The sequence below is a fragment of the Coregonus clupeaformis genome, chromosome 17 (genome assembly GCF_020615455.1).
Source record: "Coregonus clupeaformis isolate EN_2021a chromosome 17, ASM2061545v1, whole genome shotgun sequence".
NCBI lineage: Eukaryota > Metazoa > Chordata > Actinopteri > Salmoniformes > Salmonidae > Coregonus > Coregonus clupeaformis.
In genome coordinates, this window is record NC_059208.1 from 50,422,856 (window position 1) to 50,494,944 (window position 72,089).

A 72,089-nucleotide genomic window follows, 5' to 3' on the forward strand; every position below is an offset into this window, starting at 1 on the left:
ATCCTGGATTGAGTAATATCTGTCTCATTATTCTTTATCTCACTCACAACATTAGCAATTCCTGTTGTGGTTATAGTATGCTGTCCTGGAGTTCTAGAAACCTTTTTGGTTCAGTCCAGTCAACAGAATCAGGTGAATCACAACTGAGATATACAGTGTATGACCTAGTCTGAGTCCCAAATGGCACCCTATTCCCTTTATAGTGCACTACTTTTGACCTTGTGTGTGTGTGTGTTCATGCATGTATCAAATCAAATCGTAATTGTCACATGCGCTGAATACAACAGGTGTAGACTTTACATTTTAGTCAATTAGCAGTTGAGCGACTTACAGTTAGTGAGTGAATACGTTTTTTTTTTTTTTTAATACTGGCCCCCCGTGGGAATCGAACCCACAACCCTGGCGTTGCAAACGCCATGCTCTACCAACTGAGCTACACGGGACTTTACCGTGACTTGCTTGCTTACGAGCCCATCCCAAAACATGCAGAGTTAAAAAATTATAATAAAAAGAATAACACAAGAAGAATAAAATGCACAAGAATGGAGCTATATACAGGGAGTACCAGTACCAGATTATGCAGGGGTACGAGGTGTTTTAGGTAGATGTACATGAAGACTGAGTAAAGTGACTAGGCATCAGGATAGATAATGATAAGAGTAAAATAAAGAACAGAGTAGCAGCAGCAAATGATGAGGGTATGGTGTCACAATGTATGTGTGCTTTCAGTTTAATCTCCAGCTTTTGTCATATCATTATACACATTGTTTTTACACACTCTTATCCAGAGCAACTTTCAGGAGCGATTAGGGTTAAGTGCCTTGCTCAAGGGCACATCGGCATATTTTTCCACCTAGTCAGCTCGGGGATTCAAACCAGCAGCCTTTTGTTTACTGGCCCAACGCTCTTACCCGCTAAGCTACCTGCCGCCCCACACCTTGTTGTCTAAAACAGTACGTAATAATCATACTTCTCTATCATCTACAGGTGTGTTGTCATCTTCCCCCTCTATCTCTCTATATTAATTACCCATCTCCCTCCTTCCCTCCCTCTATCTCTCTATATTAATTACCCCTCTCCCTCAATGTGTGTCTTTCTCTCTGAGAGAATGGAGCATGTGTAATTGGTTCTCTCCACAGCAGCTAGAAGGAGCACAAAGGAACGAGATACATCACATTTGCATTCAAGATGAGGATAGGGTGAGAGAGAGAGGGAGAGAGAGGGGGAGAGAGAGTAACAATGCCCCTAGGCCCTAACCCTCCAGCTATGCGGCACATTGCACTCGTCTCTCTCCACATATTTTTCTTACTCTCTCTCTCTATCTCCGCCCTTTCCTCTTTTCCATTCCCCACCTCTATCCTGCACTATCACTCCCGTCCAGTCCTCTCTCTCTCACCCCTCTACCACTCCCTGTCTTCCCTCCCCTCTACCGCCACCCTCTGTCCAGCCCCCTCTTCCCCCCGATCTCTCTCGCCCATCCTCCTCCATCGATCTCAGCGTGTCTTCCCCTGTATTGTCCAGAGAGTTCCAAGGTCACCAGGAGCTAGCTCATCAGAGCTGCCTGGGGTATTGTGTGTTCACTGCTGCCTGGCATGGAGAAGCTGGTAAGGGGGAGGACGGGAGGAGAGGAGGGAGAAAGGCTGTCTAATAGCTGGTAATAAGAGGAGGAGGGTGAGGGAGGGGGGAGGGAGGGATCGTTGATTAATAACGCAAAAGCGTAGAATTGCAATTCTTTACAACCCAACTCATTCTTTCTTTCTCCCCCCCTCTCTTTCACACTCTTGGGGATTCTCCTTTTCTAGCTTGATAAGCATTTCTTGTTGTCTCCAGGTTTTTATCAATATGGTTTAAACTCCTAATTATGTCTGATCTGACCCTGACTGTGTCTACTTACCCCTCATTCAGGGAGGTGAGGGCCATTATCATCACCCTTTGTGTGTGTGTGTGTGTGTGTGTGTGTGTGTGTGTGTGTGTGTGTGTGTGTGTGTGTGTGTGTGTGTGTGTGCGTGCGTGCGTGTGTGTGTGTGCTCATTTTCCCCGTTTGATCCATGCATTGTTACTTAGGCGTGCTCAAGGCCACGAACAAACACCAAGTTATATCACAGTAGTATCACAGTAATATCATAGTAATATCACAGTAGCGTCACAGTGATATCATAGTAATATCACAGTAGTATCATAGTAATATCATAGTAATATCACAGTAGTATCACAGTGATATCATAGTAATATCACAGTAATATCACAGTAGTATCATAGTAATATCACAGTAGTATCACAGTAATATCACAGTAGTATCACAGTGATATCATAGTAATATCACAGTTGTATCATAGTAATATCACAGTAATCAACAACAAAAACAGAATATTCATAGTAGTATTAAAGTAACATCACAGTAGTATCATAGTAATATCATAGTAATATCACAGTAGTATCATAGTAATATCACAGTAATATTACAGTAGCATCATAGTAATATTGTAGTAATATCACAGTAGCATCATAGTAATATCATAGTAATATCACAGTAGTATCATAGTAACGTCATAGTAGTATCATAGTAATATCACAGTAGTCTCATAGTAATATCACAGTAGTATCACAGTGATATCATAGTAATATCACAGTAGTATCACAGTGATATCATAGTAATATCACAGTTGTATCATAGTAATATCACAGTAATATCACAGTTGTATCATAGTAATATCACAGTTGTATCATAGTAATATCACAGTAATCAACAACAAAAACAGAATATTCCAAAGTGCCCTCTTCCATTCCATACGCTGTGACAGGTGATGTCATTCAGGCTGCATCTCAATTGGCAGGCTATTCCTTATATAGTGCACTACTTTTGTAGTGCACTATATGGAGAATAGTGTACCATTTAGGATGCACCCTCAGTGACTAGGTTGATTTGAGCAGGTGACTGAGCGGCTGATTCACAGAGTACGTTCACTTGCGGTTAGGCCATTCAAAACAAAATGGCCTCCATTTTCATTCCCATGTTAATTTAGGTAACGTCACATCGCTCTAATCCATCTGTATTAAGGAGTTCATTACATTACTCTCCAGTCTCCGAGCCAGGTTTGTTTAAACTTGAGTGACTCTGTAATAACTACTATGTGATTCATGATGAGGTGAATCAGCTTGGTTTGTTGAGATAGATGGTGATCAGTAGATGGTCATTGATAGATCGATATACTGTCAATAAGTAGATATAAAATACACAGTACAGTGGATAACCACTCACTCACAATATAAACCATACGCTACAATTGCTATACAGTTATTCCAGTCTATTACTGGCCATTTGTCCCAGTTAGGTTGAATCAAATGGATAGTGTAATCTTCTGGAGAGTGCTGCCTAGCCCCAGCTAATAGAGCCACTGATGTTCACAATGAGGTTCCAGCAGGCAGGGTCTGTGAGAAAGAGGTCCCTGTTGATGCATAGAGAGAGACATGGTTAGGATTTAGACAGGTCTGTTTAGCAGACACACACTCCTAATCAATGAAACCCTGAGAGAGTGAGCGAGAGAGCAAGAGAGAGAGAGAGAGAGAGAGAGAGAGAGAGAGAGAGAGAGAGAGAGAGAGAGAGAGAGAGAGAGAGAGAGAGAGAGAGAGAGAGAGAGAGAGAGAGAGAGAGAGAGAGAGAGAGAGAGAGAGAGAGGTCAACATCAGGTGTTGAGGGTATAGATTTGGAGGAAGACTATTCCCTATATAGTGCTCACTATATACAGTGAGGGAAAAAAGTATTTGATCCCCTGCTGATTTTTTACGTTTGCCCACTGACAAAGACATGATCAGTCTATAATTTTAATGGTAGGTTTATTTGAACAGTGAGAGACAGAATAACAACAACAAAATCCAGAAAAACGCATGTCAAAAATGTTATAAATTGATTTGCATATTAATGAGGGAAATAAGTATTTGACCCCTCTGCAAAACATTACTTAGTACTTGGTGGCAAAACCCTTGTTGGCAATCACAGAGGTCAGACGTTTCTTGTAGTTGGCTACCAGGTTTGCACACATCTCAGGAGGGATTTTGTTCCACTCCTCTTTGCAGATCTTCTCCAAGTCATTAAGGTTTCGAGGCTGACGTTTGGCAACTCGAACCTTCAGCTCCCTCCACAGATTTTCTATGGGATTAAGGTCTGGAGACTGGCTAGGCCACTCCAGGACCTTAATGTGCTTCTTCTTGAGCCTCTCCTTTGTTGCCTTGGCTGTGTGTTTTGGGTCATTGTCATGCTGGAATACCCATCCACGACCCATTTTCAATGCCCTGGCTGAGGGAAGGAGGTTCTCACCCAAGATTTGACGGTACATGGCCCCGTCCATCGTCCCTTTGATGCGGTGAAGTTGTCCTGTCCCCTTAGCAGAAAAACACCCCCAAAGCATAATGTTTCCACCTCCATGTTTGACGGTGGGGATGGTGTTCTTGGGGTCTTAGGCAGCATTCCTCCTCCTCCAAACACGGCAAGTTGAGTTGATGCCAAAGAGCTTGATTTTGGTCTCATCTGACCACAACACTTTCACCTAGTTCTCCTCTGAATCATTCAGATGTTCATTGGCAAACTTCAGACGGGCCTGTATATGTGCTTTCTTGAGCAGGGTGACCTTGCGGGCGCTGCAGGATTTCAGTCCTTCACGGCGTAGTGTGTTACCAATTGTTTTCTTGGTGATTATGGTCCCAGCTGCCTTGAGATCATTGACAAGATCCTCCCGTGTAGTTCTGGGCTGATTCCTCACTGTTCTCATGATCATTGCAACTCCACGAGGTGAAATATTGCATGGAGCCCCAGGCCGAGGGAGATTGACAGTTATTTTGTGTTTCTTCCATTTGTGAATAATCGCACCAACTGTTGTCACCTTCTCACCGAGCTGCTTGGCGATGGTCTTGTGTAGGTCTACAATCTTGTCCCTGACATCCTTGGAGAGCTCTTTGGTCTTGGCCATGGTGGAGAGTTTGGAATCTGATTGATTGATTGCTTCTGTGGACAGGTGTCTTTTATACAGGTAACAAGCTGAGATTAGGAGCATTCCATTTAAGAGTGTGCTCCTAATCTCAGCTTGTTACCTGTATAAAAGACACCTGGGAGCCAGAAATCTTTCTGATTGAGAGGGGATCAAATACTTATTTCCCTCATTAAAATGCAAATCAATTTATAACATTTTTGACATGCGTTTTTCTGGATTTTTTTGTTGTTATTCTGTCTCTCACTGTTCAAATAAACCTACCATTAAACTTATAGACTGATCATTTCTTTGTCAGTGGGCAAACGTACAAAATCAGCAGGGGATCAAATACTTTTTTCCCTCACTGTAGGGAATAGGGTGCCATTTGGGACACAGTATAGTGTAGAAAGGGACTTTGGTTGTGACGACAAAGGGTGTTTCTCAATATGCATACTACCGTGCTCCACACTCTCATGTTCTGAGTGCATTCTCCAACCACGTTCTCTTGAGTACGTTCTTTTGAGGACGAGAGTGTGGAGAATGCATTAAACAATACATTTGAGAAGCACTCGCATTCCCCCTACTGTATTACCTCACGCTTCACCTCCCCATTCACTGAACCTTCTTCCAAGATATACACAAAGCAAACGTTTTGCTCATAATTATCAGCTAGATATGTGAATCGTAATAATCTAGCTAGCCAGCTAGTTAAACAGGCAAAAATGACCTAAAACTAATGTTATGCAATGTAGATGTACATTTTTTGTGGGTCGCTACCAATTCTTTGTGGCTAGCTAGCTAGCCAGTTAGCCCTATTGACATACTATGGACTTCCCTATTCACTGAACCGGCTTCCAGATAGGACAACAATGGCAATATAGACTAAACAAGATATACACAAAGCAACCGTTTTACTTCATAACTATCAGCTAGCTATATGCGAATCTTAATAATGTAGCTAACCAGATAGTTTAACAGCAAAAATGACCTAAAAGTAATTATGCAAGATAGATCTAAATTCTTCATGGGTAGCTTGCTAACAATTCTTTGTGGCTATCTGACTAGCTAACAGTACTAGTAGCTAGCCAGTTAGCCCTATTGACTTATTATGGGCTTGCAATCTACAGTACGTAGGCAGGAAAACATGCCAAAATTAACACAGCATGTATTTATTAACATATCAAGATTAGATATTGTAGTCAGGCAACATATGAGATGTGAATAGGCAACATTTCATTCCAAAGTCAGAGTGTTTTTCTCTCTCGATTCAGCTCATATAATGTCCGCCATTGATTTCAATAAATGTTGCATAATTTTTTACGTGGTTGCGTCATATTTCTTTGCATACTTTCCGTTGAAGCTTGCATCGATGCATGCTTCAAAATATGTACAAATGGAGTATGCATTCGAGAAGTGTCTTCCGTGCTCCGTTTCGCATACTTTGATTTGGACTCATACTCCAACCCTCCCGCGCTCCAATTTGCATGCTCGGAGCACGGTAGTATGCATTTTGAGAAACACCCAAAGAGTTAACTCTCTTTAATGTGATCGTCAAGAGTTAAACTACAGCGTTCGATAGATGATTAACCTGTTGGAGGTGATGTGGGCGTGGCTCTGACTGACAGGCGCCATGAGCGCTAAGACGGGTGTAGAGTCAGGGCCAGAGGGGCAGAGGGGCGGACATGGAGTGGGACGAGGATTTAGACCTATCATAAAGGAATTCTTCCCCCAGCCTGTAGCTCATCCCGACACGTTTATGACTTTTTATTTTCAGGCCCATTGCAGCCAAGCCCCAATATGTGATTTACTCTGCCTGGCAGGCCTAGGCACTGCAGCAGGAAGAGACAGATGGAGGGAGCAGTGGAGAGTGGAAGGGGGGAGAGAGCGAGAGAGAGAGCGAGAGAGAGAGAGAGAGAGAGAGAGAGAGAGAGAGAGAGAGAGAGAGAGAGAGAGAGAGAGAGAGAGAGAGAGAGAGAGAGAGAGGTGGACAGATGGAAGGAGGGATGGAGAGCAGAAGGGAAGGAGAGAGGGAGAGGAAAGGTGGCGAGATGGAGGGTGGGAGAGGAAGGGAGCGAGACAGAGAAGAGAGGGAGACAGAGATAGTAAAGGAGGGACAGAGGGATACAGAGAACAGGAGAGAGTTATGATGTAATGGAGGTTGAAAAGAGAATGAGAGGGAGAGAAAAGATGGGGAACATTACATAAGGAAGGACAAAGACAGGGAAGACAGAGGAGAAAGGGAGAGATGGAGGAAAGAGAATGAAAACCCTCTCTTGCTCTCCTACTTGCAATCCCTCCCCCTTCTCCCTCATCTGCTCTCATCCTCTCCTCCTTTTCTCCCCCTCTCCATCCTTTCTTCCTTCCCTGTTCATCACTCTCTCTCTAATGAGTTATTGGGCCTGTCTGGCCCAGGAAGAGAGCAACCATCTCTCCCCAGGCTGGCGCCCTGACAGCCTAAATCACTACACCCCTCCATCCATCCCTCCATCTCTCCCCCCAGGCGTCCGGGACACCCCACACAATCCCTCTCCCCCCTCCTTACCCTCTGCCTGCCTGGCTGGCTGTCCTGAGGTGTCTAAAATATTCATGGCGCCCCATTGATTGGGGAAGGCGGCGTTAGGAGGCCATTTGGAGGAGGGCTCAGGTCTCATCCTGAACACACCAGACAGACAGCTCACTGCTAGCTACAGCAGGAGGTGGGGGAGGTAGAGTGGAGAAGGGGAGAGAAAGGGGGCGGCAGGGCACAGGTTTCAACTGAGGAGAGGTCCTCACTACAAGACAGCTCACTTACAGAGAGGGAGATGGATGGAGATAAGGGGAAGGAGGTAGGGAGGAGGGAAGAGAGAGGAGGGAGGGGGGAGGAGGGAGGAGGGAGGAGGGAAGAGAGAGGAGGGAGGGGGAGGAGGGAGGAGCGAATAGGGAAGAGACAGGTGGGAGGGGGGAGGAGGGAGGAGGGAAGAGAGAGGAGGGAGGAGGGAAGAGAGAGGAGGGAGGAGGGAAGAGAGAGGGGGAGGAGGGAGGAGGGAGTTCTTCTATAGGTGATTAGGGTTTCTTGTGAGAGCTGATGAAAGGATAGGGGGTTACAGGGTAGTTTCCTCTCTCTCTCTCTCTCTCTCTCTCTCTCTCAATTCAATTTCAATTTAAGGGCTTTATTGGCATGGGAAACGTATGTTAACATTGCCAAAGCAAGTGAAGTAGATAGTAAACAAAAGTGAAATAAACAATAAATATTAACAGTAAACATTACACTCAGAAGTTTCAAAAGAATAAAGACATTTCAAATGTCATATTATGTATATATACAGTGTTGTAACAATGTGCAAATAGTTAAAGTACAAATGGGAAAATAAATAAACATAAATATGGGTTGTATTTACAATGGTGTTTGTTCTTCACTGGTTGCCCTTTTCTTGTGGCAACAGGTCACAAATCTTGCAGCTGTGATGGCACACTGTGGTTTTTCACCCAGTAGATAAGGGAGTTTATCAAAATTGGGTTTGTTTTCGAATTCTTTGTGGATCGCTGTAATCTGAGGGAAATATGTGTCTCTAATATGGTCATACATTTGGCAGGAGGTTAGGAAGTGCAGCTCAGTTTCCACCTCATTTTGTGGGCAGTGTGCACATAGCCTGTCTCTCTCTCTCTCTCTCTCTCTCAGTGTCTCTTACGTTTCTTCTCTGTGTTTCAGACTGAGAACAGACCCCTGTTTCTGTGACGGCTGTCAGTTGCCGTGACGAGGAGACGTTGTCGTAATAATGTTCTGCAGCTTCGTCTCACTCCCAGCCAGCCACAGCCAGCACTCCGCCTCGCTCTGTAATTGGTACATTAGTGGAATGAAACAGGATCCAATCACACACTCCCAAAAATGCACACACACACACAGCAAGAACCATGCAGTGACAAAGGAGATGTACTGTGTGTGTGCATGCGTGTGTGTGTGTGAGAGAGACACCTGGCTTACAGTGTGGCTGGCTGTCTTGCTTTACGCACAGAAGAGAGAGAGAGAGAGAGAGAGAGAGAGAGAGAGAGAGAGAGAGAGAGAGGAATAGCTGCCGGTCCAACCCTAATCCGCCAGCTCTCCTCAGCAGCGCGCATGCTGGCTCCCTCCATCCGACATCAGTATGGTGCAGCAGTCTCTGTGCCGCCTTTAGTCGGAATGCAGCCACCCTGCTCTCCACTTTCACCAATCACACACTCCCAAAAATGCACACACACACACAGCAAGAACCATGCAGTGACAAAGGAGATGTACTGTGTGTGTGTGAGAGAGACACCTGGCTGACAGTGTGGCTGGCTGTCTTGCATTACGCACAGAAGACAGAGAGAGAGAGAGAGAACAGACAATAGACACAACCTTTGTCTGTTTCTTGGTTTCTCCCTCTGTTTCTCCCTTTATCAACCCTCTCCCCTCGGTTTGTGTTTGAGTGGCTCAGTCAAATCCACTTAAGATTAGGACAATATCATGGTCCCAAATGTCACCCTATTCCCTCTATAGATCACTACTTTCTTTTTTTTATATAGGGAATGGGGTGCCATTTGAGACAACAAATGTGTAGACTGGAAGATGCTGCTGCTGCTGCTGCTGCTGCTGATGATGATGATGATGATGATGATGGTCTGTGATATGTGATCTCTGTTTTTGTTTATACCTGAATTGAATGATGGTGGTTGCTTAGAATTGTACATTGTTTGTTTTCAGGGTTAGCTCTCCTATCACACATTCACACACATTGTTGTTTTGTTTTGTAGTTGAAGATCATTGTCAACAGTGGGTTTAATCTCCCCATAACAGTTGGTGGTAGTGTGTTTTATTCACATTCAATTAACACACGCCTAATTGCCCTCCGCTCCCATCTCACAGCACCTAGCCTTGCGTTTTATTGGAACATGTGCTACAACGTCTCAGTCCTATAGCATGCACGCACACATGCACACCCACATATACACACTCACACACACACACTAGCTGGCACGATGAATTGAAAAATCTGTTATCGCAGATAGAGACTATTAAAGCATGTGTGACAGGGGTCCCTATCTCTGCTCTCATCCTTTAGCGCTTCATTTAGAAGCCATTTGTCTCCGCTATTGATCTCCTATTTTTTATGGTGCCGTGAGACACGGGGGGAGCGTGTTGAATAATAGATGGAGCTCACCCCTCGGTCCTCGTTCCCTTCCTCTCGCCGTGGGGTGTGTGTCACCCTCCACCACGAGGTGTAGGAGAAACCCTCTCGCGTCGGATCGGCACTCTGAGCGCCACGTTGCAGAGAAAGGACTACCCTACGTTGGGTGTGAAAAGCTTTTCAGCTCGCCATCAGGGGGTGGCTGTGGCGGACTGTCCGTTTGCCGTTATCACTCGGCTGTCGTGGTAACCCCCTTCACTCCACTCCCCCTCTCTTTCCCCCGGTAAAGGACGTTTATCATGAAGAGCGGACTGGTACAGCGGCAGCGTGAGGTTGATATATCGGCGCGGCCTTGCGCGAATGAATAGGCCAGTAATTATTCTGTTAAAAGGCTGGTAGGACAAAGAGAGCAGAGCTATCATTTAAATTGTTTTGTTTCTCAGCAGCCAGAGCTTGTCCGGTGATTGACACCTAACAAATGGAAACGGCTATTTATATCCAATGCACTAATTGTAAAATGTAATAAGGTTCTTGGGAGGGGATTCTTTGAGCGTTGAATTGTTCTATTCCTTCCCTTTCCTTGCCCTTACTCTCTCTCTCTCTCTGGCCCTATCTCTCTCTCTAGCCCTACCTCTCTCTCTGGCCCTCTCTCTCTCTCTGGCCCTCTCTCTCTCTGGCCCTACCTCTCTCTGGCCTTACCTCTCTGGCCCTGTCTCTCTCTCTCTCTGGCCTTACCTCTCTGGCCCTGTCTCTCTCTCTGGCCCTCTCTCTCTCTCGTCTTCCCTTGAGTCCCCTGCTTCCCTATCTTTGCTGCTACAATTCTATATTTTTACCCCTCTGTTCTCTCTCCCTGCCCCCCTCTCACCAGCTCTCTCTTCTCTTTAGGCTCCTCACTGACCTGCAGACCAATTTTTTTTACTTATCCTGATCTCTTATCCTCCCTATCTCACTCCCTCTGTGTGTGTCTGTGTGTGTGTGTGTGTGTGTGTGTGTGTGTGTGTGTGTGTGTGTGTGTGTGTGTGTGTGTGTGTGTGTGTGGTGTCTCTGTGTGTGCACCTCTTTATGTGTATGTGTGTATGTGGCATGTGTGTGTGTTAGACAGGGGTAATTGAGCTCAGAGTGTTCTCTGTCTTTGGTGGCAGAGGGGAAATTGGAATCTTCAGAACCCATTAGAGATGCCTCTCACAGTCTCTCCTGATGTGTGTGTGTGGTATAGTGAGAATTGGGTATAGTGGTGGTGGGGATGGGGTAGGTTAGAGTTAGGGATAGCCCTGAGATAAAATGATGACAGCGGAGGAAGCAGTAGAAAGCTTACGCCTACCCTATTCCCTATCTAGTGCACTATTTTTGACTATATAGGAAATACAGGGAATGCAGTGGAAATAAAGTGCCATTTGGAACACGCCCTACCTCAAACACAGAACCAGGGGGTTTCTCTACAATTCAAATGAAAGCCCAGGTCATTGTGACATTGATAGCTTGCTATACACTGAGTGTACAAACATTAGGAACTCTTTCCTTTTTTGTGCATGCATCATTCATGACTTGATCAGTGTGTGTGTGTGAGTGTTTGTGTGTGTGTGTGCGCATGCATGTGTGTGTGTTGTACAGGTGTGCAGAATGCTTCTCTGAAACTCCACAGGATGAGATAGAGAGAGGCGATGGAAGGAAAGTGATGGAGAGAACAGGGGAGAAAAAAGAGGGAGAGAGAGAAAATAGAGGAAGAGAGAGGAACAGCAGATGGTCTCAATCTCTCTCTCTCTCTCTCTCTCTCTCAAATCTGCACATCACACAAATTAAATGTAGGCACGCATATACAAACGCTCGCACACACAACCACACACACAACCACACACACAACCACACACACAACCACACACACAACCACACACACAACCACACACACAACCACACACACAACCACACACACAACCACACACTGAAATTCACACATTTGTATGGGTTGTTAATTTGTGTGTGCTATGCAGAGCTAGCATTCTGATCAGATTGCCGTTTTTGCCTATTGCTTACACAGTTTTTGCAGAATTTGGCTCATTATGTCAAAACTCAACACACAAGCCAATCAGACATAGCACTTGGAGATTAACAACTCACATATATGCCAAAATGAAACACTGCAATCAAAACTTAACACTCCTTTCTAAAAATGAAATTCTTGCAACAAAACCATACACACAAGCTGTGACGATCCCGGCGGTCTGAGTCGGGTCCTGTCTGGTGACTAGTGTTCCTGCTCGTAATCTCCAGTTTCCCGAGGGTTCGGGAACGCTCCGGGGAGCGCTCTGGTTTTCCGCACCTGCATCCCATCAGCAATCTGCACACCTGGTCCTCATCATCACCCTTCTTAGGCTCTGGCCCAACATCCAGTTCCTGCCGGATCGTTAGCCATGAACAGTAGGTGTATCTGTGTATCAGTTTTGAGTTCTAGCGTGAGTTTTTGTTGTTTTGTACTTTGTCGAGTTTTTGTGTCCTTACCTCCGTTTTTGTTCCACCTGCAGTCACACGTCCGGAACCTTCACCCCACCTCTGCCTGATGGTCGGCGGCTGCCGAGCCATCACTGGACCAAGTACTGCACCCCCAACTACTCACCCACGCCGCCCGCTCTGTCCCTGGATTATTCTGCACCTTTTTGTTATCTGAATAAACCCTCACTTTCGTTCAACTCTCCTTGTCCTGGTCTGCTTCTGGGTTCTGGCTGAGGGAACTGTGACAGAACGATCCGGCCAATTATGAACCCAGCGGACCTGGACTCAGTTCGCCATGCCATTGCCCAGCAGGAGAAGATGTTGGGCCATCATAGCACGGTACTACAGGAGATCGCGTTGTCAGTTCGGAACCTTTCTACCGGCCTGATGGAGGTCCAGAACCAACGCCAGTGTCCGGTGGAGGACCCACTACCGGTTTCACCCATCTCGCCTGCCGCTTCTGAGGTTGTGTCCCTCCGTGAGCCCAAGGTTCCGACGCCGGATAAATATGAGGGGGAGCTGGGAGGATGCCGTTCCTTCCTTATGCAGTGTGGATTAGTGTTCGATCTACAGCCCTACTCTTATGCCACAGACAAGGCTAGAATAGCCTTTGTGATTGAGTTGCTGCGTGGTCGAGCGCTGGAGTGGGCTTCAGCCGTTTGGGAACGACAGGATCCCTGCATGGCTTCATACCAGGGGTTCACGGCCGAGATGAGGAAGCTCTTCGACCATTCCGTCCGAGGGAGGGACGCAGCTAGGCGCCTGTTTTCGCTTCGCCAAGGAACTCGCAGCGTGGCCGACTTCGTGATCGAGTTCAAGACGTTGGCTGTGGAGAGTGGGTGGAACGAGGAGTCTCTGCAAGCGGCCTTTTACCAGGGTCTGTCGGAGCAGCTCAAGGATGAGTTGATCTCCTATCCGGAGCCTAGTGACCTGGACAGCTTGGTAGCTTTGTCTATTCGGGTGGATAATCGAGTCCGAGAGCGAAGGAGGGAGAAGCAATGGGTTCCGTCCAACCGATCAGCTTCTCAGGATCCAGTCGGTCGTCAAACTGCGCGGCTCGCTAAAGTTGGGAGGACTTTTAGCGAGCCAGTTTCGACCTCTCAATACCTCTGTCAGACCCGTTTCCCGGCTACCCTTATGAACAGGAATCAGAGCTTAGCGATTAACGCTTTTATCGATTCAGGTGCCGATGGAAGCTTTCTAGATGCCGAGTTGGTGGAACAGCTGGGGCTTTCCAAGGAGCAATTGCCGGAAGCCATTGAAGCTACCACTCTGAACGGCAGTAGTCTGGCACGTATCACGATGAGGACTGAACCCGGTTAAGATGCGGTTGTCGGGGAATCATTCTGAGATGATTTCATTCTTCATTCTGCCGTCTTCCCATGTTCCTCTGGTCCTTGGATACCCCTGGCTGAAGGAACACAATCCCACGTTCGATTGGGTGACGGGCAAGGTAACGAGTTGGAGCCTTGATTGTCATGCTAACTGTCTCAAGACTGCCTGCCCCCATTCGGTTCCCAGTCAGGTGATTGAGGCTAAACCCCCAGATTTGTCCCTGGTTCCCGAGACATATCACGATTTGGGGGAAGTTTTCAGTAAGCAGAAGGCTCTGTCACTCCCTCCCCACCGACCATATGATTGTGCCATCAACCTGGTCCCTGGAGCTGTCTACCCCAAGGGAAGGTTATACAGTATCTCCCGACCTGAACGTGAGGCGTTGGAGACCTACATCAAGGAGTCCCTAGCTGCTGGTCTCGTTCGTCCCTCGTCATCACCCCTGGGGGCAGGATTCTTCTTTGTGGGTAAGAAGGATGGCTCTCTTCGACCGTGTATTGATTATCGGGGGTTGAATGACATCACGGTCAAGAACAAGTATCCCCTGCCCTTGATGAGTTCTGCCTTCGACTCCTTACAGGGTGCTACGGTGTTCACCAAGCTAGACCTACGCAATGCGTATCACCTGGTCCGGATCAGAGAGGGGACGAGTGGTTGACGGGTTTCAATACACCGATGGGTCACTTCGAGTATCAGGTGATGCCGTTTGGACTGACCAATGCTCCAGCGGTATTCCAGAGTATGGTGAACGACGTCCTGAGAGATATGATCGGTCTCTTTGTGTTTGTTTACCTGGATGACATTCTGATCTTCTCGAAGGAACCTTCCGACCACGTCCAGCATGTCCGGCAGGTTCTGCAGCGATTGTTGGAGAATCGCCTGTTTGTGAAGGCCGAGAAGTGCGAGTTTCACGCCCACACGACATCCTTTCTCGGGTACATCATCTCCAGGGAGAGATTAGGATGGACCAGGAGAAGGTTAGAGCGGTTCTGGAATGGGCCCAGCCCGGTACGAGATTGCAGCTCCAGAGATTTTTGGGGTTTGCGAATTTCTACCGCAGATTCATCCGGGATTACAGCCGTGTGGCCGCTCCGTTAACTGCCTTGACTTCCAGCATCAGGACCTTCAAGTGGAATCCGGAGGCGGATCGAGCGTTTCTGGATTTGAAGAGGCGATTCACCAACGCACCGATTCTCTCTCAACCGGACACGGCCCGTCAGTTCGTCGTTGAAGTGGACGCGTCTGATGTGGGAGTTGGCGCCATCCTGTCGCAGCGATGCTCCACGGACAGTAAACTCCATCCCTGCGCCTACTACTCTCGTCGCCTTTCGCCTGCGGAGAGGAATTACGATGTGGGTAACCGGGAGCTTCTCGCGGTGAAACTTGCCTTGGAGGAGTGGCGCCACTGGTTGGAGGGGGCGGAGCAACCGTTTATGGTCTGGACGGACCACAAGAATCTTGCTTACGTGCAATCGGCTAAACGTCTCAACTCCCGTCAGGCCAGGTGGGCGTTGTTTTTCGGACGATTCAAGTTTGCCCTGACGTTCCGACCTGGATCTAAGAACGGCAAGGCGGACGCCTTGTCCCGGATGTTCTCCAAGACGGAGGAGAGTGGGTCCAAGACCGAGACAATCCTCCCCCGGAACTGCGTCGTGGGAGCAGTTATGTGGAAGATTGAGGAGGAGGTGCTGGCGGCCCTTCGGACTCAGCCCGGTCCCGGTAACGGTCCACCCGGTCGGTTGTTTGTGCCTGAGTCGGTTCGTCCTGCTGTCCTCAAATGGTCCCACGCCAGCAGGATGGCTTGTCACCCTGGCGTGGCTCGGACAATGGCGTTTCTTCGCAGACGTTTTTGGTGGCCTGCCATGGCCGAGGATACTCGGGGTTTTGTTGCTGCCTGTCCAGTGTGTGCGCAGAATAAGAGTACCAATCGGCCCAGCTCTGGACTACTTCACCCCCTTCCTATTCCCCGGCGACCATGGTCGCATCTGGCCCTGGACTTCGTCACGGGGTTGCCCGCTTCTGAGGGGAACACGGTCGTTCTGACTATCGTGGACAGATTCAGCAAGTTCGCCCACTTTGTGCCAATTGCCAAGCTTCCCTCTGCCTCGGAGACGTCCGAGATCCTGGTTAGGGAGGTTTTCAGGGTCCACGGTTTGCCCAGTGATATCGTTTCCGACCGTGGCCCTCAGTTTACCTCTGCTGTCTGGAAGTCCTTCTGTTTGGCCATTGGAGCTACTGTCAGTCTCACATCTGGTTTTCACCCCCAATCCAATGGTCAGGCGGAGAGAGCCAACCAGAAGATGGAATCAACGCTACGCTGTCTGGTCTCTTCCAACCCCACCTCCTGGGTCTCTCAGTTGCCTTGGGTTGAGTATGCCCACAATACTCTTCCTACATCTGCCACTGGGATGTCTCCCTTCCAGTGCCTGTATGGCTACCAACCTCCCTGTTTCCTTCTCAGGAGAAGGAGCTCTCAGTGCCTTCTGTTCAGGCCCATATTCGGCGTTGCCACCGGACCTGGCATCGGGCCAGAAAGGCACTCCTTAGAGTTTCGGACCGGTATCAGCTCCAGGCGAATCGTCGCCGGATTCCCGCTCCCACCTATACCATCGGAGATAGGGTTTGGTTGGCCACACGGGATCTTCCGTTACGGACTGAGTCTAGGAAGTTGTTACCGAAGTTCATTGGTCCGTTTGTGGTGGAGAAGGTGATCAATCCAGTGGCGGTTCGACTCAAACTACCGAGGACGCTCAGAGTCCATCCCACCTTTCATGTCTCCTGCCTCAAGCCTGTCTTCCTCAGTCCTCTGTTGCCTCCTCCGCCTCCTCCTCCTCCTCCTCGGATGATCGGAGGTGGTCCTGCCTACACGGTGCGTCGCATCATGGATTCCAGACGGCGGGGCCGGGGTTTCCAGTATCTCGTGGACTGGGAGGGGTATGGTCCTGAAGAGAGGAGTTGGATTCCGCGGCGACAGGTCCTAGATGCAGACCTCATCAGTGACTTCTACCGCCTCCATCCTGGCGCTCCGGGAGTCCGCCCGGTGGCGTTCGTCGGAGGGGGGGTACTGTGACGATCCCGGCGGTCTGAGTCGGGTCCTGTCTGGTGACTAGTGTTCCTGCTCGTAATCTCCAGTTTCCCGAGGGTTCGGGAACGCTCCGGGGAGCGCTCTGGTTTTCCGCACCTGCATCCCATCAGCAATCTGCACACCTGGTCCTCATCATCACCCTTCTTAGGCTCTGGCCCAACATCCAGTTCCTGCCGGATCGTTAGCCATGAACAGTAGGTGTATCTGTGTATCAGTTTTGAGTTCTAGCGTGAGTTTTTGTTGTTTTGTACTTTGTCGAGTTTTTGTGTCCTTACCTCCGTTTTTGTTCCACCTGCAGTCACACGTCCGGAACCTTCACCCCACCTCTGCCTGATGGTCGGCGGCTGCCGAGCCATCACTGGACCAAGTACTGCACCCCCAACTACTCACCCACGCCGCCCGCTCTGTCCCTGGATTATTCTGCACCTTTTTGTTATCTGAATAAACCCTCACTTTCGTTCAACTCTCCTTGTCCTGGTCTGCTTCTGGGTTCTGGCTGAGGGAACTGTGACACAAGCAACATTTGAATTACTCTTTCATATCACCAGCAACACACTGATGGGCTTTATATAAAACACTGCAGTCTTTGTGTTTCTATTTTTATTGTCATTTTATTATCATTGTCTTCTGTAAAACTCAAAAGTAGAATTTCTGCAGTAATCAAACAGTATTTACAAAAAAGTATTTACAAAAAAACTAACATTCTTACAGAAATTCTTAACATCAAATTTAGCAACAAAACAAAAGTAAAAAAACAAAACAATTACTGGATAAATTGCTATTGGGGGAAAAAACATATACATCACAGGCGATGTCCTCGCGGGCTAGGCATCGGGGAAAATATCGCCTTGTGTGCCGAATCCACCCTTGGATTGATCCCACCTCAATGTCTCCACATGCCTCTTCCATTGCTTGCAGAAGAGTCATGCGGGCATGTGGTTGCCGATCATATACTTTCAACCGCCACGCTGAAAAGAATTCCTCGATTGCATTTAGAAAGGGGCTGTAAGGGGGCAGGTATAAAACTGTGAAATGATTATGGTTGTTGAACCAATCTCGGACCAGAGCAGCCCGGTGGAAACTAACATTATCCCAGATGACAACAAACCTGGGCTGCTGTGGTCTGTCCTGCACAACTGCATGTAGTGCATCTAGAAATGCAATGATCTGTCCTGTATTGTAGGGACCTAGAGTGGCATGATGATGCAGGACTCCTTGGACACTAATTGCAGCACACAAGGTGATATTTCCCCCACGCTGCCCAGGGACATTTACAACAGCCCTTTGTCCAACTACGTTACGGCCCCGACGCCTGGTTTTGGCCAGATTGAAGCCTGCCTCATCCACGTAGATGAACTCATGCGGCAGTTCGGCTGCATCAAACTCCAGAACTGTATGTAACAGAAAATATTGAATAGTGTTACTGAAAATACATACAGTAACTACAATGTCTATATTTTCACACAAGTAGGGGCTGGGTTGGGTGAGTATAGACAAAAACGACAAGCTACAGGCAGGGCAGGTGGCAGCATAAACCCTCATTCCCACATCACAATATATAGTATATAAAGTAAAGTGACACATACCTGCACATAATCATGGCGCAGATCCTTGACCCTGACACTGTTCCTCTCAAATGGCACCCTGTACAGCTGCTTCATTCTGAAGTTAAGTTTCTGTAGGATGAGACTTGTAGAAATGCTGTTGTTGAATATTGTTGAATTCATTTCCATTTGCAATTATGCGTTGTTGCAACTCACAAAGTCGGATTGCATTATTTTCTCGCACCATTTCAATGATGGCCAGCTCTTGTTGTTGAGTGAAGAGCCGTTCCCTTCCACCTTGAGGAGGTCGTCCAACCATTCTGTAGAAAATGCCACCACAAGATGTCATTGGTTAGGTTATTTTTCACATACTGTACTTTCAAACTGTACACAGTACTGCAACATCACAATGGTATTCCTTTACATATACAGTACTTCACAGCACTACCCATTTTTGTATAGTATAGTTAGTACAGTAATACTGTAATATGATACAGAATCATGTGACACATACAGTAGGTACAGTCTGGAGTAGAAACTTGAAGATATACCTGTTCTCCAGTCGGAATGTCCTTATTATCGATGCTACTGTGTAGCGACTGAGGTTAGGGTGGACTCTTTGCCCAGCCTCCCTCATGGACAGGCCATGATTTATCACATGGTCCACCAGAGTAGCCCTGATGTCATCTGATATACGTCTCCGCACTGGTCCTCGTCCTCTTCCACGTCCTCTTCCACATCCGACTCCTCTCTCTCTTTGTCCTCCTCTTACTCTGACTCTCATTGCCTCCATGCTTGCAAAGTTCTAAAAATGGCTCACCTGAGGCCTATTTGTAGTGCTAAGGCTCAGACTGATTGGTGTTCTGTTTTCTGTGCAAGTGTTTTCAGGTGTGTATGTAAGTGCATACAATTGCCAGATGAGTTTTGCATTTTGAACAGAGTGTTTTCCCAATGATAACAGGTCATTTCGTTTTTGAACAAAGTGTCTAATGTAAGAAAACGTGTGTAGTGTTTCGCAATAAGTGTGTTACAGAATTGCAAACAAAGTGCAAAGTTGACATTGTGTTTAAGCTATGGTTACACTGTGTTTAAGGTATGCTACAAGAAGTTTAGGTATTGAGGCTTTGGTCTAAGCATTCGGTTTTAGTGTGTAAGCAATGGGCAAAAACTGTAACTCACAGTCTGTTGTCCTTGCCTAGCAGAGCTCACTGTTCCACACTTAAGCACTTGTTGCCTGTGTACTATTGCAAAAAAATGTGACAGTCTGTGTCTCAAATGGCTACATATACCCTACATAGTGCATTACTTTTCACCAGAACATATTTAAAACCGGTGTGAACGGGCATATTTGGACATTTGCAAAAGTTGTAATAGAGCGTAATTTTGGGAGAATGTGTTATATGTAGCAGAGGTGGTGAACTGCATTGGCCTGATGAGTATCTTTACCTAAGACTTAAAGACTTGTATTTGCTCCCAGAGCTAAAGCCTATAGGGGGTTAATTGAAGCCATATCATAGTGTCTGTTGTGGGTTAAAACTAGTTTTCAGAGTGTGTGTGTGTGTGTGTGTGTGTGTGTGTGTGTGTGTGTGTGTGTGTGTGTGTGTGTGTGTGTGTGTGTGTGTGTGTGTGTGTGTGTGTGTGTGGAACGATTAGCTGGTTTTAATGGGAAAATAACGTCAGAGCCAGTGGGACGTTTAATCCATCTGGGCTGATTCTGTTTCCATCACAGTTATTGATCACTAGTCAGGTGACAAATCAAACAGGGGGCCGCTCTGCTCACTGGAAGGGTATGTATGTGTGTGTCTGTGTGTGTAAGAGGGGAGAGAGAGAGAGAGAGAGAGAGAGAGAGAGAGAGAGAGAGAGAGAGAGAGAGAGAGAGAGAGAGAGAGAGTGTGTGTCGGGCATGTCTGACACAGCATGTAAGTGTGTCTCCATGCATTACAGCATCAATAGCAACAGAAACAACTGCTGTAAGAAAGTGTTTTAGTGTTTTAAGACAGTATCAAGTTGGATAAAAGGCCTCTGTCAGTTAAGCCTGGTTAGTAACATCTACTTGGACAGTAGGTACAACTAACCTGTACATTCATTGAAAACAGTAAACTCATGTTTGAATGCACCCATCCCTCTCTGTGTGTTAAACTCAGCTTTCTCTCTCATTTTCTCAGTCTGTCCTGAATTCAATTCAATTCAAAAGGCTTTATTGGCATGGGAAACATATGTTTACATTGCCAAACCAAGTGAAATGGATAAACAAAAGTGAAATAAACAATAAAAAGTGAATAGTAAATATTACACTCACACAAGTTCCAAAAGAATAAAGACATTTCAAATGTCATATATACAGTGTTGTGCAAATAGTTAAAGTAAAAAAGGGGACAATAAATCAACATAAATATAGGTTATATTTACAATGGTGTTTGTTCTTCACTGGTTGTCCTTTTCTTGTGGCAACAGGTCACAAATCTTGCTGCTGTGATTTCACACTGTGGTATTTCACCCAATAGATATGGGAGTTTATCAAAATTGGATTTTTTTAAAATTCTTTGTGGGTCTGTGTTATCTGAGGGAAATATGTGTCTCTAATATGGTCATACATTTGGCAGGAGGTTAGGAAGTGCAGCTCAGTTTCCACCTCATTTTGTGGGCAGTGTGCACATAGCCTGTCTTCTCTTGAGAGCCAGGTCTGCCTATGGCGGCCTCTCTCAATAGCAAGGCTATGCTCACTGAGTCTGTAGATAGTTTTCCTTAAAAGCTTTCCTTAAATTTGGGTCAGTCACAGTGGTCAGGTATGCTGCTCTCTGTTTAGGGCCAAATAGCATTCTAGTTTGCGCTGTTTTTTGTTGTTAATTTTTTTCAATGTGTCAAGTAATTTTTTCACGATTTGGTTGGGTATAATTGTGTTGCTGTCCTGGGGCTCTGTGGGGTCTGTTGGTGTTTGGGACTTTCTTTACCAATACCTCCTCTCTGTAACACTCTCCTTTCCTCTCTCTCCACCAGTCTCTCCTACTCCCCTCCCTCTCTCCTTTACCCCCATTCTCTCTCTCTCTCTCCCTCTCTCTCCTAGCCACGCCCCCTTACCCCCCCCTCCCTCCCTCATCCCCCTCCCTCACCCTCTGTCTCTAAGTGCTATTGACTTTAAAGGGGCAGCAGATCAGCAACTGATTAATACTGCATTTTGGGGCCATTTGTCTCTGCTGTTCCTGACTCTAACACCTCCTCTCCTCCCCCTCTCACCTCCTCCCCCTCTCACCTCCACCCCCTCTCACCTCCTCTCACCTCCTCCTCCTCTCACCTCCTCCTCCTCCTCTCACCTCCACCCCATCTCACCCCCCCTCCCCATCTCACCTCCCCCCTCACCTCCACCCCCCTCTCACCTCCTCCCCCTCTCACCACGCCCTCTCATCTCCTCCTCCTTCTTACCTCCTCCCCCTATCACCTCCACCCCCTCTCACCTCCTCTCCCCTCCAACCCCTTTGCCCCACCTCACCCCTCACCTTCTTCCTCCCATCCCCAGCCGCTGCTGCCCCTGTCTGTGACACCTCCCTTCCCCTCAACGGAGAGAAATTACCCACTCTGTTGCCGGGAGATTAGAGTCGTCACGGTAACCTGTGCCTTGACAAAGTGGTTGTGATTGGTGACCAATGCACTTGAGGGCGGGGTCATCTCTCTCTCTATGCGTCTGTGTTTAAAACAGAGCACGTTTTGTGAGTGTCAGTGTGTGTATCAGAGAGTGTGTGTCAGCAGGTTATTTGTGTGTGCGCCTGTGTATGTGTTTCTATCAGGGCAAGGTTAGGTCCTGGCTATGTGACACTGATCCTGGCAGACAGTGATTGGCGAGGGCCACACAAGGAAGTGAACACTGTGAGACCAGAGAAACCTTTTACTGGCCGCCGCTGGACACTGATGAATGGACACGGGCCGTTATCGAACGCTACCATAATCAGCCCAACGATCCACCAGCAACAACATTTTTCAATTTTGTCCCAGCTCATAAGGGGCGGGCCATCAGCCACATCAGGTTCCATTGCCACAGCCCTCTGTCACTCGGAATAGACCATGATTAGGTACATTACCAGATTATCAAACACAAGGAGCTCGTCTGGGGGTGAAAGAGTGTGTGGGGCTCAGGTGTGGAGGAAGGGTTATGTGTGTGCGTGGATGGGTGTGAGGTAGGATAGTAATGGAGAAAGTGTGTGTGGGAGTGAGAGGGAGGGGGGGGGGGGGTTAGTGATACATGGGGCAAAAACAAAATTACAGAAAAATACAAATGAATATTGAGGGATATTTGATATTCATAGTTCAACATTCCATCTCTGTAGGGTTGTCAAGAGACTAGAATGGCTCAAAATGAAAACAGCCATAAAATAAGTTTGTAGTTTTTATTTTTGTCTCCCTCCATTACAGTCGTGGTCAAACGTTTTGAGAATGACACAAGTATGACAAGTATTGGTCTTCACAAAGTTTGCTGCTTCAGTGTTTTTAGATATTTTTGTCAGATGTTACTATGGTATACTGAAGTATAATTACAAGCATTCCATAAGTGTCAAAGGCTTTTATTGACAAGTTTCTTTTTCAAGACCTCTGCAATCCTCCCTGGCATGCAGTCAATTAACTTCTGGGCCACATCCTGACTGATGGCAGCCCATTCTTGCATAATCATTGCTTGGAGTTTGTCAGAATTTGTGGGTTTTTGTTTGTCCACCCGCCTCTTGAGGATTGACCACAAGTTCTCAATGGGATTAAGGTCTGGGGAGTTTCCTGGCCATGGACCCAAAATTTCAATGTTTTGTTCCCTGAGCCACTTGGTTATCACTTTTGCCTTATGGCAAGGTGCTCCATCATGCTGGAAAAGGCATTGTTTGTCACCAAACTGTTCTTGGATGGTTGGTAGAAGTTGCTCTCGGAGGATGTGTTGGTACCATTCTTTATTCATGGCTGTGTTCTTTGGAAAAATTGTGAGTGAGCCCACTCCCTTGGCTGAGAAGCAACCCCAGACATGAATGGTCTCAGGATGCTTTACTATTGGCATGACACAGGACTGATGGTAGCGCTCACCTTGTCTTCTCCGGACAAGCTTTTTTCAGGATGCCCCAAACAATCGGAAAGGGGATTCATCAGAGAAAATGACTTTACCCCAGTCCTCAGCAGTCCAATCCCTGTACCTTTTGCAGAATATCAGTCTGTCCCTGATGTTTTTCCTGGAGAGAAGTGGCTTCCTCGCTGCCCTTCTTGACACCAGGCCATCCTCCAAAAGTCTTTGCCTCACTGTGCGTGCAGATGCACTCACACCTGCCTGCTGCCATTCCTCAGCAAGCTCTGCACTGGTGGTGCCCCGATCCCGCAGCTGAATCAACTTTAGGAGACGGTCCTGGCGCTTGCTGGACTTTCTTGGGCACCCTGAAGCCTTCTTCACAACAATTTAACCTCTCTCCTTGAAGTTCTTGATGATCTGATAAATGGTTGATTTAGGTGCAATCTTACTAGCTGCAATATCCTTGCCTGTGAAGCCCTTTTTGTGCAAAGCAATGATGACGGCACGTGTTTTCTTGCAGGTAACCATGGTTAACAGAGAAGGACAATGATTTCAAGCACCACCATCCTTTTAAAGCTTCCAGTCTGTTATTCTAACTCAATCAGCATGACAGAGTGATCTCCAGTCTTGTCCTCGTCAACACTCTCACCTGTGTTAACGAGAGAATCACTGACATGATGTCAGCTGGTCCTTTTGTGGCAGGGCTGAAATGCAGCGGAAATGTTTTTTGGGGATTAAGTTCATTTTCATGGCAAAGAGGGACTTTGCAATTAATTGCAATTCATCTGATCACTCTTCATAACATTCTGGAGTATATGCAAATTGCCATCATAAAAACTGAGGCAGCAGACTTTGTGAAAATTAATATTTGTGTCATCCTCAAAACTTTTGACCACGACTGTACACATACATATGTAACATGGACACAGGGTACAAGACTCCCCATCCGAACGTGAAATATCAACTGTGAAAATATATGTGAAATATCAACTGTGAAATTTAATCTGTGGCCTAGAAAGCCGGTCACCTGCCCAGTCTGGGATGTTGACTAATGTGACAGAAAATTAACAATTAAAAATATCACACAAGCCTGGAGCGTTGGCGACGCAGTGCAGATCGTTCACAATTCACTAGACACCATAATTGCTTTGTAGAACAATCGGGTTGGAGTTTTGTTTTGTAGGTAAGGAGCGCATCAATGCACACTGGAAATTGAGTTATAATTTACTGGGCTGAAATAGACTTACCATGAATATGCAATAGCTGAAGTGTACACACACACACCCTTCCTTTGAGGACCGTGAAGCAGCATTTCATTTTATAAGGAAATTGACTATAGGCCCTGGAGGAACGAAACGGTTTGCGTGTGCAGCGTGTGTAGTGCTCAGGTGTCACCCAGCATGCTGTTGAGGGTGCACGTTAATAAGGTCAAACAAAACACACTCACGTCTGAATATCACACTTTCTGTAGGAGTGTGCATGTGTTACAGTGTGATGAATATCATTAGGTCTCTGTGCTGCTGCAGAGTAGTGACTCTTTTTCTCTGATGGCTTCATTTGCATATAAACGGGGCAGGTAGCCTAGCTGTTAAGAGCGTTGAGCTAGTAACCGAGAGGTTGCTGGTTTGAATCCCAGAGCTGACTAGGCAAAACAAATCTGTTTATGTGCCTTCGAGCGTCCGCTAAATGACAAATGTAATTATAAGCTCTAGGACTGACTGGCTAGGTTTTTGGTTAAAGTGGGCCGCTGGACAGGTGTGGAGCGAGGGTGACCGATGCGGTCTTATTTGAGCCTTCACCTGTTTTTCCCACTTTCAATTGATGTGCTGCCCAGTATTCATACCCTCTCCAAATTGACACACAGAAGCACATGCACAACAACCCCCCTAGGTGCTGCTGTCAGGTAAATCCTTAGAGCATTTAATAACAGATTAATTAATGACCCCCCTTTAATTAGTACAGCTCACCTGGCAGAACTGACGGGCTGCTGCTGGTGACCAGCTCTAGATTAATATAGCAGGAAGAAATACACCAAAAAATTGAACTCATCAGCATACACAAACCAAGGTGTGTGTTCAGTCTGCTGGCCTGTCTTTGTGAGAGGGTAAGTGACATTAGCCAGCAGCCGTGAAACATATCCCAGTCAGCACTCTGCCAGACCTGACACACACACACACACACTTTCATAAACTAGGTAGCCTACACACCATGTGCTTCCCCTCCTCCTGTCAGGAGAGAAATACTGCCAGAGTTTAAGACGTCTCTACGCAGAGTGTGTGTGTGAGAGAAATAGATGGGACACTCTTCACACCACTTCAAATCATATTTTATTGGTCACATACACATATTTAGCAGCTGTTATTGCGGGTGTAGCGAAATGCTTGTGTTCCTAGCTCCAACAGTGCAGTAGTATCAAACAACACACAAATCTAAAAGTAAAATAATTGAATTAAGAAATATATAAATATTAGGGACGAGCAATGTTGGAGTGGCATTGACTAAAATACAGTAGAATAGAATACAGTATATACACATTAAATGAGTAAAGCAGTATGTAAACCTTATTAAAGTGACTGGTGTTCCATGTCTAGTTTTTTCAATACCGAAGTGACTTTTCGTAGGTTAGAACTCACGCAGCAAGTTAGTAAAATTAACGTAGCAGGTTCGGAGACTGAGGTTAAGGTTAGGAAAAGGGCTGGCAACAATGCTCTCCTAACCTGCTACGAACATCACTTTGTATCGAAGTGGCGTGAAAACTAGACAGAGCTAGAGGGGAGAAAGGTTGACTCACCTTGACAAGGGTATGGACTATAGAACACTGTCCAGCCATCCCTACCACAGCAGACCCGGGATTTCAAACACACAACACAACGTGCCCCAGAAGCACAGACAACACCATGGCACTGGCCTTAGATTTGACAGCCTGCACATGTGCAGTTTGGCACGAGACAGACCTGATTACATGTTTCTGTGCATGAGTTGAGCTAGCCGACGTCGCCTACAAGAGTGATCAGGGATTATTGGAGAAGCAGTTCCTGCCCAACTTCATACTGTACCGTCTTTGACTATTGTTTCAGAATTTCTTTGAAGACTCTGATTCTTTTGAATTCACCATGAACAAATCAGACAAGCATTGTGAATCTTAAAATGTGGACATTAGATGTAAAAGGGGGTTGAATACATTGAACTGGTTTATCTCGAAGGAAGCTCATTTTAGATGTTAAAACGCCCTCTACTGGGTTGATACCACAGTACATCTGGTGAGGCTTCCAAAAGCCAACTACACTGAACAAAAATATACACGCAACAATTTCCAAGATTTTACTGAGTTACAGTTCATAAGGAAAGTCAATTGAAATAAATTAATTTGGCCCTACTCTATGGATTTCACATGACTGGGAATACAGATATGCATCGGTTGGTCACAGACACCTTTAAAAAAAAGTAGGGGGGGGTTAAAATCAAAAGTAACAGTCAGTATCTGGTGTGGCCACCAACTGCATTAAGTACTGCAGTGCATCGCCTCCTCATGGACTGCACCAGATTTGCCAGTTCTTGCTGTGAGATGTTACCCCACTCTTCCACCAAGGCACCTGCAAGTTCCTGGACATTTCTGGGGGGAATGGCCCTAGCCCTCACCCTCTGATCCAACAGGTCCCAGACGTGCTCAATGGGATTGAGATCCGGGCTCTTCGCTGGCCATGGCAGAACACTGACATTCCTGTCTTGCAGGAAATCACGCACAGAACGAGCAGTATGGCTGGTGGCATTGTCATGCTGGAGGGTCATGTCAGGATGAGCCTGCAGAGAGGGTACCACATGAGGGAGGAGGATGTCTTCCCTGTAACGCACAGCGTTGAGATTACCTGCAATGACAACAAGCTCAGTCCGATGATGCTGTGACATACCGCCCCAGAGCATGACGGACCCTCCACCTCCAAATCGATCCAGAGTACAGGCCTCGGTGTAACGCGCATTCCTTCGACGATAAACGTGAATCCAACCATCACCCCTGGTGAGACAAAACTGCGACTCGTCAGTGAAGAGCACTTTTTGCCAGTCTTGTCTGATCCAGCGACGGTGGGTTTGTGCCCATAGGCGATGTTGCCGGTGAGGTCTGGTGAAGACCTGCCTTACAACAGGCCTACAAGCCCTCAGTCCAGCCTCTCTCAGCCTATTGCAGACAGTCTGAGCACTGATGGAGGGATTGTGCGTTCCTGGTGTAACTGGGGCAGTTGTTGCCATCCTGTACATGTCCCACAGGTGTGATGTTCGGATGTACTGATCCTGTGCAGGTGTTGTTACAAGTGGTCTGCCACTGCGAGGACGATCAGCTGTCCGTCCTGTCTCCCTGTAGCACTGTCTTAGGCGTCTCAGTACAGACATCGCAATTTATTGCCCTGGCCACATCTGCAGTCCTCATGCCTAAGGCACGTTCACGCAGATGAGCACGGATCCTGGGCATCTTTCTTTTGGTGTTTGCCAGAGTCAGTAGAAAGGCCTCTTTAGTGTCCTACGTTTTCATAACTGTGACCTTAATTGCCTACCGTCTGTAAGCTGTTAGTGTCTTAACGAGCGTTCCACAGGTGCATGTTCATTAATTGTTTATGGTTCATTGAACAAGCATGGGAAAAAGTGTTTAAACCCTTTACAATGAAGATCTGTGAAGTTATTTGGAATTTTACGAATTATCTTTGAAATACAGGGTCCTGAAAAAGGGACCTTTTTTTTTTTTTTTTTATGAACACACACAGAAGTATTTCACAAATCTTTGTTTAAAAGTGAGCCTATACAACATACACTTTGCATCCCTTGCTAACCTTAGAGCACAGTTTAATAGTGCAAATAAAAAAAAGTATAATTTAAGAATCTTTCCCAGTATCATTGCAGGTTAACAGTTATATACACAACATTTTTTTTAAAGTACAAAATGTAAGGCACAAGTTAAGAGTTTAAGACAGATATTGCATTAAGACAACGTTCCGTTTTGGACAAGAGACTCATTCACTAGCAACACTAGTCGGGCCACAATGGAGGGCGCATCAATAGAATATATATCCATTAAGAAAACGTATAGCTCAAATATTTTAAAAAGACCGATTGGGACACAGAATTCCAACAGAGGTTTGAGAAGCACACCTGGAACAGCAGCAAACAGTCCTTGGGGCGGTTACCCGGACAAAGATTAAGCCTAGTCCTGGATTAAATATCACTTTCAATTGAGAATCTCCATTTAGCATTATTTTTTTGTGCAGGACTAGGCTTAATCTTAGTCCAGGAAACAGCCCCTTTGTGCGTGTGGAAGTGGTTTGTGTTAGGGCTCCATGTGTTCCTGGTCACACGAGGACTCTGACAGACTGCTGAAGAATCCTCCATCCCGGATGGTAATGTTGCCGTCATCATTTTCACAGGTGCTACAGTCAAAGGGTAGGGGGCTGGGGCTCTGGGGGACCCCCGAGTCATGGCCCAGACTTGACGACGTGGTGCTGTATAGGCAGAGGGGAGAGTATGCAAGTACTCAATGAGTAGAAGATCAGAGGTCATTTCGGCTTGCATCATTTCTCTGTCAACAGTTCAGCTGATGTCAACTTCATGCATTTTTTCATGGACAATCATCTCTGTTGTGAGTCAATCAACGGATGTCATTGAAAAACAGTCGCTCAATCAGTAAAATTTCTGACACAAATCTGTACTCTTACCTTTCGCAGTCTGAGTCGAAGTACACCTTGCTGCTCTTCTCTATGGGGAAGCGTGTGCGGTGACAGTCACTACACATTTGGATGGCCTGAGCCACTGTGTAGCGTGTCTGGCCCGAGACACACGCCTCCATCTTGGTCATGCTCAGCTGGGATTGGAGGAACAGGTGCACTCTACTGTCAGACAGCAGCAAGGGGTCCTGGAGGACACTGGGGACGAGGAGATAAAGATTAATTCATTGGATAATTAAGATCATACAACCAACAAGAACACCATATAAGCCTTATTTTCAGTTTGTTTTTGAAGTAATCAGTGCTCCATGTAACAAAGTATGGTAGGAAGTTGAGTGAATTGTTATTCTAAGCTCTCTGGTACCTTATGCCAAAGCACTACAACAGGAGAAATGAGGCGAGAAGGAGATCAACATTGTAGTCATCAGTACATAATGTCTTCTGTTTCAAGTATGGAGTGGAGAAAATTAATGAAGTTGACGGTAAAAGCCACTAGATGGCGTTTGGTGCCATAAATCCATGGGTATAGCTTCTTATACAGGGCAAGCAGAGGGTTTACAAAACAAATGTCAAACTAGAGGAAAATCAGAATTCATGCGATGGAATTATATTGCTATTAATTTGAGATTGAGGTCTGCGGCAGCAAATTCTTCCTATTGCACACATGGGGATGACCTACACCACAGATTGATATGGACTCTGCTTGACCGGTAGTGCTGAATGACTAACCCACAATTCATTTTTGGGTTATTAAAACAACTAATTGACCGACGTCGGTTCAATTACATTTAGTGACTTTTTTTTTGTGAGCCCAAAGCGCTGTTTCTCTACAGATATATCAAGTCAGGAACTATGTGGGACGCTGGGCTGAAGGGAGTTGTAGTTTTCATAAAGCAAATATTTAACCTAGTTCAGCGTAGAAACGTGCTAATTTACTAGAATGACCATAACCCATTGCGCCTTTCCCCCCAAACTCAAGACAAATACAGATCTCTGGATGGATTCACTTACACCTGCTATGTTAAGAGAGGAAAGTACACGAGGGACAGTGTGTTCGTGAAAGTATGCCTCATCTACTTTGAAGAACTAGTAAAATGATTCGGTCAGACAGCTCTGCAACATCCGGCAGAGAGCTCTGCAGCATACTTAGGCAGGCTAGCTAAATAGGATGACTGAAGACAGCATATAGATAACGTTAGATTGTCTGGCTGGCTGACTGCTACTGCCTGAGCAGAGATTATTTACTTTTAAGGAATGAAAAATAATAAAGTAATCAAATAAAAAGTAATATTTTATTTCTATTGATGTATACACAATGTGGAATATTGTCAATGTTTTGGCAATTTAATGTTTACTATTTTTGGCTTTGGAATTTCCATTAAAAAGCTCTAAAATCATTGTAATGTCATTATTTCATTATGTATTTAATGTTTTAAAAAGTAAATCGAAAACCAAAACAGGCCTCAAAAAGCACTAATCGTTCATCAATATTGAACGGATGACCACTTGAGGTTGGAAAATATCTGAGAAACTGACATTGGTTGCATCAGACCCATAGATGGCATATACCTAGATTCTAGCTCATCCCTTCAAGCCTTTTGAACATGCAAACTGGTAGTCATTCATAAGGCTGAGGGTGAGGAATAAACGACACTCACATCTCTAGAAACTCCCGCAGGCCCTCCATCCTCTGGTTGACCTTGTAGGGGTTGTTCAGACTGAAGAAAGGGTTCCAGGGAGGCAGTTTGGGCAACTCTCTGGAAAGGGACAACACAAGACAGTGACTCTCAATGTGGCACTGTCATAGGATGCCAACTTTCCAACAAGTTAGTTCGTCAAATTTCTGCCCTGCTGGAGCTGCCTAAGTCAACTGTAAGTGCTGTTATTGTGAAGTTGAAATATCTAGGAGCAACAACAGCTCAGCCTCGAAGTGGTAGGCCACACAAGCTCACAGAACGGGACCGCCAAGTGCTGAAGCGAGTCTGTCCTCGGTTGCAACACTCACTACAGAGTTCCAAACTGCCTCTGGAAGCAACGTCAGCACAATAAGTTAGTCGGGAGCTTCATTAAAAAGGGTTTCCATGGCCGAGCAGCCGCACACAAGCCTAAGATCACGATGCACAATACAAAGCGTCGGCTGGAGTGGTGCAAAGCTCGCTGCCATTGGATTTTGGAGCAGTGGAGTGATAACGTTTCACCATCTGGCAGTCCGACGGACAAACCTGGATGCCAGGATAACGCTACCTGCCCCAATGCATAGTGCCAACTGTAAAGTTTGGTGGAGGAGGAATAATGGTCTGGGCCTTTTTTTCATGGTTCAGTGAAGATAAATCTTAACACTACAGCATACAAGCACAGACAATTCTGTGCTTCCAACTTTGTGGCAACCGTTTGTGGCAGCATGACAATGCCCCCGTGCAAAAAGCGAGGTCCATACAGAAATAGTTTGTTAAGATCGGTGTGGAAGAACTTGACTGGCCTGCACAGAGCCCTGACCTCAACCCCATCGAATTAATTGGAACGCCGACTGCGAGCCAGACCTAATTCCCACCCCACCAAACATCAGTGCCCGACCTCACTAATGCTTGTGGTCGAATGGAAGCAAGTCCCCGCAGCAATGTTCCTACACTCGTGGAAAGCCTTCCAAGAAGAGTGGAGGCTGTTATAGCAGCAAAGGGGGAGGACCAACTGCATAGGAATGCCCATGATTTTGGAATGAGATGTGCGACAAGCAGGTGTTCACATACTTTTGGTAATGTAGTGTATGTGAATAGTCAACCCCTGGTAAGGACAACTGCATACCCCGTGTATGCATCATTGCAGCAGGAGTAATCAAATGATGCAGTTAAGAGGGCCTACAGTGAAGTATCCCTATGGATTATACGTACACGAGCATAGTGTTGTCCTGCAGACGCTGCCGGAGCCAAACAAACTCACTGTACCGCCTCCGCACACAAGAAGCCTTCTTCCTAAAACACATGCTATTGGTCTTAACACAGGAAGGAGACACAGGAAGCAGGTATATCATATTAGCAGAGGGTTTATGGCCAATATCACACCACTTCAGATCATCATAAAGTTAGAGGTTGCCAGTAAATACACTCAGCTTCCTCATTCTCTCAGAAGCTGAAGATCAAGTTGAATGATAATGTTAATCAAGTGAAGTGTGCCGTACTACTCACATTTAAACAGACCTCATAGTCGACATGCGTGTGCCAGAAGTCATCTTTGTGGAACTGTGGATCCCGGACCCAGACACTGACAAACTCCTGCAAAAGCAAGAACAGTGTTGTTTAGAGGGGAAGTGTGTGTGGCATGGGTGTGGTTCATTTCTTTACACAAGAACAATGAAGCCACAGGACAGGAACCGTTTCAGCAGAAATGTTACCCAATCTCTTCAGTCATCCAAAGAAAACCTCTAAATAGTATAGGCAAAATACAAAAACATGAGATTGAGGTTTAATATAGAGTATTAATGTTCACCAGCTCTGCCCTGGTCCTTGACAACAACAGCATGTGCAGGCTTTCTCCAGACCAGCACTAAAACCCATTAATAAAAAGGAGTATTAGCTCTCGGCCAAGAACAAGTCTGCACATCCTATAGCTCTCCAGGAGCAGGATTAGTGAGTCATGACAGATAGGTCTATCACTCACCTGTTTCAGTAGACTGTCAATCTCCATTGTAGACTGGAATCTGAGGGGAAAATGGACAGAACTTAATTCAGTCAATTGGTAAACAGTGAGGCAAGAATGAGGTTCGAACATGTTACACGCTTTCCTCTAATAACAGTGTTTCTACAGTTATTTTACTGCCAGAGTCAGTTATTACGTAAGACACTCAGAAAAACAGATGCGATGTTTAGTCAGTCAGAGGACACCTTCTCCGGCACACAGAAAGCCTACTCGACTCATTCCAGTACACCTCTAAACTAGGGCTGGGAATTGCCAGGGACCTCGCGATACGATATCACAATACTTAGGTGCCGATACAATATGCATTGCGATTCAATTGCAATTTGACGTTACAAACATATTGTCTGCTGCAGAGCGACAAGAGAGCATGAGAAATAAAAGCTGCATTTTTGACTCACTATTTAAATGGAGAACAAGCTATAGGACGAAAAATACCGGAGTTTTAGCGCAGGTACAGCCGCCTAGCACTAGTGAACATTAACTAAACAAATATATTGTTACTTGGAGTCAAAGTATCGATATATCGTCCAAAATAATATTGCAATATGTAACTACATTTTCTCACCCGTCACTAGTCAAAGACGCTCTTGATTAGTCATAAAATCTACATGCACCTGGATAAACCACGTTCATATGCCAGAATCATTTGTCGACTTTCTGTATTCAACACATTACATCCTGATATTCTGTTGCAAACTTGTAACCATGGACGCCAATGTGCGTCTCAACTGGAGTCGGTGGGTTCTCACCAGTCGGGTCAGAAGAGTGCGGTTCAATGCGAGCAGCTGTTCTTAATGTTTTGTACACTCCATGTATTTCAATCATTGAAAAATGTAATGTTCAGTCAATTGAGTTCTATTTGTAGGCTAAACGGTCTAATTTGGCATATATACAGCGGGGAGAACAAGTATTTGATACACTGCCGATTTTGCAGGTTTTCCTACTTACAAAGCATGTAGAGGTCTGTAATTTTTATCATAGGTACACTTCAACTGTGAGAGACGGGATCTAAAACAAAAATCCAGAAAATCACATTGTATGATTTTAAAGTAATTAATTTGCATTTTATTGCATGACATAAGTATTTGATACATCAGAAAAGCAAAACTTAATAGTTGGTACAGAAACCTGTTTGCAATTACAGAGATAATACGTTTCCTGTAGGTCTTGACCAGGTTTGCACACACTGCAGCAGGGATTTTGGCCCACTCCTCCAAACAGACCTTCTCCAGATCTTTCAGGTTTCGGGGCTGTCGCTGGGCAATACGGACTTTCAGCTCCCTCCAAAGATTTTCTATTGGGTTCAGGTCTGGAGACTGGCTGTGTGTTTTCGGGTCGTTATCATGCTGGAAGACCCAGCCACGACCAATCTTCAATGCTCTTACTGAGGGAAGGAGGTTGTTGGCCAAGATCTCGCGATACATGGCCCCATCCATCCTCCCCTCAATATGGTGCATTCGTCCTGTTCCCTTTGCAGAAAAGCATCCCCAAAGAATGATGTTTCTACCTCCATGCTTCCCGGTTGGGATGGTGTTCTTGGGATTGTACTCATCCTTCTTCTTCCTCCAAACACGGCGAGTGGAGTTTAGACCAAAAAGCTCTATTTTTGTCTCATCAGACCACATGACCTCCTCCCATTCCTCCTCTGGATCATCCAGATGGTCATTGGCAAACTTCAGACGGGCCTGGACATGCGCTGGCTTGAGCAAGGGGACCTTGCGTGCGCTGCAGGATTTTAATCCATGACGGCGTAGTGTGTTACTAATGGTTTTCTTTGAGACTGTGGTCCCAGCTCTCTTCAGGTCATTGACCAGGTCCTGCCGTGTAGTTCTGGGCTGATCCCTCGCCTTCCTCATGATCATTGATGCCACACGAGGTGAGATCTTGCATGGAGCCCCAGACCGAGGGTGATTGACCGTCATCTTGAACTTCTTCCATTTTCTAATAATTGCGCCAACAGTTGTTGCCTTCTCACCAAGCTGCTTGCCTATTGTCCTGTAGCCCATCCCAGCCTTGTGCAGGTCTACAATTTTATCCCTGATGTCCTTACACAGCTCTCTGGTCTTGGCCATTGTGGAGAGGTTGGAGTCTGTTTGATTGAGTGTGTGGACAGGTGTCTTTTATACAGGTAACGAGTTCAAACAGGTGCAGTTAATACAGGTAATGAGTGGAGAACAGGAGGGCTTCTTAAACAAAAACTAACAGGTCTGTGAGAGCCGGAATTCTTACTGGTTGGTAGGTGATCAAATACTTATGTCATGCAATAAAATGCAAATTAATTTAAAAAATCATACAAATGTGATTTTTGTTTTAGATTCCGTCTCTCACAGTTGAAGTGTACATATGATAAAAATTTGACCTCTACATGCTTTGTAAGTAGGAAAACCTGCAAAATCAGCAGTGTATCAAATACTTGTTCTCCCCACTGTATATATATATATATATATATATATATATATATTTGTGACGTCACGAGAGGCTACACAGCTTTCAGCGGGATTGCTCAAGTAGTGCAAGGAGACAAGGTTCAAACAAAACAAGGATTTTATTATAGGTCTTGGGAAATTAACGAAAATATAACAAAATTCTGTTCTCTTGTGGCTCTTTAAGGGTTAACAGTTCAGGGATGTCTCTTCCACATCCAAAATCATAATTCTCACTCGCTCAGATAACTTTTCCCCAGCCTTACTGTAGTCCACGTTGCAGCTAGTGGCCAACCCAGCAAAAGTCCTTCCAAATGTCCCTCACGTATTTCCACAGGTGCATATATCCAAAGGTGAGTATTTCCCAAAGGTAAGTATCTCCAAATCCTTATATTCCTCATGGAAGTGGACGTGCAGCACTCTTGTCCTCCAGAGAGCCCAGGTTGGAGACTGTGTTTCTTCACCCCCACACACTCCCTCAGTGTGTCTCTTCCCTTCCCCACCTTCAGCTCATCAGCTCCTCATTTGTTTCAGCTGCGTGGGAAGATTGGCCATAGAGGGGTGGAGTTCCCGACCATACCAGCAGATGGAGCCATAGCTGTCTGGGTTTGCAGCCACCTCAGGGGGATGTAACGTCCCTCCAGGACACAGCCTCTCGTGACATCCACATCCCCCTCCTCGGGACCGACGTCCTCATCGGGGTAAAGGCAGCGAAGAAGGCATCACGCCGGGAGAGGGCGTCCGCATTGCCGTGGTGCTTGCCAGCCTGCTCTCTCTTCAACTCCTCCACCTCTAGGACCAGGGACTCAGCCTCCTGTTGTCTCTCCTTGAGTTTCTTACTGAACGCATCAGCCTTGGTTTTAGCAGAGTTTAGCTTCTGTTGAGCAGCTTTCAGTTCCTTCTCTCTCTCTGCCTCCGCATTCTTCATCTTGTTCTCCAACACCTTGTACTTCTCCTCTGCCTTCTTCTGGACCTCCTTACTACTGCGCAGGGTCTCCTCACACTCCTCGATGGTCCTGCGCAGCCTCTCCAGCTCCTCCTGTTGCTTATGGAAGGAGCTCTGTTGGAGTTTAGCCTGGAGGATATCTAACTCTTCTGTCTTCATGTCTAACTGTTGCTTTAACAAACGATACCTCTCAGCGGTCCCCTTCAGACCAGACAGTTCTTTGTCCAGATTCTGTAGCTCCGTCTCTGTGTCGGTCTGGGCACCTGCCATCCCTATCAGAGCCCGGGCGGGAGTGAGTAATTCGGAGGATTGCACCGGAGCCTTCCCAGGATGAGTTTTTGCCTCTCCGTTTCCGAGGTACTCGGGTTATCCTCTCCTGAGACTCTCTCCAGAGTGGGTAAAAGGCTGGGCAGTCTCGTCCAATTAGGACAGGGACGGGGAGGGAATCAACCACCCCCCGCCGTCGTGTGTATGGTTCCCCGTGTGCTGGTCATTGTAAGTTCAGTAATGGGGTATTCTCTGGTGTCCCCATGGACACAGGAAACTGGGAGGACTTTCCCCGGGGTCAGACACGTTGGGCCCACCAAATCCTTACGCACCAGGGTGGCCCGGCTACCAGAATCCAGTAAGGCCTCCACATCATGGTGATTCACAGTTACCGGGCAGGTGGGGGGGTCGATCTGGGCCGCCATCTACGACTCCCAAGAGCGAGGCAAAACGGTGTGTGGGTGCTGAGCTGGAGGACTCGCAGTGGGCATAGGTTCATCGGCTGGTTTCCCACACTGCCAGGAGATATGTCCCATCTCCCCACACCGGTAACACTGTCGAGTTTCCCCCTCCTGGTGTACTCTTCTTGGACCCGTCTGGTTTCTGGCTCCCCCTGGAGCCGGGATAAGTCCTGACGTGGCTGGGTTCGAGACCTTGGGGTCCTTTGGACGGGTTCTTCCCATTTGTGGTGGGGCCGCACTCCTGGGGTCTTTTCGGGAAGCATTCAGCATCTCCGCTGTGGCCTGGTACTTTTCCACAGCTTCCACGGTCAGATCAGCCGTGGTCAAGGCCTGTTGACTGATGAACCGTTTTGCCTCATAAGGCAGGGCGCGTGAGTAACGATCCACCACAACGGCCTCCACCACCGCCGCTGCTGTATTCCTCTGCGGATCCAGCCATTTCCTTGTGATTCGGACAAGTTCATGCATCTGCGCCCGAGGAGGTTGGTCTAGTTGGAAGGTCCAACTGTGAAAGCGCTGGGCCATACCAAACTTTGTGAGTCCATATCTGCTGAGGATCTCAGACTTCAGGGCATCATAGTCAGTAACCTGGTCAGGGCCCAGGTCCCGGACAGCATTCAGCGATTCCCCGGTTAGAAAGGGGGCTAACAGACCAACCCACTGTTGCTTGGGCCAGGCTTCCCTAGTGGCCGTGGCCTCAAATGCATGCAGGTATGCCTCAATGTCATCGGTAGCTCCCATCTTAGATATAAAGTCACTTGCCTTTATTGGGCGGGTATTTTGGACCACCCTCTGTCTCTGCAACTGCAATTCCTCTGCCTTCAGAAGGTTGGCTTTCTTTTGCTCCTCCAAGAGAGCCACGTTTGCTTGCATCTGGGCTTGCTGGCCAGCAACAAGGGCTTTCAATATGTCCTCCATTTCAGTCGGCGGGGAGCCTACGGCCAACTTGGAAAACTGGGTGATCAAACCTTCGGTATCCTCCTCTGACATGCACTATTAACGCTTGAGCGTGCCCGTATTCTCCACCATCTGTGACGTCACGAGAGGCTACACAGCTTTCAGCGGGATTGCTCAAGTAGTGCAAGGAGACAAGGTTCAAACAAAACAAGGATTTTATTATAGGTCTTGGGAAATTAACGAAAATATAACAAAATTCTGTTCTCTTGTGGCTCTTTAAGGGTTAACAGTTCAGGGATGTCTCTTCCACATCCAAAATCATAATTCTCACTCGCTCAGATAACTTTTCCCCAGCCTTACTGTAGTCCACGTTGCAGCTAGTGGCCAACCCAGCAAAAGTCCTTCCAAATGTCCCTCACGTATTTCCACAGGTGCATATATCCAAAGGTGAGTATTTCCCAAAGGTAAGTATCTCCAAATCCTTATATTCCTCATGGAAGTGGACGTGCAGCACTCTTGTCCTCCAGAGAGCCCAGGTTGGAGACTGTGTTTCTTCACCCCCCACACACTCCCTCAGTGTGTCTCTTCCCTTCCCCACCTTCAGCTCATCAGCTCCTCATTTGTTTCAGCTGCGTGGGAAGATTGGCCATAGAGGGGTGGAGTTCCCGACCATACCAGCAGATGGAGCCATAGCTGTCTGGGTTTGCAGCCACCTCAGGGGGATGTAACGTCCCTCCAGGACACAGCCTCTCGTGACATCACACATCCCCCTCCTCGGGACCGACGTCCTCATCGGGGTAAAGGCAGCGAAGAAGGCATCACGCCGGGAGAGGGCGTCCGCATTGCCGTGGTGCTTGCCAGCCTGCTCTCTCTTCAACTCCTCCACCTCTAGGACCAGGGACTCAGCCTCCTGTTGTCTCTCCTTGAGTTTCTTACTGAACGCATCAGCCTTGGTTTTAGCAGAGTTTAGCTTCTGTTGAGCAGCTTTCAGTTCCTTCTCTCTCTCTGCCTCCGCATTCTTCATCTTGTTCTCCAACACCTTGTACTTCTCCTCTGCCTTCTTCTGGACCTCCTTACTACTGCGCAGGGTCTCCTCACACTCCTCGATGGTCCTGCGCAGCCTCTCCAGCTCCTCCTGTTGCTTATGGAAGGAGCTCTGTTGGAGTTTAGCCTGGAGGATATCTAACTCTTCTGTCTTCATGTCTAACTGTTGCTTTAACAAACGATACCTCTCAGCGGTCCCCTTCAGACCAGACAGTTCTTTGTCCAGATTCTGTAGCTCCGTCTCTGTGTCGGTCTGGGCACCTGCCATCCCTATCAGAGCCCGGGCGGGAGTGAGTAATTCGGAGGATTGCACCGGAGCCTTCCCAGGATGAGTTTTGCCTCTCCGTTTCCGAGGTACTCGGGTTATCCTCTCCTGAGACTCTCTCCAGAGTGGGTAAAAGGCTGGGCAGTCTCGTCCAATTAGGACAGGGACGGGGAGGGAATCAACCACCCCCGCCGTCGTGTGTATGGTTCCCCGTGTGCTGGTCATTGTAAGTTCAGTAATGGGGTATTCTCTGGTGTCCCCATGGACACAGGAAACTGGGAGGACTTTCCCGGGGTCAGACACGTTGGGCCCACCAAATCCTTACGCACCAGGGTGGCCCGGCTACCAGAATCCAGTAAGGCCTCCACATCATGGTGATTCACAGTTACCGGGCAGGTGGGGGGGTCGATCTGGGCCGCCATCTACGACTCCCAAGAGCGAGGCAAAACGGTGTGTGGGTGCTGAGCTGGAGGACTCCGCAGTGGGCATAGGTTCATCGGCTGGTTTCCCACACTGCCAGGAGATATGTCCCATCTCCCCACACCGGTAACACTGTCGAGTTTCCCCCTCCTGGTGTACTCTTCTTGGACCCGTCTGGTTTCTGGCTCCCCCTGGAGCCGGGATAAGTCCTGACGTGGCTGGGTTCGAGACCTTGGGGTCCTTTGGACGGGTTCTTCCCATTTGTGGTGGGGCCGCACTCCTGGGGTCTTTTCGGGAAGCATTCAGCATCTCCGCTGTGGCCTGGTACTTTTCCACAGCTTCCACGGTCAGATCAGCCGTGGTCAAGGCCTGTTGACTGATGAACCGTTTTGCCTCATAAGGCAGGGCGCGTAGGTAACGATCCACCACAACGGCCTCCACCACCGCCGCTGCTGTATTCCTCTGCGGATCCAGCCATTTCCTTGTGATTCGGACAAGTTCATGCATCTGCGCCCGAGGAGGTTGGTCTAGTTGGAAGGTCCAACTGTGAAAGCGCTGGGCCATACCAAACTTTGTGAGTCCATATCTGCTGAGGATCTCAGACTTCAGGGCATCATAGTCAGTAACCTGGTCAGGGCCCAGGTCCCGGACAGCATTCAGCGATTCCCCGGTTAGAAAGGGGGCTAACAGACCAACCCACTGTTGCTTGGGCCAGGCTTCCCTAGTGGCCGTGGCCTCAAATGCATGCAGGTATGCCTCAATGTCATCGGTAGCTCCCATCTTAGATATAAAGTCACTTGCCTTTATTGGGCGGGTATTTTGGACCACCCTCTGTCTCTGCAACTGCAATTCCTCTGCCTTCAGAAGGTTGGCTTTCTTTTGCTCCTCCAAGAGAGCCACGTTTGCTTGCATCTGGGCTTGCTGGCCAGCAACAAGGGCTTTCAATATGTCCTCCATTTCAGTCGGCGGGGAGCCTACGGCCAACTTGGAAAACTGGGTGATCAAACCTTCGGTATCCTCCTCTGACATGCACTATTAACGCTTGAGCGTGCCCGTATTCTCCACCATCTGTGACGTCACGAGAGGCTACACAGCTTTCAGCGGGATTGCTCAAGTAGTGCAAGGAGACAAGGTTCAAACAAAACAAGGATTTTATTATAGGTCTTGGGAAATTAACGAAAATATAACAAAATTCTGTTCTCTTGTGGCTCTTTAAGGGTTAACAGTTCAGGGATGTCTCTTCCACATCCAAAATCATAATTCTCACTCGCTCAGATAACTTTTCCCCAGCCTTACTGTAGTCCACGTTGCAGCTAGTGGCCAACCCAGCAAAAGTCCTTCCAAATGTCCCTCACGTATTTCCACAGGTGCATATATCCAAAGGTGAGTATTTCCCAAAGGTAAGTATCTCCAAATCCTTATATTCCTCATGGAAGTGGACGTGCAGCACTCTTGTCCTCCAGAGAGCCCAGGTTGGAGACTGTGTTTCTTCACCCCCAACACACTCCCCTCAGTGTGTCTCTTCCCTTCCCCACCTTCAGCTCATCAGCTCCTCATTTGTTTCAGCTGCGTGGGAAGATTGGCCATAGAGGGGTGGAGTTCCCGACCATACCAGCAGATGGAGCCATAGCTGTCTGGGTTTGCAGCCACCTCAGGGGATGTAACGTCCCTCCAGGACACAGCCTCTCGTGACATCACAATATATATATATATATATATATATATATATATATATATATATATATATATATATATATATATATATATATATATATATATATATATATATATATATATATATATATATATATATATACATACACACACACACACACACACAGTGAGGGAAAAAAGTATTTGATCCCCTGCTGATTTTGTACGTTTGCCCACTGACAAAGACATGATCAGTCTATAATTTGAATGGTAGGTTTATTTGAACAGTGAGAGACAGAATAACAACAAAAACACATGTAAAAATGTTATGAATTGATTTGCATATTAATGAGGGAAATAAGTATTTGACCCCTCTGCAAAACATGACTTAGTACTTGGTGGCAATCACAGAGGTCAGACGTTTCTTGTAGTTGGCCACCAGGTTTGCACACATCTCAGGAGGGATTTTGTCCCACTCCTCTTTGCAGATCTTCTCCAAGTCATTAAGGATTTGAGCCTGACGTTTGGCAAATCGAACCTTCAGCTCCCTCCACAGATTTTCTATGGGATTATGGTCTGGAGACTGGCTAGGCCACTCCAGGACCTTAATGTGCTACTTCTTGAGCCACTCCTTTGTTGCCTTGGCTGTGTGTTTTGGGTCATTGTCATGCTGGAATACCCATCCACGACCCATTTTCAATGCCCTGGCTGAGGGAAGGAGGTTCTCACCCAAGATTTGACGGCACATGGCCCCGTCCATCGTCCTTTTGATGCGGTGAAGTTGTCCTGTCCCCTTATCAGAAAAACACCCCCAAAGCATAATGTTTCCACCTCCATGTTTGACGGTGGGGATGGTGTTCTTGGGGTCATAGGCAGCATTCTTCCTCCAAACACGGCGAGTTGAGTTGATGCCAAAGAGCTCGATTTTGGTCTCATCTGATCACAACACTTTCACCCAGTTCTACTCTGAATCATTCAGATGTTAATTGGCAAACTTCAGACGGGCTTGTATATGTGCTTTCTTGAGTAGGGGGACCTTGCGGGCGCTGCAGGATTTCAGTCCTTCACGGCGTAGTGTTACACCAATTGTTTTCTTGGTGACTATGGTCCCAGCTGCCTTGAGATCATTGACAAGATCCTCCTGTGTAGTTCTGGGCTGATTCCTCACCGTTCTCATGATCATTGCATCTCCACAAGGTGAGATCTTGCATGGAACCCCAGGCCGAGGGAGATTGACAGTTATTTTGTGTTTCTTCCATTTGTGAATAATCGCACCAACGGTTGTCACCTTCTCACCAAGCTGCTTGGCGATGGTCTTGTAGCCCATTCCAGCCTTGTGTAGGTCTACAATCTTGTCCCTGACATCCTTGGAGAGCTCTTTGGTCTTGGCCATGGTGGAGAGTTTGGAATCTGATTGATTGCTTCTGTGGACAGGTGTCTTTTATACAGGTAACAAGCTGAGATTAGGAGCACTCCCTTTAAGAGTGTGCTCCTAATCACAGCTCGTTACCTGTATAAAAGACACCTGGGAGCCAGAAATCTTTCTGATTGAGAGGGGGTCAAACACTTATTTCCCTCATTAAAATGCAAATCAATTTATAACATTTTTTACATGTTTTTCTGGATGTTTTTTTTTGTTATTCTGTCTCTCACTGTTCAAATAAACCTACCATTAAAATTATAGACTGATCATTTCTTTGTCAGTGGGCAAACGTACAAAATCAGCAGGGGATCAAATACTTTTTTCCCCTCACTGTATATATTTTTTTCTCTCTTTTTTTTTTTTTCCATGTGTAACGTGTGCAATGATTTGCATTAGAATAAGCTGCCTCAATATTTGCAGCCGTTAGGTGATATCTCTAGGAGCCAATCCGTCAGTACTGTGGAATAATTCTAATGTTAAGGAAATATTTGAATGGAGAAAGCTGATCAGAGCACAGCGCTACTTTTCTTTCGATCCCATCAGTTTCGACACATGCTCCAACGACGCACTTAGCGAACGTTCTCTCTGCGTGGTGTTTTTGGGAAACACATGTTAAGTCTTCGGCCATTGTAGGACAGATACATTGCTAAAACAGTTCCATCGCTATCAGGAAACTGGGCCCAGATCTGTAAGAGACACAGGGTCACATCCACAGACTGAGCAAATTGAAATATTTGAATACAAATACCATGGCACTATAATTGACTCAAACCTCACCTGGACCCCTAACACAGGAGTCCAGGGGACCACAACAACTACATTTAATTACTAAATATCAGGTCAATCTCTTTTTTTTTTTACATTCTACACATTCTTTGTTCAGTGTTCATGTTCTGTTAGCAAGCCTGGTACAATTAACTATCCACCGCAAACAAAAACTAAACCTGCCAAGTAAAATCAGTGGTGTTAGTTTGGTTAGCTCTGTTCTTGGAGGGCATGGCACGGGCAAGAGTAAGGATTGCCATCAACCTCACACCCCCACTCAAGTCAGGCCACCGATGCGCATCGACGACGTCGTCCCCACAGTGACCATACGCACATATCCCAACCAGAAGCCATGGATTACAGGCAACATCTGGACAGAGCTAAAAGGCTAGAACTCTCGCTGTCAAGGAGCGGGACACTAACCCGGATGCTTATAAGAAATCCCGCTACGCCCTCCGACGAACCATCACACAGGTAAAGCTTCAATACAGGACTGAATCGTACTACACCGGTTCTGACACTCGGATGTGGCAGGGCTTGCAAACCATCACAGATTTCAAAAAGGGAAATCCAGCCGTGAGCTGCCCAGTGACGCGAGCCTACCAGACGCGAGCCTACCTGCCTCTACTCTCTCGCCGAGGCAAGCAACACTGAACCATGCATGGAGAGCACCAGCTGTTCCGGACGACTGATCACGCTCTGCCTAGCCGATGTGAGTAAGACCTTTAAAAACAGATTAACATTCACAAAACCAGATTACCAGGATGCGTACTCTGAGCATGCGCTGACCAGCTAGCAAGTGTCTACACTGACATTTTTTAACCTCCCTGACCCAGTCTGTAATACCTACATGTTTCAAGAAGACCACCATAGTCCCTGTGTCCAAGAATACCAAGGTAACTGGTCTAAATTACTATCACCCATAGTACTCACATCTGTAGCCATGAAAACGCTTTAAAAAAGGCTGGTCATGGCTCACATTAACACCATCATCCCAGACATCCTGGAACCACTCCAATTCGCATACCGCTCCAACAGATCACGCACTCTATACTGCCTTTCCCACTTGGAAAAAAGGAACACCTACATGAGAATGCTGTTCATGGACTACAGCTCAGTGTTCAACACCATAGTATCCTCCAACCTCATCAATAAGCTTAGGACCCTGGGACAGAACTCACTCTGCAACTGGATCCTGGACTTCCTGACATCACCTGGGGGGCGAGGGTCAGCATGGCGGATGTGTTGTTGCCCCCTCAGGGGTGTGTGCTTAGTCTCCTCCTGTACTCCCATGACTGCGTGGCCGCGCACAACGCCAACATCATTAAGTTGACAACGACACAACCGCGGTATAGGCCTGATAACCGATGATGAGACAGCCTAAAGGGAAGAGGTCAGAGACCTGGAAGTGTGGAAAACCTCTCCCTCAATGTCAGCAAGACAAAGGAGCAGGTCGTGGACTAGAGGAAATGGAGGGCTGAGCACGCCCCCATTCACAGCGACAGAGCTGTAGTGCAGCAAGTCAAGAGCTTCAAGTTCCTCGGTGTCCACATCACTAAGGATCTATCATGGTCCAAACACACCAACAGTCGTGAAGAAGGCACGCCTCTTCCCCCTCAGGAGGCTGAAAAGATTTAGCATGGGTCCTCAGATCCTCAAGGTCCACAGCTGCACCGTTGAGAGCATCTTGACTGTCTGCATCATCGCTTGGTATAGCAACAGCTTGGCATCTGATCGCAAGGCGCTACATAGGGCAGCGCGGACGGCCCAGTAGATCACTGGGGGCTGAGCTCCCTGCCACCCAGGACCTCTATACAAGGCTGCATCATAGGACTGCCCTAAGAATTCAGCCACCCAAATCATACTGTGCTTTCTGCTGCCGCACGGCCAGCGGAACCGATGCACTAAGTCTGGAACCAACAGGACCCTGAACAGCTTTTACCCTCAAGCCATAACACTGCTAAATACACTGAACAAAAATATAAAAACTGCAACAATTTCAAAGACTTTACTCAGTTACAGTTCATATAAAAAGGAAATTGAAATATTCATTAGGCCCTAAACTATGGATTTCACATGTGTCATGACTGTCCTGTGAGGATCCAATAGGTCAGATTTGCAATGAATAACTTCAACTAGACCCCCTCTCACCCACAGAGAGGGGGAGGAGGGAACTGTGGGGGTTTGACACCTCACGCCGTTGTAAGTCAAAGGAGAGGAGATCCAGGGTCTCTCTCCAAATTCACAAAGGAATGCACTTTGTCTCCAGAGACCTTTTCCCGCTGAAACTGTAAACACGTTCAAAAGCGAATACTGGAACAATATTACTAACAGAGAATGGTCAGAGGCGATCTATAGAAAAACTAATGTTTTGGTTTTATATTTTGTGATGTGATTAAAAATGTTATAAAAAGGAAATGCTGTAACTTATTAATTACACCCACTACTTGTTCGAAGTTCCCATCCGATGTGTTGTGCATGAAATATGAAAGCATTTTTGTTAAGATAGGGATGTGATTTTAGGAGCCATAAGAGATCATGGTTTTACATAAAACTTTGCACAGTAAGTAGCCATTCCCCGAGATGTCAGATAGAGTGTCACCCCGACGGAACAACCCCTTTCGACCAGAGTGCATAAACGGATTGGTAAAGATATTAACATTTAGACCAGAAAATGTTAAAGAGGCAGCTACACGTTTAAAATGGTTGGAACTTTGAATCTCAACACGACCTGGAGAGAATAAACTTACCTCCCCGGACAATCACTGGTACAGCTGATTAGCTGTCCTAATGTTTCTTTGAAAGTGACTATATGTAGGCCCATCCTATTACTCTGCTCAAACCATCGTATTACGCTACTCTCATCACCCCACTGGGGAACCATCGATACCGCTGGCGAGCCCACCTTCAAAGAAGCAACTTCAAGAGCGACGGGAAGAAAAATCTAAATCTGTAGTTTTATTCATAAGTCACCGGATAACAGTAGAAGACTTGTTGGAACTTTTGGACAATCAGAGCTTTACAAGCATGCCGCTAGAAGGCCCAACTCCCTTTGCAGGGCGGTCCTTTCCACCGAGAGATAAACGGCGAACCAGACATTCCATGTAAATTCATTCATGATTTCTTACTCAAAGAGGGCGGCGGTTCGTGTGCAAAGTATATGGGTACTGTAAAAGAGCATAGTTTCTGAATGTATCAAAGTATTATCCCTGTCCCCCTCTCGCTCACTCTCCCCCTTTCCATCTCTTCTTGTTAACAAGCCATGTCATTCCACTAGGGACCGGTTTTCTCCAGTCAATAACCGGTGCAGTGTGTGCATGTTTATCCTGTGTTCCCATTTAATTAGCTAGTAAATAAATAAACCAATTTGTGTAGTACTGATTCATAAGTAAGGCTCTGGTTATGACATTCAGAATGATGATATTGTTTTTATTTAACCTTTATTTAACCAGGTAAGCCAGTTGAGAACAAGTTCTCATTTACAACTGCGACCTGGCCAAGATAAAGCAAAGCGGTGCGATAAAAACAACAGAGTTACATATGGGGTAAAACAAAAAAAAGTCAAAAATACAACAGAAAATATACACTGCTCAAAAAAATAAAGGGAATACTTAAGCAACACAATGCAACTCCAAGTCAATCACACTTCTGTGAAATCAAACTGTCCACTTAGGAAGCAACACTGATTGACAATACATTTCACATGCTGTTGTGCAAATGGAATAGACAACAGGTGGAAATTATAGGCAATTAGCAAGACACCACCAATAAAGGACTGGTTTTGCAGGTGGTGACCACAGACCACTTCTCAGTTCCTATGCTTCCTGGCTGATGTTTTGGTCACTTTTGAATGCTGGCGGTGCTTTCACTCTAGTGGTAGCATGAGACGGAGTCTACAACCCACACAAGTGGCTCAGGTAGTGCAGCTCATCCAGGATGGCACATCAATGCGAGCTGTGGCAAGAAGGTTTGCGGTGTCTGTCAGCGTAGTGTCCAGAGCATGGAGGCGCTACCAGGAGACAGGCCAGTACATCAGGAGACATGGAGGAGGCCGTAGGAGGGCAACAACCCAGCAGCAGGACTGCTACCTCCGCCTTTGTGCAAGGAGGAGCAGGAGGAGCACTGCCAGAGCCCTGCAAAATGACCTCCAGCAGGCCACAAATGTGCATGTGTCTGCTCAAACGGTCAGAAACAGACTCCATGAGGGTGGTATGAGGGCCCGACATCCACAGGTGGGGGTTGTGCTTACAGCCCAACACCGTGCAGGACGTTTGGCATTTGCCAGAGAACACCAAGATTGGCAAATTCGCCACTGGCACCCTGTGCTCTTCACAGATGAAAGCAGGTTCACACTGAGCACGTGACAGCGTCTGGAGACGCCGTGGAGAACGTTCTGCTGCCTGCAACATCCTCCAGCATGACCAGTTTGGCGGTGGGTCAGTCATGGTGTGGGGTGGCATTTCTTTGGGGGGGCCGCACAGCCCTCCATGTGCTCGCCAGAGGTAGCCTGACTGCCATTAGGTACCAAGATGAGATCCTCAGACCCCTTGTGAGACCATATGCTGGTGCGGTTGGCCCTGGGTTCCTCCTAATGCAAGACAATGCTAGACCTCATGTGGCTGGAGTGTGTCAGCAGTTCCTGCAAGAGGAAGGCATTGATGCTATGGACTGGCCCGCCCGTTCCCCAGACCTGAATCCAATTGAGCACATCTGGGACATCATGTCTCGCTCAATCCACCAACGCCACGTTGCACCACAGACTGTCCAGGAGTTGGCGGATGCTTTAGTCTAGGTCTGGGAGGAGATCCCTCAGGAGACCATCCGCCACCTCATCAGGAGCATGCCCAGGCGTTGTAGGGAGGTCATATAGGCACGTGGAGACCACACACACACACACACACACACTACTGAGCCTCATTTTGACTTGTTTTAAAGGACATTACATCAAAGTTGGATCAGCCTGTAGTGTGGTTTTCCACTTTAATTTTGAGGGTGACGCCAAATCCAGACCTCCATGGGTTGATAAATTTGATTTCCATTGATAATTTGTGTGATTTTGTTGTCAGCACATTCAACTATGTAAAGAAAATTATCCATTATTTCATTCATTCAGATCTAGGATGTGTTATTTTAGTGTTCCCTTTATTTTTTTGAGCAGTGTATATACAGTGTGTGCAAATGTAGCAAGTTATGGAGGTAAGGCAATAAATAGGCTAAAGTGCAAAATAATTACAATTAGTATTAACACTGGAATGATAGATGTGCAAGAGATGATGTGCAAATAGAGATACTGGGGTGCAAATGAGCAAAATAGATAACAATATGGGGATGAGGTAGTTGGGTGGGCTAATTTCAGATGGGCTGTGTACAGGTGCAGTGATCGGTAAGGTGCTCTGACAACTGATGCTTAAAGTTAGTGAGGGAGATAAGAGTCTCCAGCTTCAGAGATTTTTGCAGTTCGTTCCAGTCATTGGCAGCAGAGAACTGGAAGGAATGGCGGCCAAAGGAGGTGTTGGCTTTGGGGATGACCAGTGAGATATACCTGCTGGAGCGCATACTACGGGTGGGTGTTGCTATGGTGACCAGTGAGCTAAGGTAAGGCGGGGATTTGCCTAGCAGTGATTTATAGATGGCCTGGAGCCAGTGGGTTTGGCGACAAATATGTAGTGAGGACCAGCCAACAAGAGCGTACAGGTCACAGTGGTGGGTAGTGTATGGGGCTTTGGTGACAAAACAGATGGCACTGTGATAGACTACATCCAATTTGCTGAGTAGAGTGTTGGAGGCTATTTTGTAAATGATATCGCCGAAGTCAAGGATCGGTAGGATAGTCAGTTTTACGAGGGCATGTTTGGCATCATGAGTGAAGGAGGCTTTGTTGCGAAATAGGAAGCTGATTCTAGATTTACCTTTGGATTGGAGATTCTTAATGTGAGTCTGGAAGGAGAGTTTACAGTCTAACCAGACACCTAGGTATTTGTAGTTGTCCGCATACTCTATGTCATGATGCGAAGTTATGATTAATAAGTTCACTGTTTATCGATGTGATAGGTATAGACCTTCTAGAATTTAATTCGGGAGATGGTAACTCTAAACAACCGCTCTCGTGGTGCCCCAAATCCTAATGAGTTAATTGTTACATAATTATTTTTTGAAGTCGGTTAACAATTAAAACAGAGATAAATCTTCAGATTAATGTTAAAGTCACATCACGACTGGGATTACAGATATGCATCTGTTGGTCAGACCTTTAAAAAGGTAGGGGCGTGGATCAGAAAACCAGTCAGTATCTGGCGTGACCACCAATTAGCCTCATGGAGCTTTGCATGGAGTTGATCAGGCTGTTGATTGCGGCCTGTGGAATGTTGTCCCACTCTTCTTCAATGGCTGTGAGAAGTCGCTGCTTATTGGCGGGAGGCAGGGGCACTCCAGTACAGTAGATGGCGGTAATGCACCATAATGTTGGATGCCAAACGCCAATAAACCCCGCAGAAGAGGCGAGGGTGACAACAGTAGCTAGCCATAGCTAGTACACACCGGTTTTCTAGCAGTTCTGTTAACGACGGCAAGGGCAGGTGTTCAGCAGGCGGGAGCGAAGGACACTGTGCTAGCTTAGCCAGCTAGTCCGAAAGAGGACTCAGGTACACAGCAAGCAGGGGTGACAGTGTGCTAGCTAGCTAACAAAAAAACTACCACACTGTTGGTAGCACCCGGTGTCGCCCCCACCCTCCCGCCTGCCGTGTACCAGAGAAGCTAGAGGTAGGCGGTGGACAGTGTCCATAGCCCCCGCCTGTCGGGCACAGTTTTCTCCAGTACACAGTAGGTGGGGGCGACAGTGTGCTAGCTAAATAGCACACTAGCGCTAACTAACACATGGTGTCGCCCCAGCCGCCTGCCTGCTGTGTTAGCAGGAGGAGGGAGCGCCCGGTAGATAGTGTCCTTTGCCCCAGCCCGGCGGGCACCATTTTCCTGCAGTTATGTTAATGACGGTGAGGGCGAAGGATAACACTTTTATTAATTTGTTAGCCGCTTTCTCCCCAATTGCAATCCAATTACAATCTTGTCTCATCGCTGCAACTCCCCAACGGGCTCGGGAGAGGTGAAGGTAGAGTCATGCGTCCTCCGAAACGACCCGCCAAACCGCGCTTCTTAACACCCGCCCGCGTAACCCGGAAACCAGCTGCATCAATGTGTCGGAGGAAACAACGTTCAACTGACGACCGAAGTCAGCCTGCAGGCGCCCGGCCCGCCACAAGGAGTCACTAGAGCGCGATGAGCCAAGTAAAGCCCCCACGACCAAACCTTCCCCTAACGACGCTGGGCCAATTGTGCGCCGTCCTATGGGACTCCCGGTCACGGCCGGTTGTGACAGCCTGGGATCGAACCAGGATCTGTAGTGACGCCTCAAGCATTGCGATGCAGTGCCTTAGACCCCTGCACCACTCGGGAGGCGAAGGATAATACTTTAAAATTTCCCCTCTTGACCCAAGAGGGAGGGGTTCATGCAGGAACCAATGGGATGCTGGGGGGAACCCGAATTGTGAGCTGCAGTTGCACAAAATTGTCCTGATTCTATAACCCTCATAGCTATCCTCCAATCACAACAATTAACCAAATATTGGAACTAAGTTTCTCGCCACAAAACACGTTGATATCCGGTTGTTAAGTAAGTTCAGCCAGACAAAACCAGTCTGTCAAAAGTTGCTAGCTCACGTCTAAATGCTCAAATTAAATATACTGCAATTACAACCACAATCTCTGCTTTGATTATAAGCCTCAAAATACAACTTGCCTAGATAACAGCTAAATGTTTGTTTTTGACTTTTTTATAATTCTAATTCAATTTGAGGTTACACGTCATGGAAAATAATGTTATTTCCAAAAACCAACGAGCAACTCCGCATTAAATCCAGCTGCATATTCATGGTTTGCACCTCAGTCACATCGTTGCCATTGTTATCAACGCCGCAGCCATCTTGATGCGCAAAAGTGGGCTGATTACTGTTTAGTCTAAATTACACTATAGGGGCTTGGGAATACAATGACATTGCTAAAGCAGGCACATATTTAGTAAGAAACAACTTTGCCATCATGTTGTAGAATGTACTTTAGATGGCGATGTTGTCATTAGCTAGCAAAGTTAGTCAAATAGCTAGCAATTTGAATGTTAGCTAGCTAAAATCTGGAGGTCACCACTCAATCTTAACTTCCACTATATTAAAATGGCGACAAAAGGCTTTCCAACTAATTATTTGTCTTCTTTAGAAAAGTAATTGTGTTTTCCTAGCCACAGGAATGCAATAGATCAAATCGTCATCAGCGCCCAATGAGGATGCATCGAGTAGAATGCTCCGTTTGTCATCAGTCCTAAAACAAACGTTCAAAACAATAGTGACGCAACGTGCAACCCATGAATAGTCCCAGTCGGTATTTCATAAAACATTGCAGCCTTGCCCACCTGTGGGGAAACAACCTGTGGTTACTCCATTGGCTCACAGCAAAAACTACCCTTTTCAAACAATTGTCTGCTTGTTAAAGTCAATGATAAAACTACATAATGTCTAAAGATTACTTTTCAACATTGCCTGCTCTAGAGTTCTTACTACTATGAAAAACCTAATATTGTAGGGCTTCCCTCATGCCCCTTTTCATGATGCGCTAGCAGCCAAGCGAGTGAGTGCTAGCTACCAACCGGAACATTAAGCTAGCCAAGACCAACACAAAACAAAACGGACTATACAGCTACAAGTAGTGAGTGGAGTTACAGACTACACTAAACAAGTCAAATGTCTTACCTGTGACACCGGGGCCCAGATTCACAACACGTAACGCAAAAACCTAAGCTTCTTAAAAATAATAATAAGGAAGTTAGTGCAATCCCACAACAATATCTTAAGCTTGATTCTTACGAACTTCTCAAATTGAGTGTCTCTAGGCAACAGATTTAGCTAGCTACCAATGGCAATCATGTTAGCATATTTCGTACTGAGATTAATGTTCCAAAAACATGTTCTTGGTTTCAAATAATCAATACAGAAACTGTCAGATTAAGTTTGTGAGTGAATTAAAAACCATGTTCAATTGCTTTAATTAGCTTATTATCTCACTGCCCCAAGTTTAAGGGTTTAGCCATCTTGGAATAAAGAACATTTCCAATAATAAATCCAATAACTTTAAGAACCTACATTTAACTTTTTGCTTAAGGAGAACCATAAGAAATAATGGAATAATATTTCCAATAACCTTTGAGGAATAGCAACTTTGCTTACATTTCTTAATGTCTATAGTTAAGGAAAAACTTTGCAGTTAAGGAGAAATGAAGGTTTTGTGAATCTGGGCCCAGGTCCCCACATTTCCCAATCCGAATAGGCTGAAGCCACAGGGCTCTTCTCGTAGGCTCCATTTCCCTACGTGTGAGCATTGCAAACCGTAGGTCAGGATTTTTGACCTGGTTACACGTACATTGAACACAGCAGCTTTTCGGCATGTTTTGTTATTTCTGTCTAACAAAATAAAATACACGAAGTTTGCTCTATTACAATGGGGGTCAGCTGGAAAGAATGTATTCCCCAATTTGTGGGCGTGGTCGAGGGGGATTTCCTTATTATTATGCAAATATCGTCCTGGAATATTGAACGTTAAGATTGCCTCAAGGCCAGGGTCTTCAGCAACGACATGGATTGGCATGTTAGCTAAAAAGACTGGTACCCAGACTAGAGACATTCAATCCCCTCCTGCCTAAATTGTTTTGTGCGATTTTTTGATATAGCATCAGTTGTGCATTTCCAGTAATACCGTATATCCCGGTATAGTACAGAAACAGTATGAAAATCAGGATACCGCCCAACCCTACTACCTGGACTATCTGCATTGCACTAACGCTACAGTTTACCATATGTCACTTTATTCCTAGTTATATGTACATATCTACCTCAAATTACCTTGTACCCCTGCACATCGACTCAGTACCCGTTGTGGGTGTGTGCATATACCCAAATTACCGTTACTAATTGTATATCTTATTACGCGTTTTACCTTTCCATTTTCTTTCTCTGCATTGTTGGGAAGGGCTCGTACTGTAAGCATTTCACCGTTAGTACACACAGGTTGTTTACGAAGCATGTGACGAATAAAGTTAGATTTGTATTATTTGAGCCCATGTACACCAAACCGCCAGACCCCAGAAATCGTTTACCCCCCGCCATGAATCTGAACTGTATGAAATGTAATTTATCCCATCAACTGTATCCACGTCGTTTGTAATATTGCTCGTTATTTACATTGTTGAATATATTTATGCACTACGTGGGGATGTTGCGCTGTTAAGTTTGAGATGCAAGACAAATTTCCCTAAAGGGACACACTGTTCAACCCAAGACGCCCAACACATTTTGTCACAACAGCAAACCTCAACTGCTTAGAGAAGAACCTAAAAAGTAAAGAACGCTCATGTGGCACCCTACTAAAGTGAGTAAAGCTACAATAGGTTTAACAGGACTGGGATCAACAGCCATGACACCAATTCAATTTCTATAAAAGTTTACTGTACTGGTAAACTTGAAAGTATTCAAGCAACATAACATTTAAGAAAATCAATGGGTATCGTTTGTTGATTTGTTTAGAAAATAAAGCAAAAGCTCAAAAAACACTAAGAAATGCTGGGAAATAAGAATGAGGTACATTTTCTGTAGGCTAAATGGGAGCCAATTTCTTTATCCCTTTAGTTTTTTGGTTAGGGACTTGAGTATAGAGAAGCGTGGGGACACGCTCTACCAAAGGGGATAATGTAGCAACCTCGTGAAAAGGTTCAGACCTCGTCAAGAGGTTCAGACTTCTTCGCGTAATGGCTAAGGTGTAGGCTTGAAGGTCCAGGTCAGGGCTGCCCCCCAAATTGTAATTCAGTAGTCATTCCACCAGGACTGCCGAGCTGTGTGTTAGCCAGCATATCCACTTAGGTTCACCCCAAAAGGCTAGGGCCGGCTCTGACTACATGTATGGATGTGCAGAACCATGAGGCACTGCAGCCGCTTATGAGTTCCGATTTTTTGTGGCCCCATTCCTAGGCTAAACCGAAATTGAGGAAGCCGAGAGGTTAGACCGCTTGCAATAAACTTAAATTCTGCAAACTGAGATACAAAATGATCACGCTCTAAATGTCTTGAAATACAGAACAATCCTGAGAAATAATGTGATTGCATTCGACAGGTTTGTTTGGCATTTGAACCGTTGCAAACGCACCAGTCAAAACAAGGCAAACGGTTTACTTTTTCACAACATTAAAGCATTTTTATCTCTGATAATAAAAAGGCATAGTAGGCCTACATGTTTTACCTCTTTGTATCGGTTTATTTTTCCCTTCAACTGGCAATTCGTTACCGCCGCATGAGCGTACTTTATTCCTTCGCTGCGTGCTCCCGTTCGCGGTTCTGCAGACTGCAGTTCGTCTGAAGAATTTGAGTGAGGCGCGCGCTCTGTTTTCTTCCTTTGGCTCGTGCACGCTCCTGGTCTGAAATTGTGTAAGTATTTGAACCCGTTGATAAATCTGGTGCACAACCAAACCCTGAATAAAAAATTAAATAAAATTAACACTCCTTTGACTGAGCTACAGGAGAGGATGCGTCTTTCTTTACTGAATCCCCCACCCCACAGACAGTATGTATTGTTGACTAGTAAAATGGGGGTGTAACATAACCGCTGAATGGAGCAGACCTTAGTCAGTTTTATTTCCATTGCACACCTGTCCCTAATTGCAATTAGCGGCTAGCACCTGGCAAGGTGATTGACAATATGGGGTGCATCTCAATAGTCAAAGGTTGCTTCCTCCCCTTGTATTATTTTCCATCATTAAGGACAACTTCTCTGTTATAAGGACTTATCAACGATCATATGCAGACAAAAATAAGAAAATGGATGAGAGCAAATCCCCTAATATGCTTCTGTCATATCGCTTCAATCTATCTGTCCTGTCTTTTCAGATCCTTGCAGCTGAAGAAAAAATATTAAAGGAAAGGAGCCAAGGAGAGGAAGCCATTAAGACTATTGAGGCTTCTTGCTTCCTCTGCTCTTGTCCTTCTAGACCTGTCTGCTGCCTTTGATACTGTGAACCATCAGATCCTCCTCTCCACCCTCTCCGAGCTGGGCATCTCCGGCGCGGCTCACTCCTGGATTGCGTCCTACCTGACCGGTCGCTCCTACCAAGTGGCGTGGCGAGAAGCTGTCTCCGCACCACGTGCTCTCACCACTGGTGTCCCCCAGGGCTCAGTTCTAGGCCCTCTCCTTTTCTCCCTATACACCAAGTCACTTGGCTCTGTCATATCCTCACATGGCCTCTCCTATCATTGCTACGCTGACGATACACAACTAATCTTCTCCTTTCCCCCTTCTGATAACCAGGTGGCGAATCGCATCTCTGCATGTCTGGCAGACATATCAGTATGGATGACGGATCACCACCTCAAGCTGAACCCTGGCAAGACGGAGCTGCTCTTCCTCCCGGGGAAGGACTGCCCGTTCCATGATCTCGCCATCACGGTTGACAACTCCGTTGTGTCCTCCTCACAGAGTGCGAAGAGCCTTGGCGTGACCCTGGACAACACCCTGTCGTTCTCCGCTAACATCAAGGTGGTGACCCGCTCCTGCAGGTTCATGCTCTACAACATTCGGAGAGTACGACCCTGCCTTACACAGGAAGCGGCACAGGTCCTAATCCAGGCACTTGTCATCTCCCGTCTGGATTACTGCAACTCGCTGTTGGCTGGCCTCCCTGCCTGTGCCATTAAACCCCTACAACTCATCCAGAATGCCGCAGCCCGTCTGGTGTTCAACCTTCCCAAGTTCTCTCACGTCACCCCCCTCCTCCGCACACTCCACTGGCTTCCAGTTGAAGCTCGCATCCGTTACAAGACCATGGTGCTTGCCTATGGAGCAGTGAGGGGAACGGCACCTCTGTACCTTCGGGCTCTGATCAGTCCCTACACCCAAACGAGGGCATTGCGTTCATCCACCTCTGGCCTGCTGGCTCCCTTCCTCTGCGGAAGCATAGTTCCCGCTCAGCCCAGTCAAAACTGTTCGCTGCTCTGGCACCCCAATGGTGGAACAAGCTCCCTCACGACGCCAGGACAGCGGAGTCACTCACCACCTTCCGGAGACATTTGAAACCCCACCTCTTTAAGGAATACCTGGGATAGGATAAAGTAATCCTTCTACCCCCCCAAAAAAAAATTGTAAAGTGGTTATCCCACTGGCTATAGGGTGAATGCACCAATTTGTGAGTCGCTCTGGATAAGAGCGTCTGCTAAATGACGTAAATGTGCCCTTGAGCAAGGCACTTAACCCTAATTGCTCCTGTAAGTCGCTCTGGATAAGAGCGTCTGCTAAATGACTAAAATGTAAATGTAAATGTAATGACAACCACAAGACTTGGATGTAGGCTATAGAAGACCATGTTGACTCTTATCCGTATAACTTAATCTATGGCTGTCCAATATGGAGATCCTAATAAATTACTAGAGGGTCTACTCTCTTACCGGGCACTCTTTATTTCGCCCGGTGGGCAGTGCCAAAAGTCATAATGGGTGTGGGTTTCAAAGTGGAACTACAGTCCAATGCGCGTCCACGTTCAACCAAGAACCTCGGCCTGGGACATTTTCATAACTTCACTATTGTGGGAAATTATTCTCTTATATTTTAGATGTGCTGTTAGCTTAATAAGAAAGCATTAATGATTAAACATAAAAGGTTTGTACTGTACTGATATAAATTGTTTAACCTAACAAGCTGTGATTAATGTGAGGAGCTGTTAGGGAGTAGGGGGTGATAAGGCTTGTAACTCACACTGCCTCTTTGTTGAACCGTCCATGGACGTAGGTACAAATAGTATAGTTAGGGTGGGAAAGGACAGGGGAACTGTGTCTATGGGGGCTGACTCTCTGGACGAGTGCAAAACAACCAACACCTGGCAACAGTGAAGCGCCAAGGGGCTGGGACCAGCCTGTGCGCCAACGATAGGCTGAGTAAGTCTAAACCACGCTCAGTCTCTACTCTGAGAGGCCAGCAGGGAGCGGGAACTATCTCTGTCAGAGTATTTAAGGAAGAACTTATAACAATGGATCAGTTCTCTGTCTGCCCTGCGTGGTATTTCAGTGAGCCCGTATACGAACTCTCATACTTACCATTTAAGCATTTGCATTAATAAATACTAGACTAACTTGGATACTGTGTAATGACCTCTTTTGTTCCCAAATACCAGATTTGCATTGACACAACTTATCACTATGGTGGGTTTATACTTTAAAATTTCACTTTCATATTAGTACATCATTTTGCTTTAGGCTATTTGAAAAAAAAGGATAGCTAGCTGGCAAGTGGCTGGAGCAGTTTTCCCAAAAGTGAACATTTTTAGTCATTTAGCAGACAATCTTATCCAGAGCGATTTACAGTTAGTGAGTATATACATTATTTTATTTTTATTTTTCATACTGGCCCCCCTTGGGAATCAAACCCACAACCAACTGAGCTACATCCCTGCCGGCCATTCCCTCCCCTACCCTGGACGACGCTGGGCCAATTGTGCGCCGCCCCATGGGGCTCCCGGTCGCGGCCGGCTACGAAAGAGCTTGGATTCGAACCATGATCTCTAGTGGCACAGCTAGCACTGCGCCACTCGGGAGGCCGATGTGTAACTTCAAGTTTTGCCTGAGATTGGTTAGTCAACATGCAATAATTCCTGTTTAGATTAACAAAATCAGATTACCTGAGCCTACCCTTTCCCCCGTGATTGTGATGCAAACCAATACTTCATGTCAGTATGATCAATGATCATGCCTAAATACATTGATATGCATGTTATGTGTGTGAGTAGTACAGTAGTAGACCTAACTGCATAAACTGTATGTGTGTGAGTATCTCTCTCTCTCTCTCTCTCTCTCTCTCTCTCTCTCTCTCTCTCTCTCTCTCTCTCTCTCTCTCTTTCACACAGTCTCTCTCCCATGTGCTAACGTTTTTTTTGAATTTTTTATATGAATTTGGTATCAACTTTGCTGGTTTAATTAAAAACGGTTAAGCTGATGGATTTTGGATGACCTTGGTCTTATTTATTTGAGGGCTTATACTATCTTGTTGAGGCACACTTACACACCCAGTCTCATTACTTTGCGTGAATATCTCTCAACAAAAAAAATATGCAAAATTCGAATACAAATTCTAGAGCTCCGACTTTCCGACCTGAAGATCACTGATGTCGTGATTTGACCTCATATTTTTCCGATTTCCCAGTTGTTTTGAACGCGGCATATGTGCACCAGTATGTGCGCTTAAATCTACACACACTGTGACGTATAGCACCGCCCACCGGGCAAAATGGAGTGAAAAGTGTGTGTCCCTATGTCATAAACCCTCAAAGTTCCAGAATGGTTTAAATGGCAGCCATATTGGTCAGGGAGAAATCCAAACCAGTCTAATTGGAATGAATGACAGTAGAGGCATAATCCTGATTTTACTTATGCAGCAAAAAGTAAGGCAAGCGATATATCGCCTCCCGAGTGGCGCAGTGGTCTAAGGCACTGCATCGCAGTGCTAGCTGTGCCACTAGAGATCCTGGTTCGTATCCAGGCTCTGTCGTAGCCGGCCGCGACCGGGAGACCCATGGGGCGGTGCACAATTGGCCCAGCGTTGTCCAGGGTAGGGGAGGGAATGGCCGGCAGGGATGTAGCTCAGTTGGTAGAGTTGTAGGTTCGATTCCCATGGGGGGCCAGTATAAAAAATAATGTATGCACTCACTAACTGTAAGTCACTCTGGATAAGAGCATCTGCTAAAATGTAAATATATCAGAACTGGTGTAATATAATTATTGTCAACCTAAAATATTGTCATATAATTATAAATACAGTTTATACTGTTTTTATACCAATCTTCTGTATAAATAGGCTCTAAAATGTGTTAACAGACCATAAATGTCAACATTTTAATTTTCTTGGAAAGCTGTGAGTGCTATTATATGATACAATATCAGCACTGGTTGCATTTACAACTTGTTTAAGTCCTATCATCAACTGATTTGAGCCAGTGTGTGGCTGTGGATTAACTGTATTGTTTAAATGGAATTTTGGCATATTGGCAGTTAATTATTCAGTCAATTTATGGAATAATTCCTCTAAAACTGTCTGGCTAGGTAGCTAACAAACATACAGTGCAGATAAATTCTTTAAATTCATTATTTTACACAGTATCTTATCACAGCACTGGCAAACCATGGTTGACCAACTATCTCACCAAAATGTCTGGCCTTTATCCCATCATAAGAAGGTTCATGTCCATTCTAGTATTCTAATTCCTAATTCTATGGCCTGTCCTTACAAACCTTGAATCCCCGAGGCGACTTGGTGAAAAATCTGTTGATGTGCCCTTGAACAAGGCATGTAACCCTAATTGCTCCATTAAGTGGCTTTGGATAAGAGCGTCTGCTAAATTACTAAAATGTTATTACATTTCAAACGTGTTTGTGGGTTAATCCTATAACTGATAAGATGTTACTTAACATTTACTGTAGAGTCATAGATATCATGTAGGCCAACATCTAAACATCTCCTACATCTCTGGTTTACTCTCTGCTACTGTCTAGATCTAGGCCTAGTCCAGAGACGACACTGGCCAGTGGCCATAGGGCACTTCTGGCAAAAGACCCAACCAAAACATGACAAAACAAAAATATAATTACTTGACACATTGGAAAGAATTAACAAAAAACGGAGCAAACTAGAATGCTATTTTGCCCTAAACAGAGAGTACACAGTGGCAGAATACTTGACCACTGTGACTGACCCAAACTTAAGGAAAGCTTGGACTATCTTCACACTCATTGAGCATAGCCTTGCCATTGAGAGAGGCCGACGTAGGCAGACCTGGCTCTCAAGAGAAGACAGGCTATGTGCACACTGCCCACAAAATGAGGTGGAAACGGAGCTGCACTTCCTAATCTCCTGCCAAATGTATGACCATATTAAAGACACATATTTCCCTCAGATTACACAGATCCACAAAGAATTCAAAAACAAATCCAATTTTGATAAACTCACATATCTATTGGGCGAAATACCACAGTGTGCCATCACAGCAGCAAGATTTGTAACCAGTTGCTACAAGAAAAGGGCAACCAGTGAAGAACAAACGCCATTGTAAATACAACCCATATTAATGTTTATTTATTTTCCCTTTTGTACTTTAACTATTTGCACATCATTACAACAGCCAACTGGTCCATCTTTAGCCCAGTTGGCTGTCTAAATTGGGCACAGAAGTATAATTATTTGGCTAATAATGGGGGTCTTAGGGGAGAAATCGGCCAGTATGGGGTCCTCTAGGAAAAACATGGGCCGCTAGCTAACTAAACTAGATTAGCCTGATTCAGCATAGGACTGTCTGACCCCGAGCTGCTTCCTGGAAGCCTGGATGCCATTGTGGTGCTGCAACACCACGTCAACATTCTAAGTATAACCCAGACAGAATGCACAGGCCGATCCTAAATAATCATCTGCCTCTCGTAACATTTCGAAAGTATGTTGTGGACGTAGAGCTAACTTGTTGACGTTAACAAAAGTGTCCATAGGGAATGTTATCAATGCTTCTGGAAAAAAAGATCCACAGGCCTATGCAATATGTCTTGGGAGTAAAATGCTATTCGGCTATCTCTCAATTGATTTTCAGATAGTGCTTTCAGGGATAGATTAAAGGTTGTTTTGTTATAGACTGCATTGGTATGTTGAATTGAGTGAGACAGTGTGCTCATACTTGTTTCTCTGCCTCAATTCAATGTCCAGTCATGTTGTCTCTCTCTCTCTCTCTCTCTCTCTCTCTCTCTCTCTCTCTCTCTCTCTCTCTCTCTCTCTCTCTCTCTCTCTCTCTCTCTCTCTCTCTCTCTCTCTCAATGAAATTAAATTCAAAGAGCTTAATTGGCATCAGTGGCGGCTCCTGAAAAAATTCTCAGGAGGGGCAATTTTTCTGATGATTTAGGTGACCTACACACATTTAAAAAAAGATATGTCCAGCAACAACATGAAGACAGGGGCAGCATATAAGTCAATACCAGAAGCATTTATTGACTGATCTCAAAAGTGTTGGCTTACCAGGGTTGGTGGAGCCCTCAGTTTCATCTTTGCCTCGCAAAGCTAACTCAAACACTCCGCAAAACTTCACACACTGGATTAGCCGGCTGAGGATGTGGCGGTTCTTGCTAATGTCGTAGTAAATATATTTGTTATAGTGAATATGGAATATGATATGTTGAGTAAAATGTTGTGCTAAGATCTATTTAGGTCAGGAGCTGGTTATAAGTTCTGTTCCTATCCAATAACAATGGACAAAAGGGTCCTATCTTGTCAGCCTTGTCAGCAGGTGGCCAAGGACAACACCCACGCCATAGGCCTCTCAGTTCTTCCAACTCACGAGTTCTTGCTCTGAGGACACACACACACACAAACACACACACACACACATCATCACTGTTAAACACACACACACACACACACATCATCACTGTTAAACACACACACACACACACACACACACACACACAAAAATCCCTCTCTTAGGCTGAACATTTGAAGACAGAGAACCCGACTCAGAGCCAATGCAACAGTGACAGTAGCCTGCAGGGGGACCTCGCCCAACTCATCAGGACCAATCAGAAGATCAGAACTACTAGATTGAACCTACTTCATTTATTGCATAAAATGTCTGCACACAATGTTTGGGGCTCTCTTCAGATAATAATAATAATAATAATAATAATAATATGCCATTTAGCAGACGCTTTTATCCAAAGCGACTTACAGTCATGCGTGCATACATTTTTGTGTATGGGTGGTCCCGGGATCGAACCCACTACCTTGGCGTTACAAGCACCATGCTCTACCAGCTGAGCTACAGAAAGTGGATACTCATGGATGCGCATTGCAATTGTAAAATGTCAACACAATTGGAGACACCACGTCATTTTTGGAGACATGTTATTGACAGTAAACTATTGTAGATGCGACTGCTAACTAAATAAAACATTTTAGCTGGCTAGCTAATCATCTTAGCTAAATGTGGGGCAAACAATTCAGTTATTTACCGTTAATTTGAGGGATTGGGGTGAAAGAAATCGAGTTACATAGTGATACTTTACGATATACTGTATTGACAATATCGCAATATTTTAGCGCTAGTTGGCTGTACCTGCACCAAAACACCATTATTGTTCCTTCATAGCTTGTTCTCAATCTTTTCACATTGGGAGCAAATTTGTTTTCAGCACTTTTATTTCCATGACTGATCAAAACTCGTTCTCATGGCTTTCTGATCCCTCTGCAACAGACATATGGTGCGCAATAAAATCACAGTATCGAATCGCAATACGTATAGAATCATGAGACTCGCAATGCTGATGCATATATCTTATCGTGAGGTTCCTGGCAATTCCCAGCCCAAGTTCATTTGCCACAACAAATCTCTTCGCTAGCAAACGCGATGTCTTCTCCAAAACGGCAATGTGTCTCCAGCAATGTTTACTTTTTTTGACGTTCTATGGCATCTCCACTTTCCAAGCATATATGACCACATGTAATATTTTGGTAAGTGATGCAAATAGTGAACTATGTAGGGCCAGGATGTAAAATATATGTAGCTGCAGCAATTTCTCTTATCTGATATGGTAAGTAATGGGGCTTAATTTATAGCTCCTAAGAGTTTGACGAACGGGTCCATGAACGCGATTCCAGATATATTTACCTCTGAATAAACTGCCTTTATTACACCATATCCACATCCAGTAAACTTGTGATTATCAACACTAACCTCATCGTTGTGGCGGCGGACAGCTAGCCTGTATCCCTCGTCATCCAGTTGAGTGAGTGGCAATGTCTTTTTCGTTCGTACCAATTTTTGGAAAATCCTCGGGTGTAGGACTTTCCGCCTTTAGTAGAAACCTGTTGAATTATTAAATTTGGTCTGGGAGGTCCTAATTGTTTCGTTGCCAATTTATCTTCATTTGTTCGCCGAATCGCCGACAAAAAGGAACTTCTTTCAAACAATCCACTCTTTTCTCAGTTACGTTCATGGTTACGTAACGTATGACGAAAGCGCGTAAGTGCAAGCCCACAGACACCCATTGAGATTGTATTGAAGGCTCTGAAATTTGAAAAAAATAGATTTTACATGGGGAGTCTATTACAGACTTCTGGGCGATTTTCAACCTGACTGAAATCGCCCCAAAAAGGGGGGAGCCATTTGAAGCACCGACTTTAGCCTGATTCGACATTTAGTGGCAGTGTGGCACTGTGGCAGATCAGACGTATAGATTACAACACTGATAACTACTGTTGCCGTGATATAATTGATTAGAAAAAAAATCCCTTCCTTTTTCCCGTTTGGCAGTCGTCGCCCATATCGCCCTATTGAACAGGCCGCCCCTGATTGGCATGGGAAACACATGATTACATTGCCAAAGCAAGTGAAATAGATCAAACATTTCAAATGTCACATTATGGCTACATACAGTGTTGTAACGATGTGCAAATAGTTAAAGTACAAAAGGGAAAATTAATGTATTTACAATGGCGTTTGTTCTTCACTGGTTGCCCTTTTCTTGTGGCAACAGGTTATAAATCTTGCTGCTGTGATGGCACACTGTGGTATTTCACCCAATAGATATGGGAGTTTATCCAAATTCGATTTGTTTTTGAATTCTTTGTGGGTCTGTGTAATCTGAGGGAAATATGTGTCTCTAATACGGTCATACATTTGGCAGGAGATCAGGAAGTGCAGCTCAGTTTCCACCTCATTTTGTGGGCAGTGTGCACATAGCCTGTCTTCTCTTGAGAGCCAGGTCTGCCTACGTCGGCTTCTCTCAATATCAAGGCTATGCTCACTGAGTCTGTAGATAGTCAAATCTTTCCTTAATTTTGGGTCAGTCACGGTGGTCAATTATTCTGCCACTGTGTACTCTCTGTTTAGGGCCAAATAGCATTCTAGTTTGCACTGTTTTTTTGTTAATTCTTTCCAATGTTTCAAGTAATTATCTTTTTGTTTTGTCATGATTTGGTTGGGTCTAATTGTGTTGTTGTCCTGGGGCACTGTGGGGTCTGTTTGTGTTTGAGAACAGAGCCCCAGGACCAGCCAGCTTAGGGGACTCTCCTCCAGGTTCATCTCTCTGTAGGTGATGGCTTTGTTATGGAAGGTTTAGGAATCGCTTCCTATTAAGTGGTTGTAGAATTTAACGGCTCTTTTCTGGATTTAGATCATTAGCGGGTATCGGGCTAATTCTGGTCTGCATGCATTATTTGGTGTTTTACATTGTACACAGAGGATATTTTTGCAGAATTCTGCATGTTTGTCTCATTTTGTGAATTCTTGGATGGTGAGCGGACCCCAGACCTCACAACCATAAAGGGCAATGGGTTCTATAACTGATTCAAGTATTTTTAGCCAGATCCTAATTGGTATGTCGAATTTTATGTTCCTTTTGATGGCGTTGAAGGCCCTTCTTGCCTTGTCTCTCAGATTGTTCACAGCTTTGTGGAAGTTACTTGTGGGGTTGATGTTTAGGCCAAGGTAGGTATAGTTTTTTGTGTGCTCTAGGGCAACAGTGTCTAGACGGAATTTGTATTTGTGGTGCTGGCAACTGGACCTTTTTTGGAACACCATTATTTTGTCTTACTGATATTTTCTGGCAGGGCACAGGTCTGACAGAATCTGTGCAGAAGATCTAGGGGCTGATGTAGGCCCTCCTAGGTTGGTGACAGAAGCACCAGATCATCAGCAAACAGTAGACATTTGACTTCAGATTCTAGTAGGGTGAGGCTGGGTGCTGCAGACTGTTCTAGTGCCCTCGCCAATTCGTTGATATACAGTGCATTCTGAAAGTATTCAGACCCCTTGACTTTTTAAAAAAATGTGTTACGTTACAGCCTTATTTAAAAATAGATTAAATAAATAGAAATCCTCATCAATCTACACACAATACCCCATAATGACAAAGCGAAAACAGGCCGGGTGCTGCAGACTGTTCTAGTGCCCTCGCCAATTCGTTTATATATACAGTGCATTCGGAAAGTTTTCAGAGCCCTTTACTTTTTCCACATTTTGTTACGTTACAGTCTTATTCTAAAATTGATTATTTAGTTTTTTTCCCTCATCAATCTACACACAATACCCCATAATGACAAAGCAAAGACAGGTTTTTAGAAATGTTTGCTAATTTATCAGATAAAATTAAATGAAATATACATTTACATAAGTATTCAGCCTCAAGTCTTCTTGGGTATGACGCTACAAGCTTGGCACACCTGTATTTGGGGAGTTTCTCCCATTCTTCTCTGCAGATCCTCTCAAGCTCTGTCAGGTTGGCTAGGGAGCGCCGCTGCACAGCTATTTTCAGGTCTCTCCAGAGATGTTAGATTGGGTTCAAGTCCAGGCTCTGGCTGGGCCACTCAAGGACATTCAGAGACTTGTCTCGAAGCCACTCCTGCATTGTCTTGGCTGTGTGCTTAGGGTCATTGTTTTGTTGGAAGGTGAACCTTCGCCACCAGTCTGAGGTCCTGAGCGCTCTGGAGCAGGTTTTCATCAACAATCTCTCTGTACTTTGCTCCGTTCATCTTTCCCTCAATCCTGACTAGTCTCCCAGTCCCTGCCTCTGAAAAACACCCTCGCAGCATGATGCTACCACAATCATGTCCAATCAATTGAATTTACCACAGGTGGACTCCAATCAAGTTGTAGAAACATCTCAAGGATGATCAATGGAAACAGGATGCACCTGAGCTCAATTTGGAGTCTCATAGCAAATGGTCTGAATACTTATGTAAATAAGGTATGTGATCATGAGGGTGTACCAATACACAGGCCCTGTGTTTTTAATTTCAAACATTTCTAAAACCCTGTTTTCGCTTTGTCATTATGGGGTATTCTGTGTAGATTGATGAGGAAAAAAATTAATGTAATCGATTTTAGAATAAGGCTGTAACGTAACAAAATGTGTAAAAGGTCAAGGGGTCTGAATTTTTTCAGATTGCACTGTATACAGTATGTTGAAGAGGGTGGGATTCAAGCTGCATCCCTGTCTCACCCCACGGCCCTGTGGAAAGAAATGTGTGTGTTTTTTCCAATATTAACCGCAAACTTGTTGTTTGTGTACATGGATTTTATAATGTCATATGTTTTTCCCCCAATACCGCTTTCCATCAATTTGAATAGTAGACCCTCATACCAAATTGAGTCAAAAGCTTTTTTGAAATCAACAAAGCATGAGAAGACTTTGCCTTTGTTTTGGTTTGTTTGTTTGTCAATTAGGGAGTGCAGGGTGAATACGTGGTGTGTCGTACGGTAATTTGGTAACAAGCCAATTTCACATTTGCTCAGTACATTGTTTTCGCTGAGGAAATGTACGAGTCTGCTGTTAATGATAATGCAGAGGATTTTTCCAAGGTTGCTGTTGACCCATATCCCACGTTTGTCTCCACTTTCATGGATTGTGGTGATCAGTCCTTTGTTCCAAATATTTTGAAAGATGCCAGAATTGAGGATGATGTTAAAGAGTTTAAGTATAGTCAATTGGAATTGTATCATTTCATTTAGGATATCATCAACACCACAGGCCTTTTTGGGTTGGAGGGTTTGTATTTTGTCCTGTAGTTCATTCAATGTAATTGAAGAATCCAGTGGATTCTGGTAGTCTTTAATTTAATAGTCTCTCTCTCTTTCGCTCGCTCTCTTTCTCTCTCAATTCAATTCAAAGGGCTTTATAGGCATGGGAAACATATGTTTACATTGCCAAAGCAAGTGTTTCTGCCAAAGCAAGTGTTTGTGGTTATAACCCTTTTCGGCAAGACATATCTTCCAAAGGTGTTGGAGTAGCAATCTTTACCAAGGAACACCTTTAGTGCTCGGTTGTCTCCACCAAGTCTGTCCCCAAATAATTTGATTTTCTGGTTTTAAGCATTCAACTTTAAAATAGCTCTTTGTTGACTGTTGCTGGGTGTTATCGTCCACCATCAGCACCGGCCTGTACCCTATCTGCCCTAAGCTCTCTCCTGGCCCCTTACACTAAGTCTGAATTTGTCCTGCTAGGTGACCTAAACTGGAACATGCTTAAACCACCTGACCAAGTCCTAAAGCAATGGGACTCCCTAAATCTTTCTCAGATTATTACCAATCCCACAAGGTATGACTCCAAACACACAGAAAAGGCTACTCTCCTTGGTGTTATCCTCACAAATAATCCTGATAGGTATCAGTCTGGTGTTTTCTGTAATGACCTTAGTGATCACTGTTTTACAGCCTGTGTTCATAATGGCTGCTCAGTGAAATGATCTGTCCTGATTTGTCATAGACGCTTGCTAAAAAACTTTAAAGAGCAAGCCTTACTTCATGACCTGGCCTCTGTACATTCGTATAGAATCAACTTGATCCCCTCTGTCAAAGACACTTGGACCTTCTTTTTTGATATTTTCAGAGGTATTGTTAACAAACACGCCCCCATAAAGAAAATTAGAATTAAAAACAGGTTCAGCCACTGGTTCGACCGTGATCTGGCAGAGTTACTCCACCTCAAGAATTCCATTTGGCGAAAGGCTTGGCACACGCATACTCAGGCTGACTGGCTCTCGTTCAGGCAAATGAGAAATAAGTGCACTCAGGCTCTCCCGGAAGGCCAAAGTTAGTTACTTTAAGAAGTAGTTCTCTCTCTGTGGGTCTAACCCCAAGAAGTTCTAGAAAACAGTTAAAGACCTGGAGAATAAACCCTCCTCCTCCTCACAGCTGCCCATGTCCCTTAATGTTGACGATGTGGTTGTTACTGACAAGGAGCACATGGCTGAGCTCTTTAATCACCACTTCATTAAGTCAGGATTCCTATTTGACTCAGCCATGCCTCCTTGCCCGTCCAACATTTCCTCACCTCCCACCCCTTCTAATGCGACTAGCCCTGATGCTCCTCCCTCTTTTCCCCTGCCCCTTCCCAAAGTTTCTCCATGCAGGCGGTCACTGAGTCCGAGGTGCTAAAGGAGCTCCTTAAACTTGACCCCAAAAAACCATCTGGGTCAGATGGTTTAGACCCTTTCTTCTTTAAGGTTGCTGCCCCTATCATCGCCAAGCCTATCTCTGACCTTTTTAACCTGTCTCTCCTTTCTGGGGAGGTTCCCATTGTTTGGAAGGCAGCCATGGTGCATCCTTTATTTAAAGGGGGAGATCAAGCTGATCCTAACTGTTATAGGCCAATTTCTATTTTGCCCTGTTTATCAAAAGTGTTGTAAAAACTTGTCAATAATCAACTGACTGGCTTTCTTGATGTCTATAGTATTCTCTCTGGTATGCAATCTGGTTTCCACCCAGGTTATGGATGTGTCACTGCAACCTTAAAAGTCCTAAATGATGTCACTATTGCCCTTGATTCTAAGCAATGTTGTGCTGCTATTTTTATTGACTTGGCCAAAGCTTTTGATACGGTAGACTATTGCATTCTTGTGGGCCGACTAAGGAGTATTGGTGTCTCTGAGAGGTCTTTGGCCTGGTTTGCTAACAACCTCTCTCAAAGAGTGCAGTGTATAAAGTCAGAACACCTGCTGTCTCAACCAATGCCTGTCACCAAGGGAGTACCCCAAAGCTCGATCCTAGGCCCCACTCTCTTCTCAATTTACAACAACACAGCTCAGGCAGTAGGAAGCTCTCTCATCCATTTATATCCAGATGATACAGTCTTAAACTCAGCTGGCCCCTCCCTGGATTTTGTGTTAAACGCTCTACAACAAAGCTTTCTTAGTGTCCATCAAGCTTTCTCTGCCCTTAACCTTGTTCTGAACACCTCCAAAACAAAGGTAATGTGGTTTGGTAAGAACAATACCCCTCTCCCCACCGGTGTGATTACTACCTCTGAGGGTTTAGAGCTTGAGGTAATCACCTCATACAAGTACGTGGGAGTATGGCTAGACAGTACACTGTCCTTCTCTCAGCACATATCAAAGCTGCAGACTAAGGTTAACTCTAGACTTGGCTTCCTCTATTGTAATCGCTCCTCTTTCACCCCAGCTGCCAAACTAACCCTGATTCAGATGACCATCCCACCCATGCTAGATTACGGAGACGTAATTTGTAGATCGGCAGATAAGGGTGCTCTCGAGCGGCTAGATGTTCTTTACTATTCGGCCATCAGATTTGCCACCAATGCTCCTTATAGGACACATCACTGCACTCTATACTCCTCTGTAAACTGGTCATCTCTGTATACCCGTTGCAAGACCCACTGGTTGATGCTTATTTACAAAACCCTCTTAGGCCTCACTCCCCCCTATCTGAGATACCTACTGCAGCCCTCATCCTCCACATACAACACCCGTTCTGCCAGTCACATTCTGTTAAAGGTCCCCAAAGCACACATATCCCTGGGTCGCTCTTCTTTACAGTTCGCTGCAGCTAGCGACTGGAACGAGCTGCAAAAAACACTAAAACTGGACAGTTTTATCTCCATCTCTTCATTCAAAGACTCAATCATGGACACTCTTACTGACAGTTGTGGCTGCTTCGCGTGATGTATTGTTGTCTCTACCTCTACCTAATAATGTTTGTACCATTTTTTTTTCTGCTACCATGTTGTGCTGCTGCAATGTTGTGTTGCTACCATGCTGTTTTGTCATGTGTTGCTGCCATGCTATGTTGTTGTTTTAGGTCTCTCTTTATGTAGTGTTGTGGTGTCTCTCTTGACGTGATATGTGTTTTGTCCTATATTTTTATTTTGAATCCCAGCCCCCATCCCAACAGGAGACCTTTTGCCTTTTGGTAGGCCGTCATTGTAAATAAGAATTTGTTCTTAACTGACTTGCCTAGTTAAATAAAGGTTAAATAAAAAATAAAAATAAAATAAAAATGTGAAATAGATAATAAACAAAAGTTAAATAAACTCTAAAAAATGAACAGTAAACATTACACTCACAAAAGTTCCAAAGGAATAGAGACATTTTGAATGTCATATTATGTCTATATACAGTGTTGTAATGATGTGCAAATAGTTAAAAGACACTCTCTCCTCAGTTTCCAATTAATTTCACTTTCAAAGGATTGAGTATCTAGACTAGAAGAGATTCCAGGAATCCCATTGATAAAGCGTTCCTATTGCGATATTGTCTCAACATGTCTTCAAGGACCTTCACTCTCTCAAACAACTTATCTTTGATCATTTGACAATCCCCAGCAAATAGGAATCAATGGTATTCTTTGTAAACTGGTCAGAGTGCAGGGTGAGATAACTGATAAATAGGGTACAATGATCTGGACCTAGAACCCATCCAACACAATCTGTTTGCAACATGTTCTACGATGTGTATGTGTTATATCTCAACACAATTCTCAACCTGTGTTATTTCTCAACACAAGTCTTGTGTGGTTGAATGACCTCCCTGTGAGATTAACACCTGCAAGAGGTTGAGATGCAATCAGAACCTCAATCATTCTGAATGAAAGGCTTAAATAGTGGAAAATGTGTGTAAACTATTTTTTTTCTTGCTCGCCCTCTCTTTGTTGGTGACCACAGCTGATCACAAATCAGGTTCTCCATCTACCCTTCCATTCTAGTATTTGCCCCTGTCACTCTTCCAAAAGCCTCTCTGTCACCAAGGTCCCATTGACAGTGTGACTGTGGTGCATCCCAAATGGCACCCTATTCTAAAAGTAGTACTCTAAGTAAGGAATGGTGTGCCATTTAGAACTAAACCTGTGAGATTCCAGAACTGGTTGAATGGTGTAAGATATGAGGAACTTTCTCTGTTACATAATATTTCCCACTGCGCACCGACGTCAATTCAACGTATATTCGACGTTGGTTCAGCGTAATTTCATGGAAATGGCTTGGAAACAACATTGATTCAACCAGCGTGGGTGGTGGACCTCCCTCTTAGTGATTTATTGTCAATGAAAATGACTCTGACCTATGACCTAATTTTAAGCTTCTCTTTCTAAAAAATAAAAAGTGATTCGAATATTTAGGCAAGTTAGCTGGCTAACTCCTTGATCCTGTTTGGTAGTATACCCCTCAGGAGAGACATACTAAGTCTATACCCTGATATCCTGACAAACTCTGACACTTGAGCTATTACAACTCACCTAAAGCTCAGGCTGCCTGGATTTCCCTTATCACTTCAGGCAGTGACATCAGAGGGGCTGTCTTTTAGCTAGGGTCTGTCATTTTCAATAAAAAAATATAGTTGCCTGAAGGAAGCCCCAGTGTTGAGAGGCTGTCGCTGTGGAAGCTTCCTGAGGCCAGAGGAAGATGCTATGGGAACTCCCTGTATTGTACCACTGAAGTCTAAAGTCTATCTCTAGTGCCCCAATGCCAGTCATGGGACCCCTAACAATGTGGTCCTCTGTAGCTCAGCTGGTAGAGCACGGCGCTTGTAACGTCAAGGTAGTGGGTTCGATCCCCGGGACCACCCATACACAAAAATGTATGCACGCATGACTGTAAGTCGCTTTGGATAAAAGCGTCTGCTAAATGGCATATTAAAATGCCAGCTGGCCAGCAGAGACGTAATCCT

At 45.5% G+C, this 72,089-nt stretch overlaps 1 protein-coding gene across 2 annotated transcripts; it reads right to left on the reverse strand.

Annotated features, from left to right (window-relative positions):
• Positions 1-28,327: 28,327 nt before the first annotated feature.
• Positions 28,328-55,196, reverse strand: LOC121585652 (sorting nexin-10A). Of its 2 annotated transcripts, XM_041901975.2 has the most exons (7): positions 54,867-55,196; positions 32,933-32,972; positions 32,461-32,547; positions 32,167-32,267; positions 30,937-31,035; positions 29,270-29,476; positions 28,328-29,056 (listed from the first exon to the last, which is right to left on the reverse strand). In XM_041901975.2, the coding sequence occupies exons 2-7, from the start codon at positions 32,957-32,959 to the stop codon at positions 28,885-28,887; spliced, it is 693 nt and encodes a 230-aa protein (XP_041757909.1). In that variant the 5' UTR covers positions 32,960-32,972; positions 54,867-55,196; the 3' UTR covers positions 28,328-28,884. The 2 variants fall into 2 exon arrangements, with proteins under 2 accessions (XP_041757909.1, XP_041757910.1); XM_041901976.1 differs by lacking the exons at positions 32,933-32,972; positions 54,867-55,196 and having other exon boundaries at positions 32,167-32,247; positions 32,461-32,550.
• Positions 55,197-72,089: the final 16,893 nt, after the last annotated feature.

Bases quoted from the DNA above. Each gene is read 5' to 3' on its own strand.
- LOC121585652 (XM_041901975.2), bottom strand. From the start codon at position 32,959: ATGGAGATTGACAGTCTACTGAAACAG. The intron at 32,548-32,932 runs GTGAGTGATAGA...TTGCTTTTGCAG, and splicing joins TTGACAGTCTACTGAAACAG to GAGTTTGTCAGTGTCTGGGT. The intron at 32,268-32,460 runs GTGAGTAGTACG...TCCTGTGTTAAG, and splicing joins ACTATGAGGTCTGTTTAAAT to ACCAATAGCATGTGTTTTAG.